This window comes from Triticum aestivum, chromosome 4A, assembly GCF_018294505.1.
Source record: "Triticum aestivum cultivar Chinese Spring chromosome 4A, IWGSC CS RefSeq v2.1, whole genome shotgun sequence".
Classification (NCBI taxonomy): Eukaryota; Viridiplantae; Streptophyta; class Magnoliopsida; order Poales; family Poaceae; genus Triticum; species Triticum aestivum.
Genome location: NC_057803.1, coordinates 23999754 through 24071549, shown reverse-complemented (window position 1 = coordinate 24071549; position 71796 = coordinate 23999754). Strand labels below are relative to the sequence as shown.

Sequence of the window (71796 nt, the reverse complement as noted above, 5' to 3'; positions counted from 1 at the left end):
GCATAAAAATGTCCAAACGAACCCCAAAAAATAACACAACACTTCTGTTGTTCTACATTGACACGAGACAAAATTTGAAAGCAATAAGAGGCAATGGATATCGTTTTGTCCCCAAAGTTGGGGCGTTCCCTACCGAAACCATCATGCTTGTTGTGAGAAGCTCTGGTTTGTGAGAAGCATATACCCAAACCTGCCCCAAATAGGACAAAAAATTACCATCGCATGTTGATGCCGCTCCATGATAGCATGCCATGTTTCATAAATTTCAGACGAGTTTTGGATTTACTAGAATTTAAAAACCAGGCATCTCAATGTTTTGTCGGCAATCAACAGTGCCCTAGTGTTTGAAATTCATTCCCATTTCTTGCATGGGACCTAAGCATGCACCCAAGGACAAAGATTTGATTTTCAACCAATTTATATGCACAGAGCATGTGCATGTAGTTCAAATTTGAATTATGCACATAAATGCATTGAAAACTCACTCAATGCATAAAAATTTCCAAACGTACCCCAAAAATCACAAAAAATAACACAACACTCATGTTGTTCTATGTTGACACGAGAAAATTTTGAAAGCAATAAGAGGCAATGGATATCGTTTCGTCCCCAAAGGTGGGGTGTTCCCTACCGAAACCATCATGCTTGTTGTGAGAAGCTCTGGTTTGTGAGAAGCATATACACAAACCTACCCCAAATGGGACAAAAAATTTACCACGGCATGTTGATGCTGCTCCATGGTAGCATGCCAAGTTTTATGAATTTCAGACGAGTTTTGGATTTACTAGAATTTAAAAACCAAGCATCTCAATGTTTTGTCGGTAATCAACGGTGCCCTGGTGTTTGAAATCCATTCTCATTTCTTGCATGGGACCTAAGCATGCACCCGAGGACAAATATTTGATTTTTCAACCAATTTATATGCACTGGAGCATGTGCATGTAGTTCAAATTTGAATTATGCACATAAATGCATTGAAAACTCACTTAATGCATAAAAATGTCCAAATGAACCTTGACTAGTTCCAATTCTTTTATGAGACTTATATAGTTGCATGATCACTACAGATAAAAGGTCTAGCCATTCAAACACCGTCCATGGCCGCTGTGACCCCATTATGTAATTCAAATCAAGACGAATAATCAAGTAGATCCCACACAGTTTACTATAATCAACATGTGAGATGCAGCACAAAATATCTTCGGACCGTGTCTAATGACACTTTGAGCGCCAGTTTTTTGGCTGAAGCGATTCCAAATTTTCAGCTTCCGCGGAAATATCTACCTCCCCGCCCCTCCCCCTTACCAAAAGCCAAATTTCCCCTATTTCCGCCTTCCTTTCCAAGTTGAAACCTTCACTCCTTGCTTGCAGCGCCGCCGCCTCCTTGCCGGCGACCCTCCTTCATGCTGCTCGGCCTCGCCTATCTAGGCAGGTAATCCACACCCGACCCCATCCTCCTCCTTCCACATCTCACATGCCCCGACCGCCGGTGCGAGCGCGACACCTTCCACCCAAATCCCCGACCCCTCCACCAAATAAGTGTCGTTCTACGCCCTGGTGCATGTAGTATAGCCAGGACCTCAAGGAGCATTTGGCAGCAGAGAAGCAAATCGCGGCCGCATGCGCCGATGAGGTCGCGATGGCTGCCATTCGTGTCGACCCCCAGATCTTGGAGGAGCACCTCGCCATAGAGGCCACCGTTAACGCCTTGCGCACCGATGCCGCGACGTGGTTGGCTGCTTTAAATGACAGTTCGTGTCGTTTTCTCCAGGCCACCATCGGTGCCATCGATGAAGACTACGAGGTGTTTTCTCAGCATGCACGTGCTTACCTCATATCTAGAGCCAACAGGTTGGTGCCTGGAGCGCCTAAGGCAACTCACCACTATAACGAGGGCACCCACGATGCGGAGGCCTTGCCCTCTTCCATGTCCAAGGAGCCAATCGTCATTGATATCTCCGACAATGAGGAGTAGCTTGTCTTATTAGCTCACTATAAGGACCCATGTTCAGTTTTCTAGCTACTGCATTTCCTTAACAAATTCTAGTGGACTGTTCTATCTACATTTACCATGCAATCTTCTGCTATAGTGTATATGTTCTACATGTCGTGCAATGTGGTGTTCAATTAACTTCTTGGTTCAATTCTGCAAATGTGATGTTCAATTCTTCAGGGTGCAATATTTCCAAGTTGTTAAGCATGCTTGGTTTGGTTAACTGTTTGATCTTCTATTAGGAGTATGTTATATTGTTCAATTGGTGTTTAGTTAACTGCTTGGTTCATTTGTTGTGGCTTGGTTCACTTGTTGTGGTGTTTAGTTAACTGCTTGGTTCAATTCGGCAATGCGATTTTCAATTGTTGTGGCTGCATTCTGTTATTGTATACCATGTGAGGAATAAATCGAATTTGGTTGTACTAAATACATGAGAAACAAATACAATTGCTATATTTCCAAGTTGTTAAGCATGCTTGGTTTGGTTAACTGTCTGATCTTCTATTAGGGGTATCGTTATATTATGCAATGTGGTGCTCAGTTAATGTTTGGTTCATTTGTTGTGGTGTTTAGTTAACTACTTGGTTCAATTCTGCAATGCGATGTTCAATTGTTGTGGCTGCATTCTGCTATTGTATACCACGTGAGGAATAAATCGAATTTGGCTGTACTAAATACATGAGAAACAAATACAATTGCTATATTTCCAAGTTGTTAAGCATGCTTGGTTTGGTTAACTGTCTGATCTTCTATTAGGAGTATGTTATATTGTGCAATGTGGTGCTCAATTAATGTTTGGTTCATTTGTTGTGGTGTTTAGTTAACTGCTTGGTTCAATTCTGCAATGCGATGTTGAATTGCTTTGGCTGCATTCTGTTATTGTATACCATGTGAGGAATAAATCGAATTTAGCTGCACTTAATACATGAGAAACATATACAAGTACTATATTTCCTAGTTCTCAATCATGCTTGGTTTGGATAAGTGGGTTTTCCATGTGGCTTGAATTAATCTGATGAATCTGCAATGTGCTTATTTTTCATCAACATATTTTACTGATAGCATGCGAACCCTTACTTAACCTGATGACTAACTACCTTATATGTGTTGCAGGGAAACAATGGGAAGCACTGAGGTTTACAAGATGGTACTAACTATTATACCTTGCCTTTTTTTATTCCTTTGCCCCGTTTCCAATATAGAGAAGATATTTATGCACATCCTTGTTTTCAGTGTTCACTGATGATTACCTCTCAAACCACCTTTGTGGTCAGGAGGTGGGGAAAGTTTTCATACAACACCCACGGTTCAATATTGAAGTGTTCCTGAAGAGGTCGAAGGATGGACGGTCAATCATCCACATGCACTAGCCTAAAGTTGCAAAGACCTTCAACATGAATGACGCTCAATATTCGCCTTCCGCTTCAGCAGTTTTCTAGATGAGATGCATCTCTCTATGTACCATCTATGATGCTAATTTCGGAAGGTTCTAGATGTTGCATGTGAAACTTGTTGCTGCTGCAGTTGTGTAATGGGGTACCTGAGTGCTGAAACTATATCATGTTGTACCCCGATGAATTTCAATTACGAAATCATGCTTCCTTAATATGGAAATGCAATATATTATGTGCTTAATATGAATTTTAATTAGATTAGTAAATGGATTATTAATAATAGGGCAATTATCCCGCTAATTGGCCAATTAGCTTGCTAATTGGGTTTTCCTATTGCAAACAGTTAATGAGAAAACACCGTGGGCGATGACCTCAGGCAACACACATAGTTTCTAGGAATAAACCGTGTTGGATCAATGAACAATCACACACGACATTCTTTTTAAAACTGTTTGCGTTATGTCACCTTGCGCAAACGTTTTCCTTGTAGTGACTGTGTGGGATGTATATACGAACGGAACGTTTAGCGGGGACTGACTGTGTGGGATGTATATACAACGAAAACGTTTAGCGGGGACTGACTGTGTCGGATGTACTTGCGACCGGAAACAATTTCGTCATATAATTGTATTTTTTAGCACTACTATACATATTTCCGTATTTGAGCGCTCGCCGGTTTTACACGACATCATTTTGCTGAGCGTGTGTGCCAGGAGGGCATATCCCCAACGGTTTCTGGGTCGTGTGGGAAGGACCCCCCCTATCGCCCACACTCACTTGGCGACGGTTCCGAATGTCGTCGTGGAAAGGGGTTAAAAATCGTTTGTTTAGGACCGACACGTACCAGTGATGCATGAATATATATAATGGTGATACGCATGGTGTGGTTAAGAACATGTTATACTACATATAATATATAGAACATTTATTTGAATTTGTGATAAAGTGTGGCTTTTGCAGCTCAAGGCTAAATACTTGTCATAATGTAGGGGGTGGGCCACTATACTTTGTGTGATAAACACAATGTACGTATGAAACATGGTTTAGATTATGAAGATCTAGTTAGTACATCAAATGTACTATTATTTGGAATCAACATCAAGTGTATTCAAAAGTTTGAATTCGAGTTCATATAGCACACATAGTTCGTATCTATCTCTATAGTAATCATGTGGTGTGTTGTTAAGATAATGTACAAATGATGGTTTAACTTGGCAACAATCATGATTGTAGATTCTTATTCAAATAGAGAAACGAATTCAAATTTAGTTCGAATTGTAACAGTAGCATATACATTTGGAATGCACTAAAATGTTCGTATGAGTAGGTTACATGCATTATACAGCCAGCGTAAAAATTTAATTGGACATAACATGGATTCATGGCTTTGAATATCATTTGTACAGTAAAACGGGACAAGACTCTCTCTTTGTGTGGTGCGAATAGTTTTATTTTTTTGTTGAAGGAAGTGCGAATTGATTCGGTACGTACATTTTTACACGTTAGGCTTGTCCCTAAATTTCAACCAGCGCCTTGTTATTCCGAAAATTCAGATATCATGCTCCCAAAACTCGTGCGTTTACAACCCGCGCCTTTGCTATCCAGAAACTACAACGCACGCGAAAACTCCCTCTAGCTGCGAAATCCCGACACGCGAAATCCCCCTTGTAACCCTGAGCCGATAGGGCCGCTAGTTCAAATCGGTGGGGGTACTTTTATAACACACCCTACATTTTGGACAACCGCGCCCCTAAGTCATGCCCCCCCCCCCTCACATCACCTCCTTTTGCCATTCGAAATCCCAGGCCGCCCTAACCTCTCTCCTCTAGCCACAAAACCCCACCCTCCTCCATCCGCCACCCCATCGCTACCTAGCTGGAGCCTCTTCTCCGACGATGTCGTCCACCGCAATAGCTCGACGTCCCTCATCCACCTCCCTGGATGAGGATCCGTCATCGATCTCGTCGTCTCGCCAGTTCAGCCGCCCCGTCCTCCACCTCCAAGGAGCTGCTCCAACAATTGCCTCGTCTATCACGGCTGATCCATCCCCATAGTGATGCCTTAACTTGCTCCACCGGAACCGCAGCATCCTCACCGACTCCTCAGACGAAGCTGAGGCCTACTCGGCGCCACCAAAGAGGTTGTACACTCATCGCATCACACCTTTTCCTTAACTCGACCTACCGGCGCAGACGGTGCTCGATCCCGCACCCCCATGGCGCGGCTACCTCGAAGCTAGCGCTGCCGGTGACATCTCCATGGTGGCTCTCCCTCAGTGCAAGGCTCCCTCGACGGCGGCAATGATACCAGCCAGATCTGTTGCTGCTGCTCCGGCTCTCGCTCACGCTGCTGTTGATGCTTTGTCTCTCGCTTGGTCGCGCTGCTGCTCTGCTCTTCCCCTCGCTCCTGCTGCTGCTCTGCTCTTGCTATCGCTCGCGCTGCTACTGCTGTTACACGGGCTGCTGCAGCTACATGAGTTTCTGCTCTGGCTCTAGTTCGCGTTGCTCCTCCAGGCATTGCTACTTTGGCTGCTGTCTGCTACTACGTTCCCTGTCGATCGCCTACTAATTTAGATCACTGTTTCTCTACTACTAGTGCTCGAGCGGCCTAAACTACATGTGAAGTGCCTCTCTGCTACCAGTGCATTCAATTTTGATAGTAACATTCAGATTCCACAATAAATTTCAGTTTTGACAGTTAAGTTCAGAGTCAACAATTTTTACCTCATTTGTTGTAGTCAGTTGTTTTTTGGTGATGTACATTTTACATCTATAACTTTTTGGTAATGTGTTTTACATCATCTATTGGAGATGTTATTACAATCCCACTTGAGATTAACGATGTATGTCTTGTACTACTTCAGCCTCGACGTCTTATGGCTCGCCGAAGCTGCTCCAATGACGAAACCATCCATCACAACAGAGCAGTACCCTAGATGCCGATAACAGATGCCTCAAGTCTTCCGCCACACCTTCAATAGCCACCTCTCCACAACTTCTTCAGCGACCAACCCAATGATGATGAGTTCGACACGGCTACGCCAAAGAGGTTGTACACTTGTTGCATCACTTATTACTCTACATTCATGTCGATCCATTATGGCTAATTTGGTTCAAAGGAAAAAGTGAAGGAAAAACATAGCAATAGGAAATTTTCCTATGGCACTCCACTATTCAATTATTCATGCATTTCGTTGAAAGGAATGGAGCAAAACATCCACCTGGACCTACTTTTCAAAATCATATGCATGAAAACAAGACTAAGTGCATTAGTAGCAGAATAACATTCTAACTGTACATACTTTCATATGGTTTCACTTTAATTTGGCCATGTTTCTTTGCATTCTTCTGCTCTTCCAATTCTTGTGAATCAAACACCCAAGTTGACAGAAATCTTGCGTTTACAAATGCTCTATTTCCCACGTGCATTCCTATCCTATTCATGTGTTTTTCCTATCCCTGTGTTTTTACAATCCTGCAAGCCAAAGGAGCCCTTACAGAATTACTCCAGTTACAGGTAGGTGTCAAAGAAAACTTTGTGTGGTTTTTCTGCTCCTGTCGCGACGTCGTCCACCTCACCTGAGCTGCTCCATCGATAGAAGCATCCACCATACCAGACATCACGACTCCTGACTGTCTTTCGCCGCCTCAGATCTCCTTCCCTACCGCCGGCACCCACTGCAATTGCATCACCATCATCGACTCAGCAGATGAACCTGAGGAGTACACGGGTCCACAAGAGAGGTCGCACTCTTTTGTTTCTGCTTATGTTATGTAGTGATTAATATTACCTGCTACTTTATCATCATGTTCACCTCTTAGACTCCAAGTCAGGTCCAAATTAATATTCAAACTTGAGTTTTAAAATGCTTGTGGGGCACATATCGAGGCAGCAATGAATAGTATCTTTGTATATTATCTGGTTCACCTAGGGTATGCCTATGTTGTTCATCTTGGGTGGAAACAAATAGTAAAGCAATCATCATATGTCTTTTTATTAAATTAAAGCTATCATCAGCCTGCTATCATTATTTTTGGATATATCCACTTGTTGTTACCATCACTCTAGATTTCTACATGCTCTCCTTACATAATCTCACTATATTTTTTTCGTATGCATGTCAGATATTTTACACAATCATGTTGAACATGTAGAGAAAAAGAGAAGAGTTTTGTGCATCAATACAATGTCATGCAGACATCGCTCCATGGTGGGGTAATGGCAAACCCTCCCCCCCCCTCCAGATTGTAATCCAGAGAAAGATATATGTTCTAAGGCGGATTCAGACGGAGCTGACAAGTCCTATTTACCCCCCAAGGTGTTTGCTCTAACTTGGCATGATGATGTTGGTCATATCATGCATATGTTGCCTTGCAGTGCCTACTTTCGACATCATATATGTCATATGCTTAGCTTAAACATGCTCTGTAATGCCACCTGTTTAGTTTCTATGGCCCTGTTTGGATACTCTAACTTAGCTAGAGGTTAGAGTTAGTTTATAGCTCATGACTAACCCTGAACTAACTCTAGCCAAAGAGGTGACAGGGTTAGATTGACAATAAATGCACTGGGAGAACTAGCTCCAATTGGCACCTCTTGGGTGGGATAGTTTTTTTGGATGGTTAGATGCAACTAGCTCAAACTAGCCCTCGTGTTTGGATACTTTTGAGCTATTTGAGCCCAAACTAGCTCAAACTAACTCTAACTCATATATGTGAATTATGCAATCTCATCTCTTTTAGACAGCCATAATATATGTGAAATATGCAATGCCATCCTGTTTAACCAGGCATCATATATTTGAATGATATATTGCCAATCCTTTTCTTCATTACATTCCCATTTATCGACAATGTTTGTACATTCAACTACTCTTCCTGTGAATCAGCCATTTGAGTGGGTGATGGAAAAATCTGGAGTGAAAACAAGGTCTTCAGAGCAGACAGTGCTACCTGTCGAAGCAGATCTCTTGCTGGGTCCTGATAGCTCCTCAAAGATGGATTCAGAGACAAATGACCAGTCCTATTCCCCACCGAGGTGTATGCTCTAACTTGGAACGGTTATACTGGCCATATCTGTTGGGAATCATTGCATGGAAAACAAAAAAATTCTACGCACACGCAATGATCTATCCATGGAGATGCATAGCAATGAGTGGGGAGAGTGTGTCTACGTACCCTCGTAGACCCTAAGCGAAAGCATTTCACAACGCGGTTGATGTAGTCGAACTTTCTTCGCGATCCAACCGACCTAGTACCGAATGTATGACACCTCCGTGTTCTGCACATGTTCAGCTCAGTGACGTCCCTCGCCTTCTTGATCCAGCAAGACGTCGAGGTAGTAGATGAGTTCCATCAGGACGATGGCGTGGTGACGGTGATGGTGAAGTGATCTCCGCAGGGCTTTGCCTAAGCACTGCGAAAAAATGATCGGGGTGTAAACGGTGGAGGGGGCGCTGCACACGGCTAACAATTGATCTGGTGTGTACTAGGCGCCCCCCTATATATATAGGTGGGAGGGGAGGGGAGGCAGCCTAGCGCACCACATAGGTGGCCGGCCGGCCCTAGGGCTCCTGCCCTACCCCCCTACCATGTATTCCCAATGGGGAAGGAAAGAGGGGGGAGAGGGAAGGAAGTGGGAATCCTAATCCACACTTTCCTTTCCCTCCCCCTTTCCTTCTCCTCCTTGGCCGGCCTGCTATGGGGGCGCACTAGCCCCTTGGGGCTGGTGCGTTTCCTCTCTTGGCCCATAAGGCCCATAACTTTTGCTGGGGGTGTCCAGAACCCCTTTCGGTGACCTGATAAGTTCCCGGTACCCCCCCCCCCCCAAAAAAAACACTTCCGGTGTCCGAATACTATTGTCCTATATATGAATCTTTACCTCTCAACCATTTCGAGGCTCCTCGTCATGTCTGTGATCTCATCCGGGACTCCAAACAACATTCGGTCACCAAATCACATAACTCATATAATACTATATCGTCATCGAACATTAAGCGTGCGGACCCTACGGGTTTGAGAACAATGTAGACATGACCGAGACACCTCTCCGGTCAATAACCAATATCGGAACCTGGATGCCCATATTGGTCCTACATATTTCACGAAGATCTTTATCGGTTGAACTGTTATGACAACATATGTAATTCCCTTTGACCATCGGTATGTCACTTCCCGAGATTCGGTCATCGGTATCTTCATATCTAGTTCAATATCGTTACCAGAAATTCTCTTTACTTGTTTCGTAATACATCACCTAGTGACTAACTCCTTAGTTGTTTGCTTGCAAGCTTATGATGTGTATTACCGAGAGGGCCCAGAGATACCTCTCCGATACTCGGAGTGCCAAATCCTAATCTCGATCTATGCCAACTCAACAAACACCTTCGGAGATACCTGTAGAACATCTTTATGATTACCCAGTTACATTGTGATGTTTGATAGAATACAAGGTATTCCTTCGGTATTCGGGAGTTGCATAATCTCATAGTCGAAGGAAGATGTATTTGACATGAAGAAAGCAATAGCAATAAAACTGAACGATCATTATGCTAATCTAACAGATGGGTCTTGTCCATCACATCATTCTCCTAATGATGTGATCTCTTTATCAAATGACAACACATGTCCATGGTCAGGAAACTTTAACCATCTTTGATCAACGAGCTAGTCTAGTAGAGGCATACTAGGGACATGGTATTTGTTTATGTATTCACACATGTATTTAAGTTTCTGATCAATACAATTCTAGCATGAATAATAAACCTTTATCATGAATAAGGAAATATAAAATAACAACTTTATTATTGCCTCTAGGGCATATTTCCTTCAATATCATGCATATGGTATCTTGCATTGCATAGTTTAGACATCATATACACAATATTCAACATCATGTTCTTAATTCAGACATCATATATGTGAATGCCCTCTGCTTAGTATATAAATCACATATGTGAATTTTATCACGCGATCCTGATTACTTAGATAACATTCATGTGAATTATGTCATGCGAACATGTTTACTAAATACATCATATAATTATCTCATGTCATCCTATTTACTTAGTCATCATATCTTTGAATTGTGTCATGCTATGCTATCCAGTTTAGATATACATCATATATGTGAAATTATCGCATGTTATCCTTTTTAGTTAAACAATATACATGTGAACTATTTCATGCCCTCTTTTTTCCACACTATCTATTGCATCTGTCTCTCATACAAGGTCTGTACATTCAACTATATTTCTTGTTTATAAGCCATTTGAATTGGAGTGGGTGATGGCAGTATCTAGTGGAGTAAAAATACGGTCTTCAAATAAGCTCCCTCTCACCATTATACAAAGACATGAATTTGAGAAGTTGACATATATACCAAGTAGAGTAGGGACTATTACTGCGGTGATTATCACACAGGCACAACATATGAAATTTAAACCCAATCACTGATTAGAACCGATATGAAATCCTCACCTGACAAAAAACATGCCATGATAAAAAAATTAAAAATCAGTCCAGAAGTGAATCAAAAAACAACATGCTGACCTTGTTGAGGATGCACCCAAAACCACGGCCCATTGCACATTGAGGATAGGAACACTAGTGTGTTGGCAGCAATAATGCTAGAGTGGATGCCACCAGCTCGCCTTGGAGTGATAATCTACGATGCCATGGAGGCTGGCCAACTCGTCGGGCACCAAGACAAAGAAAGGCACGAGGAGCCATGGACATCGAACTCTACCATCGAGGCTGACCATCGAACCACTCACTATGTTAGGGTTCGGGCGCGCCCGCATCTGGCGCTTCCACTCAATCCCCTCGCGCTGGATTACCTCACGAGTGGGGCGTGCTGGATCCAATCGCTCGTACGCTGGATCCCACCGCAGGTCGCTAGCTTCGCCTGAATCAAGCAGCCACCGCATCCACTCTCTTTCGACCACGTGGCACATCATCTCAACGGCTACATCCGCTCTCTTTCGACAGTGCGACGCATCATCTCGACCGCCGCCGATTCTTTCCTGTGTCAACGAATTTATTTCTTTAGGGAACACTTGCATGAGATTCCTTCGTTGCTTTGGGCCAACCAGGAAAATCTGGCCCAATTAACCACAAAGGTCCAAAATAGCTACGGGAGTAGCTGCCCTTGCGACATTAGGCCTAGTTCGCCACAAACATTGTGCTTACTTTAGATTGGACGGTCAGAAATGTTTGACAGACAAAATCATATGGCCAGAAACACCTAATTCATGAGAGAGCGGGGATTAGGTGTGGTTTTACTGTTCCTAATGTACATGCCTTGCATGTTATCTAGAAATGTGTTGGTGCCTCTTTGCTTTCAAAGATGGGTGCATCCTTGTGATCCCTTCGGGTGTGTTTGGTAGTTGTTCCCACCCTAGCATAGTTGTTCCCCTTTGAGACATGCTAAGTCTAGATACATTGGGTACATACATGTGTAGTTGTTTGTAGTGATGTATGTGTTGAGACATGATGTGCCGAGATTGTGTTCGATGGAGAACTTTTGGGCTCGTGCACCCTCCCTGCAGGCTACCAAACACACCCTTAGTGTATGGATACACCATCACGCATGTGTGTCGCAAGCATAGAGTTTCACAAACAAGTCAAATACTTGCCCATCAATATAAAAATATTATTCAAGGAACATTTCATAACTCATGGATACAACATTATATAATCTCTTCTCTAGAATTATCTCTGGGATATATTTCTAATTGATAGGATATTTGCACCCTCCAATGTGAGGCATGACTCGGCATGACGCTTTGCTAGTATATATAATGTAGAATCTTAGAAAAAATGCAACGTACTAAAAAATGATAATGACTAAATATTGTAAGCATATCATGCTAAATCTTGTGAAGTTCCTTGTTCTTTGAAATGTAGTCAAAACTCGTGTTGATTGACTTGCTTCGGTTTCCTTCTCTTCGTAGCTAGAATCGACACCGCCTTTAGTTGACTTGCTTGTTTTCGGCTTCCTTCATTTGCCAACACCAGTACCAACACCAATACCTTTATGTGCACCAACACCAAGACCGGCATTGGCACCTACATTTGCTCCAAGGCCAACTCCAACGTTAGCGCCTCCATTCGCACCAACACCAGCACCTCCATTTGCACCGGCACCAAGACCCGCATTGGCTCCAAGACCTACATTTGCTCCAAGGCCAGCACCAACACCAGCGCCTCCATTCGCACCAACACCAGCGCCTCCATTCGCACCAACACCAGCACTAATACCTTTATGTGCACCGACACCAAGACCGGCATTGGCACCTACATTTGCTCCAATGCCAGCTCCAATGTTAGCACCTCCATTCACACCAGCACCAGCACCAGCACCACCGTTTGCATTTGCACCGGCACCAAGACCAGCATTGGCACCTACATTTGCTCCAAGACCTACATTTGCTCCAAGGCCAGCACCAACACCAGCGCCTCCATTCGCACCAATGCCAGCGCCTCCATTTGCACCAACACCAGCACCAATAAATCTATTTGCACTGACACCAAGACCAGCATTGCCACCTACATTTGCTCCAAGACCAGCTCCAACGTTAGCGCCTCCATTCACACCAGCACCGGCACCACCGTTTGCATTTGCACCGGCACCAAGACCAGCATTGGCACCTACATTTGCTCCAACACCTACATTTGCTCCAAGGCCGGCGCCAACACCAGCGCCTCCATTCGCACCAGCGCCTCCATTCGCACCAACACCAACATTAGCACCGATAGACTTTTGAAGCCCAATATTAGCACCGATACCCTTTTCAAGCCCAACATTAGCACCACCGTTTGCCCTAATATGAAAATAGCAACAAACATCAGGAACAACATATACAAGAACTATTAACTACGCATGCATGAGTGTGAAAGGGTGACGGTTAAACATTATATAAAGACCCGTCATGTTATATATGTGGGAATAAGTTAATCGCGGACTTATGTTGTGGTGACATGGCTAGAATGCTTGTAGATGGAGTATCATCTTACCCGCCTCCTCCATCCTGTAGCTGTCCACGGGACAGCACCGGCAATGCCCCCCACGATGACACGAGAAACACCAGGAGAACAACGGTGCTACTAGAAATCTTCGCCATTGCTGATGGTTCTCTGTGTGATTTACCTCTCCTTTTTTATGAACTGGAGGGTTCACTCTAGGACTTTAGGACACATTTATATAGAACGATGTTCCCTCCTATATTTGGCTGTCTTTCATCAAGATGTGCGGTTCCTCCAATGGTTGTATATGGACTAGAGTGATACCCGGTTAACTACATTGGTCCCGAGGGCACTGGGGGTGTGGTCGCCGTGCATGTACTTGTGAGTGGAGTAGAAAGTGCCGACATATAGCTGGAACGGATTTCATGGTGAGCCAGGAAGATGTGGTGCATCTTAGAGGTGGAGGTATAACCAAAAGCCATTTATAGATTTCACTTCACATGAGCTATTTATAGCTTTCAAGTATTGTACTCCCGTGTTTCCACCCAGTGGTCTGAAGAGATGACTGCAAATGCAACTGGTTCTGTTCCACTGCCCAGCATCGCCCAGCTGGTCAGGAGAAGGCGTCTCAAATGTTCCCAGAGTTGAAGGTGAAATGAATCATCAAACGTTGAGCCTGCATGTGCTGCTTGGTATCACTTTGAAATTTGTCGCACCCACAATGTATGCTCCTTTAACATGACCGAATGACACCTACTGTGTTGTCCCAACGAGTGAAATCGAAAACATTGCACAAACCCACACTAAGAGAAGCCCTGATCTGAAGCCCGGAAGCCGTGCACCGCCAGGTTGTAGATAACCGTAACTAGGTAGCTTCTGGGGGTCAGTACTCAGTAGTATCACGGTGCTGATTCGTGGGCTGAGCGCCGACGCCGGCGTCCGGCAGGTTGGTGACCCTGACGACCAGCGGCGTGCGGACGCGGTGGTAGCCGTCGGACCACACGATCTCGCCGAAGTCGTACCGACCGCGCGAGAGCTTCGCCGGCGTGACGGTGACGTAGTACTCGGCCCTGGCGCAGCGCGAGGAGAACGCCAGCGCCGGCGGCCACACCTCGACGTGCGCGCCCTGCGGGCTGATGACGGTAGCGTGGTACACGGTTTCCCTCTGGAGGCCCACGTTCGTCACCGTCCGCTTCACGGTCGCCGCAGCCCGCAGCTCGGGGAGCACGATGGCCGGGTAGTTGAGGTCGGCGTCGCCAATGGCGCCGCCGGCGCAGCTGGTGTCGAGCGCCGGGGAGGAGAGCACCATCTGCCGCACCTGGGCCTCCGTGTAGCCGAGGCCGCAGAGGAAGCGCACGTGGTCGCGCGCGTCCGCGTCGTACACCAGCCCCGGGTCCAGCGCCCGCAGCGGGTCCACGTGCCCCGCGCCGGTGTCGAAGGCGTCCGCGGCCTTCTGCGTGCCACCGGCCAGCATGGCGTCCGACGTGTCGTCGTGCACGTACGCCGTGGTCATGAGGGCGGACTTGACTGCGGCCGGTGACCAGGTCGGGTGCACGGACCTGAGGATGGCGACGATGCCGGTGACGTGGGGGCACGACATGGACGTGCCCGTGTCGAAGTTCCACTCCGTGGAGCGCTTGTCCAGAGGGAGCATCGTCGGCGACGACTTGGGCGGCCACGCCGCCAGGATGTTCACCCCGGGTGCGGTGACGTCAGGCTGCGAGCTCAGCAACAGATCGGTTCAGTCCATACATATGTGCTCTTCACCATGCCAAGCTCAGGTGATCGTGTCGTCTACCTTGAGAATGTTTGGAGAAATGGAGCTGGGCCCTCTGGAGGAGAAGTAGGCGATGGCCGGCGCCGGCGTCTTGCCGACGACGGTCCTGCTCGGCGAGATGTGCACGGTCGGCCGTGGCCTGCACGTGGCAGACGATGGATGCGCGGTCAGAGAAGAGCGCGTGATCTCAGCCGTGCGTGCGCCATTGGACGGCTCAGATCCGATGGCGGTAGGTGGTTGATTGGTTACCTTGAACGGCTCTGGATGTAGTTGAGGATCTGGGTGCCCTGGCGCAGGTTGACGTGGACGGTGGGCAGGAAGTTGTCCTGGTTGGACCGCCGGGAGCTGGAGTCCGCGAAGATCACGCCGGAGCCACCGCCGGCATACACCGCCAGCGCCGCGCCCTCGCCAGACACCATCCCCATCGTGGAGAAGCACAAGACGATCTTCCCAGACGCCGCCGTGCGGTTCACCAGCTGGTCCAGGGAGCACGTCCTTCGGGATCAACGCAAATCGGTCAGTCAAAACAAATAGATACTCGGTAGGCATTGTGTGTGAGAGAGATTACCCATCGGCAAAGACGCTAGTGCTCTCTACTAAATGCATTTTCATGTCCTTCACAATGAAGCCCTCTCCCTGTGTAAATTACCAAAGAAAAATGAGAAGTGCACTGTATCCAAAGTTTCTTGCATGCACCACAGTCCACAAATGCATGCATAGTCGGCCACTAGTAGGACCAAGAACTCACCACGAAGGAGGCATTGCTCCCGAGCGCGATCACCGTCGGGAACCTCCGGTCGATGGTGCTGGCGGCGACGGTGACACCCCACGGCGACACGTTCTGCACCATGGCCGCGTCGGGCCCGTCGTTGCCCGCCGAGAACACCGTGGACACCCCGAGCTGCATGGCGTGGAACGACCCGACCTCGGTGCTCGTCGCGAACAGCGGCGACAGCGGCGGCGGAGACCCGAGGGACGCCGAGATGACGTGCACGCCGTCGTGCAGTGCGTCGTCGAACGCCGCCAGGATGTCGGCGTCGTTGCACCGGCCCGTCAGGTCCTTGAACCAGCACACCTTGTACACCGCCAGCCGCGCCCTGGGGGCGCCCCCGCGTGCCGCGCCGCGGCCCAGCCCACCGAAGTAGCTCGCGTTGGGGGACACGGCGCCCACGGCCGTGGACGCCGTGTGCGTGCCGTGGCCCACGCGGTCCCGGGCCGACCGGTACTCCGCGCCGCCGCTGGTGTTCAGCGGGCCGGTCTCCGCCTCGAAGCCGGCGAGGTAGTAGCGCGCACCAATGAGCTTGCGGTTGCACGCGGTGGCCGGGTCGAACTGCTGGCCTCCGACGCACGTGCCGCGCCATGACGACGGCACGGGGCCTAGGTGGGGGTCATCTCTGAAGCTCTCGGATTCAGGCCACACACCTGTTGAGGGCAGGGGCAGACACACACTGAAATGCTGAGGACCACAGCACTGTAACCACTAACAGGAATGAGTATGAGTGCAGTGCCGCTACAAAATTGTTAAGTTCAGATCTTGGCATCGCATGCCTGCATTCAAGGAATGATTGTAGTATCTTTCACTTTCATGGTTGTTCATGTCATTTCTCTTGCAGTGCCATGCCTGTGTGTTTTAGATAATTTTGTAGCTATATGTCCCTTTCAGGCTACAAGATCATGTCATGTGTGAAGCCAGAGAAGCTACAAGCAAGTATAGGACAGTGCAGCAGGGTTTGCAGGGATGTGAAATAGTTAGAGGACAAGTACCGGTGTCGAGGATACCGACAATTACGTCGTCTCCGTACTTCAAATGCATTTGGGAGGATGGTTGCTCCATATGCGAATGCAGGCTGAGGCCCATGAAATCCCAGCTCCTTGTTGTATGGAGCTGCAGCATCCTGCTCCTGAATACTGATATGACCGCTTCTGTTTCTGAATATAACGATCATGGGGTTCCTTGTCAGTTTATGGCAATAATCAAGTGCACAAAACTAGGTATATACAGATATAGGTATATTTTGGACAACAGGGACCATAGTGTTGAGTATAACTGTTACCCGACAATGTGGTGGCTTGCGTTGAATTGAGCACTGCCGCAAAACCAGAGAAACCATAGCTGTAGCTGTAGAGAATAGCTTGTCTTGCTTCCTCCGGCCTGCAATATTGTGACCATTCATGTATCCTTTTAGCCACATTTTTCTTGCCAAATGAGAACAAACATCTCCAAATTCTCTGAGATGCGAGGTTTTATCTTTAAGAGACAAAATGGTTGGATTGCTTCAAGTAAAGCATGCAATACAGATTGGATAAACTGAGAAACGGAATTAATAGAAGTTTCTACTATGGCATAAGTAGTACAAACGAAAAAATTACCTAAATTTTAACTCCAGTATTTTAACTTTATGTTGTTTACCCGATAGTCGTAGTACTACTTGAAATAACTCAGCTGAATTCATGTTATAGATGCATTGGATGGTGCTGTGCTTCTGCACTTCATTGTTTTTTTTATCAACTTCTAGAAATTCAATGGTCTTTTATTGTCCCCTTTAATTTTAGCTCAAAAGTAAGATAGTATATTACTCTGCAAAGACAGTTGACAGAAGTTGGAGATGAAACCGTGTGGTCAGAGAAGGACTAAGATCGTTGTTGTGGCCCAAGTACACAATGTGAACCTGCGATGCAACAGAAGAGAGAGCAGACATGAGGTGAACATCTGATCTGACAAACAGATAAAAAGATGAAAGAAAACCTGCACAAAAACCACTACATGTGAATGAGAAGCTGTGGTGCACTGAACAGGATCAATGGCAGCAAATGAGAGGGAGGAAACAACGAGCAGAAGCAGAAAAGCAGCCATTGCCCTTTACACAATGGCACTGGTGGAGTGGCAGGGAGATATATATAGACGCCATAGACAGACAAAAGGACACAAGATATGATTCTGCGGGGGAAAGCGTCCGTGCCATGCCTTAGGGTGCTTGGAAGACAAGCTTTGTGAATCTACAATGGCCAGGACATCCCTCCATGGCTGCATCATTCCAACTTGCCTTGTTCATCTAGTGATCTAGTCCATAGATGGCGGGTGAGATGATTAGGCCTATCGAGTTAAGTACAGGGTCTACCTGCTGAAGAGAGTACAGGATAACAGACCTAAAGTTTGTTAACTCCAACCTAACCCTCTCGCCCTCGTGTTCTAATCATCTGTGCTAGTGTTTTGTTATTTCCTAGACAGAAGAGGCAACGAGACAGCTATGAGCTACAGGCATATTTAACATGCTGTAGCTTTTGGGATTCTCCAAAGGCTAACATCAAGGGATCAGCTTAAATAAGTGCCAAAAGGTTAAGATCTAAGTTCTAGGGTTCAACCAAATAGGCAAGTGCCTGGAGTTATGAAGGTAACATGTGTGCTCAAATCATTAGGCTTTCAAGATCTAGTTTAATGACAAGACAAAGCAAAGTACTTTGAGTCTGTGAGAACTTGTAAAGTGTTTGAAGAAAGTCTATAATAACTAGCAGTTGCTTTGCCGAGGAAAAACCAGAAACCTTTTCTAGCTCCTGCAACCTTCTATAGCAAAATCTAAAAAGATCATAAAAATTTTGCCGAAAAATGATAAACATAGTGTAGCTATGTATTGGAGTTTACTGCACATGTTTCCACTTAAGGACTGCGTGCAAGCATAATGCATTCGCTGAACAATGATAATACTGAGCACTCACTCTTCCAGAAAAAACTAATTAACTCTTAATCTGTATGGACCATGCCTAATTAAATAAGTTTTCACCCCTCACGCTCCACTTTATGTACATTCAACCACTTGTTCTTAAGCAACTAGTATATCTCATATGATTTAAACTGGTAAAAAGAAGGCTGTGTTAGATCTAGAATGCACACAAGTGGTAATTTTATTTTCTGGAGTATGTATTGCAATTTGCATACAGTCAGCGAGCACGCTTGTAGGGCCAACCTTGTTCGATGATATGCAGCTTTTTAACTGTTGATGGACAGGCTGTTTACGGGGAAGATGGAGATATCCTTGTATAAGCTGTTATTGGTCCTGCAAGAACAAGGAAGCTGATATTACAAAAGGAGAGAACAAGAACCTGTCCAGTAGCGTAGTACAGTTTTAGCAGAACAGGAAGTATGGCAGATATCTCGAACCGCAACCATGTAGATGTAGACATAAGTGCACTCTTCAGTGATTCAAAGATAAGAGCATGCCCAGAAGGAAAATAGTGAACATCATTGCCGGCAAGTAAACCTGTCATATCTATCATTATGAAGCTTACCAAACACACCCCTTGACGTGAGAATTCATCGTATTTCTCCACTTCGGGAAAAAAAATCCAGCATGCTTCACCGACCGTCAATCTTCCATCTTTAAAGTGCAGTGACATATGTAAATTTACATCATTAGTTACAGCAACCTAAGGAATGGTCTACACATGGACTGGATTTGCAGCCATGCCAGTGGTTGCCTGACATTTGGCAAGTCAAATGATTGTCGACACAATAGTGTTTAATGCTCATTTTATGACTCCCCTCAATAATTCGCTGCCTTGTGACCATGAGGTTATGGGTTCAAGTCTTGGAAACAGCCTCTTGCAAAAAATGTAGGGAAAGGCTGCGTACCCAAAGTTGTCGGACCCATGCCCTGCGCAAGCGGGAGCTACGTGCACCGGGCTGCCTCAATAATTGGCTGCACAGCGTACTACCAGTTTAAGCTTTGCACATTTGTTGCAGTTATGGCCGGCTAAATAGTAATCTTCCTCTGGTTTCTGGTGAGGGAACAAATCAGAACAAGAGAGCTACTACTACTCAGAGAATGAATTGATAATGACTAAAGTACATCTCCTTGTTATGTAGTCGGCCGCATGGCCTGTTGCATACTAGGGTTTACCTTCATGAACTCCTGAACCTTCATCAGGCAAGCAAAGTAAGGGAACTTTCTCAAACAGATTTCCCCAACTTCTGTCAGGTGCCACACAGCAGCTACAGCGATCACCTGGAATATCTGGAAGCGCCCGAACAACCAGGTTTTCCTAGGAAATGCTGAGAAGTCCGTACATCCTAAGCTGTTCAATTGAACTGCTTTGGATCTGTCGATGTGCCAGCACAGATAGATAGCTACCAAAGCCGTCTAGTTTCCAAAGTCAGGCTTATCAACTGGCCTAAAGGACGATGTTGCAAGATGCATTTTGTATAGTACAAAGAATGGATATGCACGGAGGATTTTTTTTTTTGTGTGGTAAAGTTGAGGATATCCTTGGCAACATTTGGTTTCCTATAAATGCTAGATTTTAACTCTGAAAGCCTTATGCCAGATATATTAAAATCTATGCACACAATCAGAGAGGAAAATTGACTGAGAATATTACGAGTTCTTCTATATGTTGAAAGCAAACCATTTTGAGTAAAAAGGGAAAGAAGTTGAGCTGCTTTTCTTTCAAAAAGTACTTAAAAGTAACTAGACACTAAATGGTTATGGAACTTTTGAACAAATTAGAGAAAATATGTTTTATTACTACATGCAGCACTAAAACCAAGTTATGTATATCATATAGGGATGGCAAAATCCTATAGAATTTTACAGAGGTGCAGAGCAACATGAGAATTAGATACAAATCTTTTTTATTTGCAAGAGTTTCTAGAGTTCATTTAGATTTCACCAAAGTGATTATTCTTGAAATGGAGTTCAGAAGATAGCTGAGCTTAGCTTGTCAGAAGATGTTAAGCACAGACTTCAACTACTTTGCAATCAATCACTTGACTATTGTCTTGACAATGTAACATGAGCTAAAATTTAACCGAATTTGGAGGGTTTTTCATTATATGGGTGCCCTTCACAAGGTAAACTCATTCACACAATGAAACACTGCAACTGCACGGTTAGCTTTTGCCATCATGCAATGAGAACGATCACGCGCAAACACAAGAAATCAAGACGCAGAAAAGGAAGACAATGATCAAAGCATGCATGAGGCGACTGTAGCATGTAGGTTGCAATCAGTAGCATAGAAAAATACAGTGCCCTTAGAACTAACACTAGACAACTAGGAAGCTGAATAGGTTGTTGAATTCCCAGATAACAAGTTAACAAGCACGCACTACCTCGCAAGCAGCATCGTAGGAAAATCTAGACGATGATCGTTTCTGCTGTCACCAACAAATTGGGCTACCTTTAGGGCTTTCCAGGATCAGATAATTAAGGAAGACCAAGTGGAGCCGGTTACCTTTACGCGTTACGATGAAGATGCTAGTGTAAAGGGATCCAGCTTATAAAGCCTTAGAGCACTTAAGCTCAGGTAAATAAATCCCTGTTAATCTAAAAGTTAAGTTGGTGAGGCATCCGTTAACCAAGCCCTTATTAGGATTTAGTATATTTTTTCCCTCTTGAGGATCTGAATTAAGTTCTTGAAAACATTCTACTGGTGACATAAAGGCTACACCCCCACCCGAAGAATGGGCTAGTTGGCAGACAAAATGGGCAGGGGAACACAGAAGTGTAGGCTAGCACACCCATAGTGTGCATAGCCACCGCCAAAAGTCTCGTAGGCATTCGGTCGAACACCTGGTGGGCGCATGGCGGTCCTTGTCGAGCGGAGAGCCCGCACCGATCCAGCGAGTTCCGATGATCCAATCACGCCGGCACAACTGTCCCCCTCAGCCAGTGAGAAGCAGTTTCCATCCAATGGAAACAAGAAATGCACGTCGTGCCGCTGAACCCCAGGGGGACAGACACCTTGACTGATCTCAAATTAAGAATAGGAGATCAGCCTGACCTGAGCATGGCGATTGGCCGGGTAATCAGAGAGAGGATGGGGATGGCGACGCGCCCTAAAATCCATTTGGACAAAGGGGAATTTTTTGTTTGACCTTATAAAGATGAGGTTTAGGAGGAAGAAGATAATGTCAGTTGGATGCTGGACTTGGAAGCCCGCCACTGATCCAGGTATCTGATATCTCCCTCTCTCCCACCACCAAGAAGGGGGAAAAAGCGACGCTTCCGAAGCTCCCACCGCCGCAAGGGGAGGAGAGAAGTCGCCGGGATGGCAAGACCGCGGGCGCCGCGACGGGGACGCGCGCGCACTTGCCCTGGCCCGGAGGCCAATGATCACATCACGGTGGTGGAAAGGTGGCCAACGCGACAAGGACAAGAAAAAAAAATGGGGGTCTCCACCAAGAAACCCGCCATCATTCCGCTCCACCGCCGTCGATCCCCGGCGCCAGATGAGATGAGTGCACTCCTCGCGAGTCCTCCACGGAGAAAGCAGTCCGGGGGGAGAGAGGAGTGAGCGCAACGCAACTGACCGCGGTCGAGGTCAAAGACAGAGACAGAAGACGTTGGAATCCAGCCACCACTACACTCCAACTCGAGTGCGCCCCGCCCCGCTCTGCCTTTTCTTCTCTCCCCCCACGCACACACACATCATCAACAACAACAACAACAACAACAACAACAACAACAACAACAACAACAACAACAACAACAAAGCCTTTAGTCCCAAGCAAGTTGGGGTAGGCTAGAGGTGAAACCCATAAGATCTCGCAACCAACTCATGGCTCTGGCACATGGATAGCAAGCTTCCACGCACCCCTGTCCATAGCTAGCTCTTTGTCGATATTCCAATCCTTCAGGTCTCTCTTAACGGACTCCTCCCATGTCAAAATCGGTCGACCCCGCCCTCTCTTGACATTCTCCGCACGCTTTAGCCGTCCGCTATGCACTGGAACTTCTGGAGGTCTGCGCTGAATATGCCCAAACCATCTCAAACGATGTTGGACAAGCTTCTCCTCAATTGGTGCTACTCCAACTCTATCTCGTATATCATCATTCCGGACCACGCACACACATCAAAAATGAAAAATCCCCCGGAAATATTACGTAAATGATAAATTCAGGGGAGGGGAGGAGAATTCGCCCATGGCCTTCTTAAAGGAGACGACGTTGGTGTGAAGGATGCTGATAGGGAAACCGCCTGCCGGAATTGAACTGCTCAGTGGTATCTTTCTTCTTCTTTTCCCCTTTTGATTGAAACGCGCGATAAATAGAGACAGGGATGTGCTCCACTTGAGGCCTTCCTCTGAGGTTCCCCATTCTGCGTAGCTTTCAGGGGGTAGAAATCTGCACCTTCTCTCCCCTTGCTTGTTCCTTGTCTGGCCTGGTTTCAGAAGAAGAAAATTAGGTTTCATGTTCTTGGTGAGACAGAGAAAGAGGCTGAGTTTGTTCCTTGGGAAATTTTGTGTTGTCATGGGTAACTGCTGGTTTAAAGGGAGTCCGTACTTCAACAGGGTTTCTTCCAATGCGACAAAGTCAGGTACTGCTCATGTTCTTCCTGGTATGGCTCATGTGACTACGAAGTACTACAATACTTTCTGCTATTTCTTTGATCCCCCAATACTGTTAGCTTTCTAGGTATATACTGATTCTTTATTACCTTTTAATAACAATTCGATGGCATCTCCGAGCAATTATTTCTCAATCTAAAAAGTGCATACCTTCATGCTTCCTAGGTTTCAGTCTGATCCACTCCATTCACCATGTATTTTTTTCAACTTGTTTTTATCCAATCAAACCAGTGATATGAACTTCAGTGATCTGTCAAAGTATTCTGAACCATTTGCAAGTTAATTTTGGAACTTCTGGATTTTTTTTTTCCATTTGCAATCTTGTAGGCATACATTACATGACTTCCCCTTTTATCTGTTGCAGAATCTCCAAAATTGCAGAGCCCGTCGGAGAGGATCGAGAAGGACGATAGCCTGCTGCCGTCCAACCCACATGAGGTGGAGGCTCTGCGCAACGATTCGGCTCGGAAGAACCCTCTGATAGCATTCACGTTCGAGGAGCTCAAGAGGATGACCAAGAACTTCAGGCAGGACTCGGTGCTAGGGGGAGGTGGCTTTGGCCGGGTCTACAAAGGGTGCGTCACCAGTGATCTTCGCGAAGGGCTAACGATCCAGGAGCCGCTGCGAGTTGCGGTCAAGGTCCATGATGGAGACAACAGCTTCCAAGGCCACAGGGAGTGGCTGGTGATTACCATTTCTCAGTGATATATGTATTTTCGGTATGCTCTGGTTTACTGTTTGTTGCATATGAAGTTGATTTTTTGTTGTGTGTATGTTTTCAGGCTGAGGTCATTTTCCTTGGGCAGCTCTCACACCCAAATCTCGTGAAGTTGGTCGGTTATTGTTGCGAAGACAATCACCGGGTTCTCGTTTACGAGTTGATGCCCCTAGGGAGTGTCGAATCGCATCTGTTTTCGAGTAAGGCACCTATTGTTTCTTGTTTTGCTAGAAATTATCTCTTGATTATGACGCCAACCGGTTTCATTCACATGAACCATTTTATCATTCAATTATGTGGATTTGGAACCAAATTTGTTAACTGCCTAAAATCAAACTTTTTGTTCATATGGTATCACACGCTACATTATGTAGATTTGTTCAAATACTTGTGATTTACTAATGCAGGGGTAATGCTGCCACTGCCATGGTCCACCAGAATGAAGATCGCACTCGGTGCGGCAAGGGGGCTTGCATTCCTGCACGAAGCTGAGAAGCCAGTCATTTACAGGGATTTCAAAACATCCAACATATTGCTCGATGAGGTATACAAACCGTGTTCAATCGCTTCGATATTTGCTTCCATTCACATAAATTCAGAACTCCTTACACATGGAAAACAGTAGAATCGTTCACATAAATGGTTCAGCAAACAGAATGAACACCTGTCATTTTTCTCTTCTCTGAATCCCTCCGGCAACGTTCATCATCAGGAGTACAACGCGAAGCTCTCTGACTTCGGGCTGGCGAAGGACGGGCCGGTCGGGGACAAATCACACGTCTCGACCCGCATCATGGGCACCTACGGCTACGCCGCCCCAGAGTACATCATGACAGGTAGGTAGCCATCACCATGTCACTGAACGTGAGCAGAGCGATGAGAATTTGGTATCTGAATTTTGAACTGTTGTGCTGTTGTGTCTTGCAGGGCACCTGACGGCGATGAGCGACGTGTACAGCTACGGGGTGGTGCTGCTGGAGCTGCTGACGGGGCGCAAGTCGCTGGACAGGTCAAGACCGGTGAGGGAGCAGACGCTGACGGACTGGGCCTTCCCGCTGCTGGCGCACAGGAAGAAGGTGCTGGGCATCGTCGACCCCAGGCTCACCGCCGACGACTACCCCGTGAAGGCCGTGCACAAGACGGCCATGCTCGCCTACCACTGCCTCAGCCGCAACCCCAAGGCCAGGCCGCTCATGCGCGACATCGTCGCCACCCTCGAGCCCCTGCAGCAGCAGCAGCAGCCGCAGCCGGAGCTGGTGGTGGAGGTGAGCCCGGCCAACGGCTCCGGTGGCAATGACGGCGTGGGTGTTCGTTGATCAGACATATGTATGCTGACGTGTACGTTCTTTTCTGCATATAGTGATGCTTGTGCGAATTGTATTTTAGCAGCTGCTACATAGCTACTGACAGTGTTCTCTTGGTCGGCACACAATGCTAAGGGTCTTTCTCTCTCTCTCTCTCTCTGCTTCCCATGAATTCTTCCGGAATTTCACAACTTGCAGGATCGAGAGACTCTTGCGGATCAAAATGGGCCTCAAGACTTCAGAGACAGAGAGATATGATGCATTACAGGATTTTATATCTTTATATGTATGCAGTTCTCCTGCATGTTTCGAAAAAAGAAAAGAGTTCTCTTAAGTACTCCTTCGGTTCACAAATATAGTTTTTGGATACTTTAATATGGACTACATACGCACTGAAATGGATGAACAAACATAGCAAAGCATATCTATGTACATCAGATTCAAAAAAAATTAGAACAACTTATATTTGTGAACGGAGCGAGTAACTAGGATGCGGGTTTTTTGGATTAAAAGTCTCACACCATGTTGCATTTTCACTGAAAAAGAAACACGGAGTAACAAGCATCGTCAGGCTCCTGGATACATTACTTGCTAATATGCTCTCTTCGTTCCAAAATAATTAAAGTGATGAGTTTGTTCTAAATCAAATTCATTTTAGTTTAACTAAGTTATATAAAATATATGAACATCTACAGCATCAATTTTTATTTGATTCATTATGAAATATATTTCATATTTGTAAGTACGATATTACAGGTATTAGCACATTTTTCTATGGACTGTCAGACTTTAGAAAGTTTAACTTAATGCAACCTGTAACTTCAATTATTTTAAAAATGAGGGAGTAGTTACTAAAATGTAAAGGCTACTTAAAAACTAAAGCACCATAAGCTACTATGCAATTTTTTTATTGTTTTAAAAAACATATTCATACCATTATTGTCAAAGAAGGTTAGAAAGAAACTGACAAAAGGTACTCCCTCCGTCTTATAATATAAAATGTTATTACAACTGATGTATTCATATTGGTCATAATAACATCTTATATTATGAGACGGAGGAAGTACAAAACAAGCAACCTAGGGCATGTATCGGAATCGGGACTCCGCAGACCCAAACAAGGTTTGAACTCTGGTGCATGTGCGAAGATCTACCTAGCATGTGTCGGAATCGGGGCTCCGCGGACCCAAACAAGGCAATCTCCCATATTCATCACGGCTCACCGGGTCTGGACATTACGTATCTACATGACCTAGCCGTCCACATGAAAAGCAAAAATACGGCAAATTCTCATGTTGGATGTCATAGAAATTGTGTTTCTTTTTTTTTCGCCGATTCAAATTGAACCCACCACATCAATGGCTCCTTCACATTAATCCAGATCCTTGCCCTTAGCGATCCGCCATACTCAAAACCCTTGGCATCAATATCCAGCTTGGTAACATCACCTAACATAACAACAATCTTTTTTGGCCATGGTGGGTATCTTCTGAGATTAAATGGGAGATTTATTGCCATGGTCGAGCTCGATCACCACTGCATGCTTGCCCACCATCCAAGGACTTCCTTCCAAGATGCGATCCCGACCTCTATGTCCTTCTAGGATGTCGACGAAACTGTTGTCTCTCACTGAGTTAAACCTCAACCCTCTTGGGTTGCCCCAAGCAGGGTATTGACATGAAGCATCCTGCGGTGCAGGACCTTGCCAACCAGCGCCAAAGATGGCACTGATCCTTCCTCTTCTTGATCATCATCAATCACAAGTTTTGCAGACTCTTTCTCCGACAGTCTTATCCTCTCCAACTGCTCCTCTACTGATTCTTCCCTGATTCGTGATCCATAACTTGCCATGTCCGCTAGTTACCCACGAGCCCTAACCTAGCCGGCCTTTGCGCCACCTCGAGAACAACAGAAGGACCGGCCGAAGGTTAGAGATCAACGCAGGGCGCCGTGGAAGACGATGAATTGCTCCTTTGCGCCACAGAGATCGGAGTTCGCTTGTGCGTCGTGGAAAACGTTTCTAGGCATATACTCCTGATTTGTACTCCTCATCTAAACGTTGTACAAGGACTAAAAAGGTAAATAAAAGCAGAACACTCTCTTCTCCGACGCCCCGAATCGAATCCCATCCCCCAAATTCCAAATTGCGCCGCGATCCCTAGCGAGCGATGAAGAAACCTAACCCTCCCCCCTCCAAGCCCTCCGCCTCCGCCAAGCCCGCCGCCGGCATGGCGCCGCGCAAGTCTCGCTGGGGCCCGCCGCCCGCAGGCGCCGCCGGAGACAAGGCCGCGTCCACCTCCCGCCGCACCCCGACCCCCACCCGTTCCTCCAACGCCAGGCGGCACCCCGCTCCTACCGCCCCCGCCCCGCAAGCCGCGTCCCCGGCGGCCGCCACCCGCCCGCCGCCCCACCAGCAGCCGCGGGTGGAGACGCCTCCCCCGCCGCCCTACGGCTTCCACAACCTCGACCGCCGCACCATCCACCTGGCCGACGGCACCGTGCGCACCTACTTCGCCCTGCCCCCCGACTACCCGTTCGAGCCCGCCCCCCTGCCCCAGCTCCCGCACTTCCAGCGTGCCGGCCCCGAGGCCTGGCCGCCGCACCAGCCACCGCCGCAGCAGCAGTTCCCGCCGCACGACAAGCGCAGGCACCCCGCCGATCCCGACGAGGGCTTCTCCAGGCACCCGAAGCAGTCCCGTTTCGAGCCGCCGCCGCATCAACCGTCGCAGATGCAGCAGCCCCCGGTGGACCGGCAAGCGCTCAGGAAGGCGTTCCTCAAGTACTCCAAGATGCTCAACGAGAATTCCGCCCAGAAGCGGATCTACCTTGAAGGTGGACGCGTCCAATGTCTCCCCTGCGGCAGGTTTGTTGATCCCGCCTTGCTTGTCACTTCCTTACTAGGAAGCATTCTTGTACAGATTGTACTCAGTTTTTTGTGCTGGCTTCTTTCCATTGTGGAGCTCGCTCTTACGTTTTGACTTCATATGACTTTACTATGTCTTCCTTATCGTCGTAAATCAATACTGATAATATTATGTGCATGTCTAGCTGGAGAGACACACATTGCGCCCTAGGTTTTTATGCCGCTCAATCAACATAGATTATATATGTGGCCTACTTGGCGATGTGTGACAAGTCTGTTCATTCCTCTAGATGTCGTGTCACTTGGCATAAGTAATTAAGTAGGAATAGTTTCAGGTGAATCGTAGCTTTGCTATTGCTTCATTTTATCTGATACAGGCATGAAATTGAACTGCACTTGATGCAGCGCCATTGTGGTCCCTGAAATTAGTTTCTGTTATTGAATTTTTTATTTCCTCGCCTGAGAACAACGGTATCATCATATTCTACCAGGCCCTTTGTTTGTTTCTGTGAGCTTGCCTCTGTGGCTAGCACATATCATATGTGATCCATGCTGTCTCTTTTCCGCCCACTGAAGCTTGGAGCCAAGTGGTATATTACTTTCGTGATAACTGAGAGAACTGCGAGGCTTTCTTTTCTACTTTGGCATATAATATTAGAATTAATACTGTTTTTATTTGAAATTTGTTATTAGGCTATTAGTGTGAAACTTCCAAGTTATAACTATCCCTGCATTTTTCTTCCAAGTTATAACTATCCCTGCATTTTTTTCAGAGCTACTTTTTGTGTAATATTTCTGATCCAGCTTTCTAGTACAATATTCTGGAACAATATATGTACTGCATATTCTGTTTCACTTCTTTTAGCTGAGTAATTAACATATTGGCTGATATTGCTCAGACAGATATGCTACTATCATATTTTTTCGTTGGCTATAAATAGTACTAGTATTTGTTTGAGTAAATTTACATTGTACTCCCTCCGTTTCTAAATATAAGCTCTTTTAAAGATTTCAATACGAACCACATACGGATGTATATAGACATATTTTAGAGTGTAGATTCACTCATTTTGCTCCGTATGCAGTCCATATTGGAATCTCTAAAAAGTCCTATATTTAGAACCGGGGGGGGGGGGGGGGGGGGGAGTATGTAAATCAATCGTACAGATTTGGATCCTGTACCAGTTGGAATGTACAATTCCACTGCCCAAAGAGGCTCCGTGGAGGCTGTGTTATTTACTAGCCTCAGCTTCGTCTGACTCTAGCCATGCTTGTCAACTATGGTTCGAGCGATTCGCAAGTAGGAGCGAACCTTGTCGCACCAGTCCACATCACGCCCCTGATGTGGCACTTGCCTCACAACTGTGCATGAATTGTGCCAAACTTGTACTGGTTCACTGCAGCATGCACAGCTTCATGTTACCATGTCATGCCTCTCGTAGATCAGCTTGCGCTGTCCTGGAGCTGGATTGTGCCATGTCAGGAGCATAGTTTTTAAAATGAACTAGACCAGCGGTACGACTAAAAAACCATGGAACCGGTGACCTGTCCTGCCTAGTATGGTCAGACTACCATTTAAGCACATGAACCAGAGAACTCCCACTCTGATTGTCTGTTTCAGTGCCGAATTTGGAGGAAACCAGGAGCAGTCAAACCACCCAAGTGCGCCAGGGGACTCCTCTTCTGATATTCTCCCCAAAACCACCCAAGTGTGTCAACGGACTCCTCTTTTGATATTCCGCCAAAAGTAATGCGTGGGAGGGGTTTGAAACCACGACCTCACCTAGTGAGGTCTGAATTTCATCGCCACTAACCAACTAGACCTGATTACTTTGGTGTATAACACCCAAATCTCGAATATTTGGAATTCTGAGGGTTGTGAGGAAGATGTGAGTGAGGGAGAAATGGGTACATTAGTGGGTGACAAAGACAAAGTATAACTTCGTTTTGAGGAGTTTGCCGCTGTCCAGCCTGCGGCTACTCTGGGATGGATTGAGGTTTAGGCCAACAGAGGGGCTTGCTCCCTTTCTTCTGGAGTTAAGAAAGGAACCTACTCTTTGATCTTTGGTGGGCCAGTATGTCTCATTTGAATGGGCTTCCAGTGACAATGTTTTTGAATGCTTGCCTATTGATTCACATGTTACAGCTACAATGCATGTCGGAGAGGTCTGTCCGTCTGTGAGGGTGAGCTCACGTGCGTGTAATAGAGCTATGGGCTAATGAATTGTATTATTGCTATTGTATATCCTGAAATGGCAAATCCTAATGGGCTGGTACTATATGGTCCAATCCTAGAGGCAACTCGGATGCAATTAGCAATAATTTTGGTATTGGAATATTTACCTTGTATTTTTTAGGTTTATTTATGGATAGTTTGGTAACCTGTGACATGGTGGTTTTGCAGCAGATGAGGCAGTAGAGAAATAGCTGGCATTATTCTATCGAAATATCATTTGTGTTTTGAACAACCCAAGATTGTTCTAAAAATTTCTCATCCGAAAGGGGACTTGGAGATATCACCCTCATAGAGGCACCATTATTACTTATCATACCTAGACCGGACCAACGCGACTGCAAAAAACGTAGACCTGATAGCTTGTTGGATCTAGGTCTATCAGTCTATGTGCCACGATATCATCCCTCTGAAATTTGAACCTACAAGCCCCTGCGGTTTATAATCAACTTGCAAGTAAGAACATAGTATAATATTCGTCAAAATTAACACATACTAGTTTTCTTGTTGCTTGTACTTTTAGCTATATATTCCATCTACATATTATTAGTGTTTTAGGGAAAGCATGGGACACCAGTGACCAGGTGATGTGAGGCCTTTGTAGGGGTGGTTATAATAATATTGCCAAGAGAGTGATAAGATCCTAGAAGATGGCTACAAGGGTCGGTCACCATTTCATATGGCAACTTGAATTATGCCTTCGTTCAAAGGGCATTAGGGCAGTAAATAGTTCTACATAGATGCCATCTTATCTCCACTTTGATAACTACATCTAGTATGTCTCTACCGTGGGAAAAAATATCGAGAGAAAGTACAGAAGGTAGATGCTGCCAAAATGGTAGATTAAATTAGATTGGACATTTCACATTTGTCCATCCATCCTATCCCCTTGAGGCTTGTTGCTTGTCATTGTTATTGCAAATTTCCTTTTGCATAACCTCATTCTTTGACGTGTGTGATACTCAGGCTGGGCAATCAGTTACACCGAACCGAATGGTTCGGTTTATCGGTCTATTACAAAATTTGGCTTTCACAAAACGATGACCGGTCAGTTTATTGCTAAGTCACTAACCAAGGCATTTGGTCATGGAGATTCCGGTTCGGTGCTCGGATTTAATCGAGTAAACCGAACAGAGTTAAATGAAGTCAAAAGAAGACGAACACAGAGCAACTGCACCAATGAGAACGCAAACATATCAAATTATCAATTGAAGGGAAGGGAGTAAGAAATGTAGTTGGATGCGCTAATCGGGACAAAGGGGACGCGGCGGCAGTGCTTCTTACAGATCACCAGACGCACCGCTGTTGACTGGAATGACACCGGCGAGATGTCGAGTTGGGGGCGCAGCACGGCCGCATGCCACAAGTCGTAGAAAAAGACGGCGGCGGTCCATGTCCAGCGCGTGGCTGGATCCAGCTTCACCCGGGATGCGATCTGTAGGACACCGATGTTCGCCTGCACTGGCCGCTAAGGCGGATAGTTGTGGTCTTGGAGTCCTGCTAGGGAGGAGAGTTTGAGTTCTTGGAGATGTCGAGTTGGGGGCGCAGCACGGCCGCATGCCACAAGTCGGAGAAAAAGACGGTGGCGGTCCATGTCCAGCCACGTCCAGCTTCACCCGGGATGCGATCTGTAGGACACCGATGTTCGCCTGCACTGGCCGCTAAGGCGGATAGTTGTGGTCTTGGAGTCCTGCTAGGGAGGAGAGTTTGAGTTCTTGGAGAGGTCACGAACTCATGATGGATGGTAGGGCTAGTTGGCGGCTAGGGAGTGATGTGACTTGTGACTTGTGAGGCTGCGACGGGATAAGGATAGGAAGCAACTTGGGAATTTGCGCAAGTGTACGAGCCTTTCGTTAGTTTTCTTGCTTTCTCGGTTCTTTTGGTCAACTCGTGTGTGAAACTGAATTTACCGAAGCAAAATCGGTTCGCTGTAGTTGTTGACCGAATGTACTACCGATTTTTTTGGTTTCGGTGACTTCGGGTTCGGTCCGGGTTTTTCAGCTCGGTTTTTCGGTCAACGGTTTTTATGCCCACCCCTATGTGATGTCCCAATTATAGTTTATTCAGACTCATCATATCTATATTTTCCTCATATGGTATATCTTATTTCCTTTCCGTAGTTGATCCAAATGCATCTCGTGTCGAGAACACATCTTGTTTCACAAGCCTATTGTCAGTATGGTTACCTCCTAACATATGCTTACAAAGATTGGCATACACACAGGTGCCATTAAAAAGCCCTTTAATAGAACTTCTTTCCTTTGATGCCCCTTGTTTCCGATCAGCAGTCAAAATTTAACGCGCTTGCCTGTGTATGGCAAACTTTTATTGGTTGGTAAGTGTAGGGGGTAAATGGACGAGTTAATGACATGCTGGGACTAAAACTAAACATTAGCCATCAGCCTTAGACTTAGTGGTTGTGATTATCTGTGCATGGTAAGGAGAGCTCTGGTGTGGCCTAGACAACTTCATGCAGTCAGTACCAGCTGAAGCATGTTATTTTACTGGTGAACAAATATTACACTGTTTTCTTGTTGTGGGCTCTTCTTCGACATTGAAATTATGTTTTCATGCTTTCTTATCTCACATGTGTGATAGATATGCTTGGGGGCTAGTGCAATATATTTGACATTCTTTTTCATTTGTAGACCATGTCATGTGACAGATTTGCTGGTTACATTTATTTTAGTAGATATCAGCTCTTGTTGAACATGCCTTAATTTGTTTGCATTATGTCTGGTCAATGTGCACAATTCCAGGTCTTCTAAGGACTTTGCTGATGTGCACGGGCTTGTCATGCATGCTTACAACCCACCAAATGCAGATTCATTTGTTGATCATCTTGGTTTACACAAGGCATTGTGTGTCCTTAAGGGATGGGATTATACAAAAGTCCCTGATAACTCTAAGGCATACCAGTCATTACCTCCTGACCTTGTTCGAGCAAATAGGGAGGACCTTATTATATGGCCTCCAACTGTTATCATTCGTAACACTACCACTGGGAGGAAGAAAGATGGACGCTCTGAGGGTCTGGGAAACAAAGAAATGGATAAGAAAATTGCAGGTATGTCTATAATGTAGTCTCCAACTTATAAAGTGAACAGTTGTTGCATACTTGGTTGGATAAGTGCACAGCAGTTTCTTATTTGCACCGTGTCCTTGATATCAATGTCACATTTATGCAAGAGACCTAAAAAACTTGTATGGTAACGCTTTAATGACCTTTCACCCTGGTCTTTCACTTTTTCTACTGAAGCATTATTAAAGCTATGCATTTATGTTAGGTCCATTATTCATTATACTGAACTAGGAACATTGTGGTCCCATAGGAATTGAACATACAAGACCATTGTATAGCTTGTCAAACTGATGGATTGAGAACACTGAATATTTCCCCTTTTTTTATGAGCTCAGTCCGTGTACTACTCTCAGGCACATTACTACCATGTGATATGGCTGACTCCGGTTGATTGTGTTGAGAGATTAGCTTTGCATGTTTTTAACTTCTGTTAGAGTCGGTGAGGATTGCGTGGTTATCCTATTTTGTTGGGTCATAGAGCAAACTGTGAAGAACAGGCCTGGCACAGTGGTGAAGTACTCCCCGCTTGTGCCAAGAGGTCCTGGGTTCGACACAGCCTCTCTGCATTGCACTGTGCAGGGGTAGGGCTTGCTTCGTATAATCCTTCCCCAGACCCCACCTGGGGTGGGAGTTTCTAGCACTTGGTCTGTCCTTTGTAGAGCAGAACTCTCTTGATTGATTGGAGCGGTGAGAATTGTGAGGTTATCCTATTTTGTTGGGCCATAGAGCAGAACTGTCTTGGCTGAGGCAGTAGCATGAGTGCTGTGAGTTCTTGCAAGGTTGATCTCTGCAGTAGTAGTGGGGGTATCTCCGGTGCATTATTTGGCTTAAGCGATCAGTGGCATCTAACACTATTAGATGAGTCATGTTGAGTATGCATTCCTCAAAAAGGAATTAATGCACAGAGTACACTGCCCCAGCAATATTAGTTTGCCCTGGCTTTGTTTTAATACCTGAAGTGCATATCCTGGTTTCAAATTCAAGGAGCTCCGTTAAGTTCTGATATTTGAGTCTGGAAAGCACACATTTACTTCCAGTGCGCTATGTATCTTAGTCAGACCTGGGTGTATTTTCTCATCTCTGCCTAATGTTTTGGCTGGCTATATATTTTTGTTAGAGGAAGACTTTAGCATTATCTTTGGGGTTCAGATTCTTTGCTCAAACGGAATATCAAATCTACTGTTGGTGTCGAGTGTGCAATTTAGATTTGAATGTAGCCACATTAGACTCCAAGAAAATAAAACCATATGAGAAATGCCGTTCCCACTTATGCAACTACTGCTCTGTTGAGCACATGTTTATGAAATAATACCATATATAGCACAGTAATATTTGCTGTGTTGTCATCTATCTTTGTTTTCAGAACTAGGGTTTGCTGGTGGCAAGTCGAAGTCCTTGTATGGAAAGGAAGGGCATCTGGGTCTGACACTTATCAAGTTCGCGAACAACCCATCTGGCTTGAAGGAGGCTGAGCGCCTTGCTGAGTTTTTTGAGAGGCAAGATCATGGACGTGTAGGTTGGTCACGTGCACAGGCTACTCACAACTTAGACCCTGATACAAACCCTATGCTGGTTGAGACTGATAGCAGGGGTGAGAAAAAGAGAATACTTTATGGGTGCCTAGCAATTTCCTCTGATCTGGATGAATTAGACTCAGATTCAAGAAAAAGGGCTACTGTCAAGAGCATAAAAGAATTTGACCCATCTGACTAGTCTCCTCAGAAAGGCCCACCATCCCGCCAGTTTGTTTAATTTAGACTGAAACATCTGTATCTCCTGTCAGTTCCGATTTCCTAGATACATGCTACTGCTGTGCTCCGGATATCTTAGTATGGATATAATACCTGCCCTTAGGATGCTTATGGTCATTATAATTATTCCTGGGATTTATTTTGTATCAAGTCTTTTCTGCCAGTCATCGCTCACTGATTGAATGATTATCTGGAAGACCTAATTATTCTTCCAAATCGGTAGTTATTTATTGCATTATCAACTGCCCGCAGTATGAACTGTGATATTTATCTTGCCTGTAGTGCATTTGGTAGATAAATTCGTGGCACAGTTCATGGTAATCTGGAAGGCTCATTATTCTTCCAAATCGATGGTTATCTATAGCGCTTGAATGTTGAAAGTGATGACGGGATACATTCTTTTGTAAGGATTAATGGTCAGATCAGTCTATATATCGTTGCATTAGGTCAGTACTACTATATTGCCTAGGGAACTGCCATAATCTTTGGATGGCCCCTCATGTTTGTATTGGTCTTTACATTCAGGGTACTTCTTCCAGCAATCTGTTGCATGGAACAAGATGGTGGTAAAACCACTTAAATGTCAGGTGGCGCTTCTTAGTACATTTTTGTTCAGTTTGTGTTTGCATCAGGGGCAGCTGTGATTTAGGTGCCAACACTTTGAAAATTAGGTTCAGAAGAAGATGAGGTTCGTAGATAGTAGTGGAGGAATAATATATTGTGCATATAGCACTTTCTCCTACTCTCTCTGTCACATAACATAAGATGTTATTACAGGCAATATGTGGGTATATTGGTTGTAATAGCATCTTATATTATGGAACGGAGGGAGTAGTAAAGAAGCATTCAACTTTGAATATGCATTGGAATGATAGAGATTTAGTTGGAAGTACCAGATGCTATAGTTAGTTCTCAAAACAGTACCATTTCAATTAATAGGTACGTCATTATTGGAAGGAACAGGTAAACTGAAATTTGGTTCGTGTGATGTATTCTGCCATTGAAATACTCTTGTCATAGATATGGATGTTTCTCAACAACATGGTGCTGGCACATTATCAGTTGCTAACGTTGCAGTGTTTGTTTCTTCCATAAAAAGCTGCACCTATCCTGTGGAGTCTAGTGCATCCCTTCTCTCCATCAGGGTGCCGAAAATGCTTTTAGCGTGTTTTTTGTTGGTGGGAGTGCAACAGTGCTCCTTTTGCTGCCTTTTTCCCGGCGGCTGTGCTCGTGGCCACAAGACCTGGATAGGACCTTTGAGCTGCACAGTGCTGGGCTGTGCCGGGCTCGGAATGCCGCTGTCTGTTGCATCATTATTAGTGCAGGTTGCTGCTCCATCCGATTATGTTCTGATCTTGCTGTGATCGCGGCAATGTCTCTGTCGCCCCTGTGTAGTGGTCGCCTTTCTTCGGTTTCCAGTTAGCCACGCAGGCCTGAAATAATCAGGGAACAAACGTTGAATATTTCAAAAAAAAGGGGAATAAACGCTGAACCCTACTGCAGGGCCCACCTGACGATTGAGGTCAGTGAAGCCACAAATGATCGATGAGATTTTTCAGCTCATGTGTCAAACTGTTGAGAGAAAAGTGAATCCTATATCCCTTTCATTAGATGATTGTAGGCATTTATATAAGGAGAAGGGATGCGATGAAGAGGCATCCGTTCGGGAGAGATGGCAGTTACAAGGGGAGATTTACCCCATAATTAACACACGTTAATTAAACTCTAACACCCCCCCCCCCCTAATCTACACTTGTCTGTCGAGAATCATCATCTTGATTAGAGGCTCCTTTGAAAACCCTGTGGGAAAAATATGAGGAGTATAGTGTTTGATATATTGTCAAAACTCCTTCAAACCTAGTGAAAATAAGGAGAAAATGATGCAACATATAATGGTTATTGTCTCTTTTAACTCAATACGAGAAAACTCATAGAGTTTAGAGGATAATAAATATGCCGCATATACTTCCCTAAAAAACCCTGTGGGGAAAACAGAAAGTATGGCATATGATCTTGTGTTGATATTACCTTATTAAAAACCTTTATGAGAACCTATAAAGTAAACTCATGAAAGGAAAAAGAGTATAATATGATGCATTGAAGAGGAACAATTCGGGAAGATACTCCCCTTGATTCTTGCATATTCTGAAGCCGTCACATATCAACTCCATGAACATATTTCTGGAATGTAGATGTTGATAGAGACTTTGTGAACAAATCAGTCGCATGATTTGACTTGCACGATATGCAATATATCGACATTGCTTATTACGTAACCTGTTTGCATCCGGGCAACACAAGAGACATTATCGTTGAGATAATGGTTGGTGGATGTAGCCATGAGGTCTGTTTCGAAAACTATTCATGAGGGGGCTATCACACCTAGTAGGAACACTAAGCTTGTCCACGATCTGACATAGTGGGGATCTGATCGATGTATCCAATGATATCGGTGTTCACATTCCTGTGAAACTGAAAAGCAGGACAAGATGTTTGATGCCTTGGAGATATCGAAAGACATTCTTGAGTACCAATCAATTGTGTTTGGTGGATCCAATGGCATTATGGAACGTTGAGTTTCAATATCTCATTTCCATCATCTCTTGGTTTAAATAGATCTTTCTCTACGTCTAGAGAATGAACTACCATGAGAATTATGGATGGATAAGATTTGTCCACAATAAATTTCTCCAATATATTTTGGATATAGACAACATGGTGTATCATAATGTATGAATGAAGGTGCTCAAGTTGTAGTAACGAGCGGTATTTTGGTTTACCCAAATCCTTCATTTTTAACCCCGTCATTTAGATGATTACATGTGTCTTCATTACAGACACACAAACATGGATAATCATCATTTTAGGAGTAATCCTTGTGTATAAGGAACTCACTACGTTGGTTGTATCATATGTACTGACAACAATAAGTCGTATGGTGACTTACTGATTTTTACACAATGTATGTTGCATTTTGCATTTCGATTCAGAAGTGAGATTCCATCGGGAATCAATCATATATGTCTGAATCTAGTGATCCACATGAATATGTAATCACTACATCTATCAACTGCAGAGATAGATGATTTTGTACTGCCAATGATATAAGTTATCGGAAAGAGATTCCACCTCTGGAGAATAGTTGGGTATCTGCGTGAACCCTTGTGCTACAATACTTGCTCTTTGTTTCACCACCTCGTTATTCTCAATTCTGTTTCCAGAAGAAAACTGGTGTAGGTATTGCTTATGCATACCTTTCCATTTTTGAGCAAGATCATTTCTACCTAGATTATACCCTTTGCTTGAGTTCAGTCCGAGTGTTGTTCACACTTTGCCATGGCCATGGTCTTTGGATCTGAATCACTTGAAAGGTTTTTCAATCTAGTTGAGAAATATATGTCGACAATTGTAGACTTCCGGTTATATGTTTCTCCAGAATCTATATATCAATATATAGTTAATGAAAATATCGTTACCCATGGTGACTGCTCGCGATTTCCCAATGCGATTGAGTCGGGTATTCCGATATCCCGGTCATTGTGTGCACTGTGACCTGGGTTGGTGGAGGTTTCCCGTCCACTGGGTGTATAATGCCCATCAGGTGTCTGTCAACGTGAAGTTGACTTGCATTTACTGATTCATACGCCTTGATATCCTTGCTTGCGAGAAGCTAAATCCCGATGTACTTCTGCCATACATCTCCCCATGTTGCTTTGAACGGGGAGTGGAGTGGATTTTGTTGGTATCTCCACTCTTTCAGGCGTACTTTTGCAGGATTGTAGGATTGTGTGACACCTTTATAGTCAGTAAATGAATCTGGCAGGTTATTTGCAATGTATTGCAAATCTTCTGAACGCAGCTCTTTGAGTACGTGGATTTGAGGCAGAAATGTGTTGAACATTCCACTAATTTCCTGGCATTCTTTATGGTACTTGAAGTCTCCCCCTAATGCCAATGTGTTGAACATTCCACTAATTTCCTGGCATTCTTTATGGTACTTGAAGTCTCCCCCTAATGTCTGGAAATATTCCTCGTTGAATCAACATACTGGCCTTGAATAACTCCCCATGTGAGGGGCTTGAGGTATTGACGGTAATACAGTTATTCCTCACATAGATCCCAACTATATGTTGAGGAGCCAATGATGTATGCCGGGTGGTGATATCGGTATGCAACCGAATTACCGCAGATAGGAAATACTTGGTAGATATCCACATATCAAAGATAGAGGGGAATACTATTATGCAGTTCTGTCATGAGCGTGTCAAACTGCATGACTCCAACGTAAAGTTAGTAAGTTGCAATTTCAAAGTAAAGATAATGCAATGAGCTTAACTCTTTCAATAGGATTCTACCAAACCATTTTGAGTCTAGACATTAGGACAAATTGCTAAACTTCGATCCAAAAGCCATAAAGAAGGCCCTCAAGGAGAATTCTGCAATGTTATCCATTCGATTTGCTTGAAATCGATGTCAGGATAATGAGCCAATGGTTTCGTGTGAATAAAGTACACACTTAAGACCATCATGTAGATATGTCTTTTAGAACCATGGAATACCTGAATAGTCTAGTCAATGGATGGGAAGAGCCACTTACCTCAACTTGATGCATTCAAGGAGTCTGAGTGGTTCAACGTAGACTTTAAGGTGTGCGAGCCTTAAAATTAGCTTCCCTATGTCACTTGTAGTGCACATAAAATCCAAATGGTGTTAGAATTTAGCATCATAATAATCATAAACTATCGGAATTGCTGATAGTTTCGGTTTCAACCCAATGTCTCGATGACAAAGGCGAGTATGCCAAGTTTTTCATGTACAAGACATTTTGGAAAACTATCTTGGGTGCAACATGTGCTACGGGTTTTGTAGTATGTGTAGTACAATCCAGATGATACATAGAGAATGTGCTTGCCATATCCGTTGCATATGGTAAAGAGAATGTATTTCTCTTTCTTGTCAGCATAAGTTTTGCTATGGAAACCATTTTGACGAATATCTCTATAGCCTAGTAGGGTACGAGTTAAACCTGGGAAGCAATGAAGCATCCCGACGTTACTCGAGTACCCACGGGGATAGTAAATATGACTCGAGTTGAGCCAACAAATACCTCATCGCGTCTAGCGATTGTAAAATATCTCCTTTCTCTCAATGAGAGTGGAAAACATTGCACTTCCCTGAATATAGAGTTTGTGGTGCATATGTCCACAAGGCACATATCATTTTTCATCGAATTGACTCCCATAGAAATCTATATATAGACATGAAGATTCTCAAGAAAATCACTGTCGGATATATAGAATACATACAAATGAATTTGTATGAAAATGCTGATACAATATATTGTGATATACAATATATGATGACAATAATAATCATGTTCTTATTAGAACATCATAAATGGACAGATATAAATAGATCACTAAGGAGACTAAGGGACTAAATGTATAGTCTCCAAACATGTCGGTTGATGCATATTCAACCACCATGCTCTCCATGCTCATAGGGTCTCGTGACAGCTTGATGGTGTCAGGTTGAGGGTTTGAAGTGAGTTTCAAACCATTACCCTTGAGGTCCTTTGCGTCCTGGTGGTGTGGCTTGGATTGCACGCACTATTGTCGTGGTTCTAAGTCTGACAGTAATGTAGGGGGGTAAGTACGGAGAGGCGAGATCTTAGCTATGGAGAAGTTGTAAGGACGCAAGGTTTACGAGTTCAGGCCCTTCTCGGAAGAAGTAAAAACCCTATGTCTCGGAGCCCGGAGGCGGTCGACTGGATTATGTGAGTATGAGTTACAGAGGTGCGAACCCTTGTCTCGGAGGAGGGGGTGGCTTATATAGAGTGCGCCAGGACCCCGGCCAGCCCACGTTACGAAGGGTTCAATGTACATTAAGGCAGGGCGTTACTGGTACCGCTAGTAATAAAGTGCTATGATGACCATAAAAGCTATTTAATAACCGACCGTTAGCGTGCGGGGTGACTTTAGGTCTCCTGGCCGTCGAGTGGTTGGATCTTGGTCGAGTGATCGCTTCTTGTTCGAGTGACTTCGAGTCTGTCGAGTGGAACACCTTCAAGTCGATTGAAAGGTGATTTCTTCTAGAGATGTCCCTGGGTAGGGCAGTTAGGACAGGTCCATGACCCTACCCTAGGTACATAGCTTCATCATTAGACCCCGAATGGATCGAGGTTTGAGTGGGGAAGGAGTTGAGGACCTCTCCGACTCGTTTTTCATGCCGTGAGCATATCTTGCTCCGGATCAATGGACCTGAGTGATGACAGCAGCTTCCTTTTCATTCGCCTTGATCCATTCTTAATTCTTCGTCGAGTGAGTTTCTTTACTTGTAAGGCTCCGAGTGACGGTGCGGAGGAGATCTTTTAGTTTGACAAGTTTGTTTGCTGCCGCAGATTTCGTGGGATCCGAATTTTGGGAAGCGCGCGGGACGGGGGAGGCCGCAGTAATCGGATGGGATAGAGCGGAGACGCCTCGATCCTCGCGCTGCCTTTTTCACCACGTACCGCGCGCGCGATCATTACGGGATTTGACAGAGTCACCTGGGCCTACCCGTCAGCCACTCGGAAGCGGCCTCATATAAGGCGTTGGACCGGAGTCTCCCGAACAGTGCATCTCATTTCCCCTTCTCTTCCTCACGCCTCTCCGCTGCGCTCGCTCTCGTCCCAGCGCCACCGCACCATACGTGTCTCGCCGGTAACAATGGGGAAGGAGAAGACAACGGCTCTGGAGCGGGCAAAGAAGGCGACAACGAGGTCGAAGGGGAAGGTGACCAGCCGGGGCGGATCTTCCTCGCGGTCCGGCCTGCCGAGGGGCTAGATCCAGGGCGACTGGATCCACTCGAGGATCTCCCAAGAAGACCTCAACAACTTGGCCGAAGGGGGGCTGATCCCCTACGACTCGGCACGGCTTCCGGGGAAGGAATCTGAGCCGCAGCCTCGGGAGGGTGAGCGTGTCCTTCTTGCCACCCACGTCGACCGCGGATTTTCCTTGCCCCCTCACCCCTTCTTCCGAGGGTTTCTGAACTTCTTTGGGGCACAACTCCATCATTTTACCCCCAACTCAATCGTTTATCTTGCCGCTTTCATTTCTTTGTGTGAGAACTTCCTGGGTTGTCGGCCTCACTGGGGTCTCTTCAAGCATATTTTCACTTGTCGCTCCCAGACAGTGAAAAAGGCTAATCCGAGTGACGAGAGGACCCAAGTGATCCAGATGTGTGGGGGTCTTGGCATCCAGACGAGAGGGAAAAGCTCCTTCCCGGCCATGATTCTTCCCCACTCAGTTCGCGGATGGCAGTCGACCTGGTTTTACTGTAAAGACCAGTCGACGCCAGGGTAATCGACTGGCCTCCCTCCCTTTACCATGGACCGAGTGGAAAAACCCTCCCCTTTGAAGGTGCTCCCGGAGGAGAAGGCGCACGTGAAGGTGTTGGTCGACCGAGTGGTCCAGCTTATTCGTGATGGGGTCACTGGTATGGATCTCTTGGAGGTCTTCCTTCAGCGGCACATCCAGCCTCTCCAAGCCCGAGACCATCCGATGTGGATGTATTCGGGTCTTGAAGACTCCACTCGGATCCACCCGGAGGAGGTCAACGACGACACATTGGAGAAGTGGCTGTCTGGCATTACCGGGAATAAGGACAATCCCAGGGGAGCCAGGAGAGTCCCTCCATTCGACCAGTCCCACGCACCAGAGCAGGTCTGATTCTGAGTTTTTGCTTGTAATCTGAATTCACTCGCGTAGCTGCCTATATTGCGTCGACTGACTTTGCTCTCCCTGCTTCCTTTCAGGCCATTATTGAAATGTATTCAATGCCCAACGGGGAGCAAGACCAAGTATTGGAAGGCGAGGCGAGTGGTGGCGACAGTGGCGAGTGGACTTCCGATGGTGAAGGGATGGAGGAAGCGACGACTCAAGTGATGGAGAAGAAGTCGAGTCGCCCCCTCGCAGGGAGAGGCGATCCAAGCTCGACCAAGAACGGCCGAGTGCCCGCGACAAGGCAACTACTCAGGTTGGTCAGTCTTCGAAGCGTCCTCGGATCTCTTCACCAACCCCGACTGAGAAGGCGCCAAAGCACCCCAAAGTTGTAGAGCCGAGGACTCGGAAGGCGTTGCCGAAGATCAAGATTGATATCCTCGTTGCCTCCGCGTGAGTGTCTCTCTTTGTATTCACTCGACGCTCCGTGCTGTTTGTTTTTCTTGTTTTAATTAGGCGAACTTTGGAATTGTCAGCGCTGCCACTTCCGGGACCTCAGCTTACAGGGATATGAAGAGGTGATGGAGGATGCGGTCACTTCTAATTCGGGTATGATTTCTGCCATACTATCTCTATTCGGTCGATTCAACTGCAATGTGCCTCATTGGGTGACGTGATTTTGGCAATTGAACTTTGCACAGCTCCCAACATTATCGACCTCCCTGATGATGATGAAGAGTCCGAGAGGCCTTTGACGAGGAAGAATAGGCGAGCTCCTGTAAGTGAGTCGACGCCGAGGGCGGAGCCAGTCGTTCAGGACACTGGCGACATCAATCGGGGTTCTATTACCTTCGCCGAGCCACTGTCGAGTGCCTTGCCTTCTTCGTCGACTGCTCGAGCCCCTGTCGACCCGCCTTCACTTTTTGCAACCCATCATGTCCCGGAGGACGAGGTGAATGTTGCTAGGGAAGCCATACTCTAGGCGGGCATTATGATGGAGGAGATGAAGACGGTGCGGGACGCCAGCCAAGCCGCCTATGATGCCAGCTCGGCTCTCTAGAGCAATGTTCAGGTTAGTTGGTCACCGCTTGTTCTGTTAGGATATGCTATCTGAAGATTCTTTCCGAAAATCTTTTCATCTGTACACCCACTGGGTGTGTCGATTAAATTTTTTGGACTAGTGGGGGCACGCTGAGTGCACCCACTGGGTGTAGTCCCCGAGACTACCGTGGACTGCTGGCAGTCGACTGTAGTCTTTGTATTTTGTCGAGTAAAACCAAACTGGCAGTTTGTTTCTTCCGCTCGACTCCGGTGGGCCAGTCAAGTGGGATCAGAACCGGTGGGGGCACGCAAACTGGGTGTAGTCCCCGAGACTACGGTGGACTGCTGGCAGTCGACTGTAGTCTTTGTATTTTGTCGAGTAAAACCGAACTGGTAGTTTGTTTCTTCCGCTCGACTCCGGTGGGCCGGTCAAGTGGGATCAGAACCGGTGGGGGCACGCAAAGTGCACCCACTGGGTGTAGTCCCCGAGACTATGGTGGACTGCGGGCAGTCGACCGTAGTCTTAGTACTTAATGTCTTCGTCGTTTTTTGCCGTGGAATAATTTCTCCCCTTTGACTTCAGAAATCTTGTGATCTTGGAGCTCGCTTCGCTGATTTGGAAAGTCAGCAGATTCAACTGAAACTTGACTTGGAGCTAGCCAGGATAGAACTGCAGACGGTCAGAGACGGCGCCGCTGGTAAGACAAGTCTGTCGACTGGTCAGTTTTAGGCTCGAGCACCCTTCTGCTATTTCTGAATCAATCATCATTTCTTTGCAGAAAAACTGAGAGAAGCTTTGGTGAAAAAGGATCAGGATTTGTTTGCTGCCTAGAAGGAGGCTGATGACAGGACCGCTCTGGCCGAACAGAAGCTGGCTTCAGTCGGCCAGTTGGAAGAAGAGAATACCAGGCTGAAGACTGCTCTGAATGAAGCCAACAGGGAGTGCACACGTTGGAAGAAGGAGAACCTCAATCTGAACGAAAAGATGGAAGGCGTCGCTCATAGGAGGGACGATCTGGAGAGCTACCTGAGGAGCCTTGCCAAGAAGTTGTATATCAAGCTTGAAGGTGCACATTTAGTTCCGACTGATTTTTTTGTGTCGACTCAGTGTATGAAAATTGACTTATCCTTGGATCGTGAATGCAGAGTTTTGCCAGAACTTTGAAGAGGAGACTGGGCGGATCGAACCAGGTCTGGATCCAATCAACTCTCCCGTGAAAGATGAAACTGCCATGAATCTGCTTCGACTGGAATCTCGCATCGATGGTGCCGTGGACTACTTGGCGCGACTGAAGGTCGCCATGTCACGGATCGACCCGTCACTTTGGCCAAAGGCTACGCTCCAAAACGATCTTGAGTCTCTGATGACTCGACTTAACGGAATCCTGGACCGAGTGCAGGAGTGGAAGAAGTCTTCTGCTTGTTGTGGCGCTGACGTGGCTCTGTCCTTGGTTCGTGTCCACTGCAAGGAGGTGCGACAAGACAAGCTGGCCGCAATCAAGGTCGCAAACACCCAGAAGCACGACTTCCGAACTTTTATGGAAACCTTCATAGCTACCGCCACTCGGATTGCCGATGGCGTCGACCTGGATGAGTTCGTCGAGCCTGCCAGCCCTCCTCCCGTGGAGTGAAAAAACTCTTATGTCCTACCTTAAATTTGCCTCGGAATGCCGAGTGGTTTTTGTAACCGTTAAACTTTTTCGGGCTGCGTGCCTAAGTACTTCGATCTGTGATCCGAAACCTTTAGAATTTATTTGAACTTGGTTTATCGTTGAATATCTTTATGAATCTCCTGATGAGTGAACCCAATCTTTATTCGAGAGAACTTTCTGTATTCGCAGCGCATCTCCGAAGGAGGGGGAAGCAGTCGACCCATGTCTTGTATTTGTGGCGAAGCTCCCCAGGGGCGGGCGGCGGTCGACCCACACCCTGATACTGCAGAGTGGGACGGAGTGCACATTGTATTTGTGGCAAAGCTCTCCAGGAGAAGGTGGCGGTCGACCCACACCCTATTACTGCAGAGTGGGACGGAGCGCACATTGTATTTGTGGCGAAGCTCTCCAGGAGAAGGTGGCAGTCGACCCGTACTTCGTTACTGTAGAGCGGGATGAATTGCGCACTGTATTTGTGAAGAAGCTCTCCAGGAGAAGGTGGCAGTCGACCTGCCCCTCGTCGTCCTTGAGGATTGAGATGTGTTTGAGAGAACTTAGGCAAGTACTGGACTGTAGCTAAGCCCCCGAGTGAGAGGATCGCTCTCCACTTGGTAGGATTTTTTCAAACTTAGGCGAGTGCCGGACTGCAGCTAAGTCTCCTAGTGAGAGAACCTAGGCGAGTACCGGACTGCAGCTAAGCCTCCGAGTGGGAGGATTGCTCTCCACTCGGTAGGATTTTTCCAAACTTAGGCGAGTGCCTGACTGCAGCTAAGTCTCTAAGTGGGAGAACTTAGGCGAGTACTGGACTGCAGCTAAGCCCCCGAGTGGGAGGATTGCTCTCCACTCGGTAGGATTTTTCAAACTTAGGCGAGTGTCTGACTGCAGCTAAGTCTCTAAGAGGGAGAACTTAGGTGAGTACTGGACTGCAGCTAAGCCCCCGAGTGGGAGGATTGCTCTCCACTCGGTAGGAATTTTCAAACTTAGGCGAGTGCCGGACTGCAGCTAAGTCTTTAGTGAGAGAACTTAGGCGAGTACTGGACTGCAGCTAAGCCCCCGAGTGGGAGGATTGCTCTCCTCTCGGTAGGATTTTTTCAAACTTAGGCGAGTGCCTGACTGCAGCTAAGTCTCTAAGTGGGAGAACTTAGGCGAGTACTGGACTGCAGCTAAGCCCCCGAGTGGGAGGATTGCTCTCCACTCGGTAGGATTTTTCCAAACTTAGGCGAGTGCCGGACTGTAGCTAAGTCTCTAAGTGGGAGAACTTAGGCGAGTACTGGACTGCAGCTAAGCCCCCGAGTGGGAGGATTGCTCTCCACTCGGTAGGATCTTTCAAACTTAGGCGAGTGCCTAACTGCAGCTAAGTCTCTAAGTGGGAGAACTTAGGCGAGTACTGGACTGCAGCTAAGCCCCCGAGTGGGAGGATTGCTCTCCACTCGGTAGGATTTTTCAAACATAGGCGAGTGCCGGACTGCAGCTAAGTCTTCAGTGAGAGAACTTAGGCGAGTACTGGACTGCAGCTAAGCCCCCGAGTGGGAGGATTGCTCTCCACTCGGTAGGATTTTTCCAAACTTAGGCGAGTGCCGGACTGCAGCTAAGTCTCTAAGTGGGAGAACTTAGGCGAGTACTGGACTGCAGCTAAGCGCCCGAGTGGGAGGATTGCTCTCCACTCGGTAGGATTTTTTCAAACTTAGGCGAAGCGGATTCGTGGCTAAGCCACCCACTGGGGGATTTCTTACGCAAACAAAAACAATAATAATCACTGGGAAAATTATAACGCTATTATCTTTTGATAAATAAACTACAGGAGTTTTTCTTATTACATCTCATCCGAGTGAGAATTCAAGTATAAAAGGGGCGGAGTAGCTCCACATTCCAGGCTCGTGGCTCATCAATCTGGCGATTGACATTGTAGAGGTGGTATGCTCCATTGTGGAGGACTCTGGTGACTATGAAGGGGCCTTCCCAAGTAGGAGCGAGCTTGTGTGGTTTCTGCTGATCCACTCGAAGGACTAAGTCTCCTTCTTGGAAGGCTCGGCTCTTCACGTTTCTGGCATGGAATCGACGCAAGTCTTACTGATAGATGGTCGATCGAATTAAGGCCATTTCTCTTTTGGAACCTATTTTTGCCAAATCGTCAGCTGCTTGATTTTTCAGTCGGGGTATTAAAGGAAATATGCCCTAGAGGCAATAATAAAGTTATTATTTATTTCCTTATATCATGATAAATGTTTATTATTCATGCTAGAATTGTATTAACCGGAAACATAATACATGTGTGAATACATAGACAAACAAAGTGTCACTAGTATGCCTCTACTTGACTAGCTCGTTAATCAAAGATGGTTATGTTTCCTAACCATTGACAAAGAGTTGTTATTTGATTAACGAGATCACATCATTAGTTGAATGATCTGATTGACATGACCCATTCCATTAGCTTAGCACCCGATCGTTTAGTATGTTGCTATTGCTTTCTTCATGACTTATACATGTTCCTATGACTATGAGATTATGCAACTCCCGTTTGCCGGAGGAACACTTTGTGTGCTACCAAACGTCACAACGTAAATGGGTGATTATAAAGGAGCTCTACAGGTGTCTCCAAAGATAGATGTTGGGTTGGCGTATTTCGAGATTAGGATTTGTCACTCCGATTGTCGGAGAGGTATCTCTGGGCCCTCTCGGTAATGCACATCACATAAGCCTTGCAAGCATTGCAACTAATGAGTTAGTTGAGAGATGATGTATTACGGAACGAGTAAAGAGACTTGCCGGTAACGAGATTGAACTAGGTATTGGATACCGACGATCGAATCTCGGGCAAGTAACATACCGATGACAAAGGGAACGACGTATGTTGTTATGCGGTCTGACCGATAAAGATCTTCGTAGAATATGTAGGAGCCAATATGGGCATCCAGGTCCCGCTATTGGTTATTGACCGGAGACGTGTCTCGGTCATGTCTACATTGTTCTCGAACTCGTAGGGTCCGCACGCTTAAGGTTTCGATGACAGTTATATTATGAGTTTATGAGTCTTGATGTACCAAAGGAGTTCGGAGTCCCGGATGAGATCGGGAACATGACGAGGAGTCTCGAAATGGTCGATACGTAAAGATTGATATATTGGAAGCCTATGTTTAGATATCGGAAGTGTTCCGAGTGAAATCGGGATTTTACCGGAGTACCGGGAGGTTACCGGAACCCCCCGGGAGCTATATGGGCATTAGTGGGCTTTAGTGGAAAGGAGAAAGGGGCAGCATAAGGTGGCTGTGCACCTCCCCCCTTCCCCTAGTCCTATTAGGACTAGGAGAGGTGGCCGGCCCCCTCTCTCTCTTTCCCCCCTCAAGGAGTCCTATTCCAACTAGGATTGGGGGGGGGGGAACCCTACTCCTAGAGGGAGTAGGACTCTCCTGGCGCGCCCTATGTGGCCGGTCAGCCTCCCCCCTTTGATCCTTTATATACTGAGGCAGAGGCACCCCATAGACACACAAGTTGATCCACATGATCGTCCCTTAGCCGTGTGCGGTGCCCCCTGCCACCATATTCCACCTCGGTCATACCGTTGTAGTGCTTAGGCGAAGCCCTGCGTCGGTAGAACATCATCATGTCACCATGCCGTCGTGCTGACGGAACTCATCCCCGAAGCTTTGCTGGATCAGAGCCCGGGGAGCGTCATCGAGCTGTACGTGTGCTAAGAACTCGGAGGTGCCAGAGTAACGGTGCTTGGATCGGTCGGATCGGGAAGACGTACGACTACTTCCTCTACGTTGTGTCAACGCTTCCGCAGTCGGTCTGCGTGGGTATGTAGACAACACTCTCCCCTCTAGTTGCTGTGCATCACCATGATCTTGCGTGTGCGTAGGAATTTTTTTGAAATTACTACGAAACCCAACAGTGGCATCAGAGCCTAGGTTTTTATGGTTTGATGTTATTTGCACGAGTAGAACACAAGTGAGTTGTGGGCGATATAAGTCATACTGCCTACCAGCATGTCATACTTTGGTTCGGCGGTATTGTTGGATGAAGCGGCCCGGACCGACATTACGCGTACGCTTACGCGAGACCGGTTCTCCCGACGTGCTTTGCACAAAGGTGGCTAGCGGGTGACACTTTCTCCAACTTTAGTTGAACCAAGTGTGGCTACGCCCGGTCCTTGCGAAGGTTAAAACGGAGTCTATTTGACAAACTATCGTTGTGGTTTTGATGCGTAGGTGAGATGAGTTCTTGCTTAAGCCCGTAACAGCCATGTAAAACTTGCAACAACAAAGTAGAGGACGTCTAACTTGTTTTTGCAGGGCATGTTGTGATGTGATATGGTCAAGACATGATGCTAAATTTTATTGTATGAGATGATCATGTTTTGTAACCGAGTTATCGGCAACTGGCAGGAGCCATATGGTTGTCGCTTTATTGTATGCAATGCAATCGCGATGTAATGCTTTACTTTATCACTAAGCGTTAGCGATAGTCATGGAAGCATAAGATTGGCGAGATGACAATGATGCTACGATGGAGATCAAGGTGTCGCGCCGATGACGATGGTGATCATGACGGTGCTTCGGAGATGGAGATCACAAGCACAAGATGATGATGGCCATATCATATCACTTATATTGATTACATTTGATGTTTATCTTTTTATGCATCTTATCTTGCTTTGATTGACGATAGCATTATAAGATGATCTCTCACTAAATTATCTAGAAGTGTTCTCCCTGAGTATGCACCGTTGCCAAAGTTCGTCGTGCCCAGACACCATGTGATGATCGGGTGTGATAAGCTCTACGTCCATCTACAACGGGTACAAGCCAGTTTTGCACATGCAGAATACTCAGGTTAAACTTGACGAGCCTAGCATATGCAGATATGGCCTCGGAACACGGAGACCGAAAGGTCGAGTGTGAATCATATAGTAGATATGATCAACATAATGATGTTCACCACTGAAAACTACTCCATCTCACGTGATGATCGGTTATGGTTTAGTTGATTTGGATCACGTGATCACTTAGAGGATTAGAGGGATGTCTATCTAAGTGGGAGTTCTTTAAGTAATTTGATTAATTGAACTTAAATTTATCATGAACTTAGTCCTGATAGTATTAGCATATCTATGTTATAGATCAATAGCTCGCGTTGTTGCTTTCATATGTTTATTTTGATATGTTCCTAGAGAAAATTGTGTTGAAAGATGTTAGTAGCAATGATGCGGATTGGATCCGTGATCTGAGGTTTATCCTCATTGCTACACAGAAGAATTATGTCCTTGATGCACCACTAGATGACAGACCTATTGCAGGAACAGATGCAGACGTTATGAACGTTTGGCTAGCTCAATATGATGACTACTTGATAGTTTAAGTGCACCATGCTTAACGGCTTAGAATCGGGACTTCAAAGACGTTTTGAACGTCATGGACCATATGAGATGTTCCAGGAGTTGAAGTTAATATTTCAAGCAAATACCCGAGTTGAGAGATATGAAGTCTCCAACAAGTTCTATAGCTAAAAGATGGAGGAGAATCGCTCAACTAGTGAGCATGTGCTCAGATTGTCAGAGTACTACAATCGCTTGAATCAAGTGGGAGTTAATCTTCCAGATAAGATAGTGATTGACAGAACTCTCTAGTCACCATCACCAAGTTAGTAGAACTTCGTGATGAACTATAATATGCAAGGGATAACGGAAACAACTCCCAAGCTCTTCGTGATGCTGAAATCAACGAAGGTAGAAATCAAGAAAAACATCAAGTGTTGATGGTTGACAAGACCACTAGTTTCAAGAAAAGGGCAGAGGGAAGAAGGGGAACTTCAAGAAGAACAGCAAGCAAGTTGCTGCTCAAGTGAAGAAGCCCAAATCTGGTCCTAAGCCTGAGACTAAGTGCTTTTACTGCAAAGGGACTGGTCACTGGAAGCAGAACTACCCCAAGTGATTGGCGGATAAGAAGGATGGCAAAGTGAACATAAGTATATTTGATATACATGTTATTGATGTGTACTTTACTAGTGTTTATAGCAAACCCTCAGTATTTGATACTAGTTCAGTTGCTAAGATTAGTAACTCGAAACGGGAGTTGCAGAATAAACAGAGACTAGTTAAGGGTGAAGTGACGATGTGTGTTGGAAGTGGTTCCAAGATTGATATGATCATCATCGCACACTCCCTATAATTTCGGGATTAGTGTTGAACCTAAATAAGTGTTATTTGGTGTTTGCGTTGAGCATGAATATGATTTGATCATGTTTATTGTAATACGGTTATTCATTTAAGTAAGAGAATAAATTGTTGTTCTGTTTACATGAATAAAACCTTATATGGTTACACACCCAATGAAAATAGTTCGTTGGATCTCGATCGTAGTGATACACATAATCATAATATTGAAACCAAAAGATGCAAAGTTAATAATGATAGTGCAACTTATTTGTAGCACTGCCGTTTAGGTCATATTGGTGTAAAGCGCATGAAGAAACTCCATGATGATGGGCTTTTGGAATCACTTGATTATGAATCAGTTGATGCTTGCGAACCATGCCTCATGGGCAAGATGACTAAGACTCTGTTCTTCGGAACAATGGAGCGAGCAACAGATTTGTTGGAAAATCATACATACTGATGTATGTGGTCCGATGAATATTGAGGCTCGCGACAGGTATCATTATTTTCTGATCTTCACAGATGATTTGAGCAGACATGAGTATATCTACTTGATGAAACATAAGTCTGAAACATTTGAAAAGTTCAAAGAATTTCAGAGTGAAGTGAAAAATCATCGTAACAAGAAAATAAAGTTTCTACGATCTGATCGTAGAGAAGAGTATTTGAGTTACGAGTTTGGTCTTCAGTTAAAACAATGTGGAATAGTTTCACAAACTCATGCCACATGGAACACCACAGCATAATGGTGTGTCCGAACGTCATAACCGTACTTTATTGGATATAGTGCAATCTATGATGTCTCTTACCGATCTACCACTATCATTTTGGGGTTATGCATTAGAGACAGCTGCATTCACGTTAAAAGGGCACCATCTAAATCCGTTGAGACGACGCCTTATGAACTGTGGTTTGGCAAGAAACCAAAGTTGTCGTTTCTTAAAGTTTTGGGTTGTGGTGCTTATGTGAAAAAGTTTCATCCTGATAAGCTCAAACCCAAATCGGAGAAATATGTCTTCATAGGATACCCAAAGGAGAATGTTGGGTACACCTTCTATCACAGATCCGAAGGCAAGACATTCGTTGCTAAGAATGGATCCTTTCTAGAGAAGGAGTTTCTCTCGAAAGAAGTGAGTGGGAGGAAAGTAGAAAACTTGATAAGGTAATTGTACCTTCTCCCTTATTGGAAAGTAGTTCATCACAAAAATCTGTTCTTGTGACTACTACACCAATTAGTGAGGAAGCTAATGATGATGATCATGTAACTTCAGATCAAGTTACTACCGAATCTCGTAGGTAAACTAGAGTGAGATCCGCACCAGAGTGGTACGGTAATCCTGTTCTGGAGGTCATGTTACTTGACCATGACGAACCTACGAACTATGAGGAAGCGATGATGAGCCCAGATTCCGCGAAATGGTTTGAGTCCATGAAATCTGAGATGGGATCCATGTATGAGAACAAAGTATGGACTTTGGTTGACTTGCCCGATGATCGACAAGCAATTGAGAATAAATGGATCTTCAAGAAGAAGACTGACGCTGATGGTAATGGTACTATCTACAAAGCTAGAATTGTCGCAAAAGGTTTTCGACAAGTTCAAGGTGTTGACTACGATGAGAGCTTCTCACTCGTATCTATGCTTGAGTCTGTCTGAATCTGTTAGTAATTGCCGCATTTTATGAAATCTGGCAAATGGATAAACAAAACTGCCTTCCTTAATGGATTTATTAAAGAAGAGTTGTATATGATGCAACCAGAAGGTTTTGTCAAACCGAAAGGTGCTAACAAAATGTGCAAGCTCCAGCGATCCATCTGTGGACTGGTGCAAGCATCTCGGAGTTGGAATATACACTTTGATGAGATGATCAAAGCATATAGTTTTATACAGACTTGCGGTGAAGCCTGTATTTACAAGAAAGTGAGTGGGAGCACTACAACATTTCTGATAAGTATATGTGAATGACATATTGTTGATCGGAGATAATGTAGAATTATTCTGTAAAGCATAATGGAGTGTTTGAAAGGAGTTTTTCAAAGAAAGACTTCGGTGAAGCTGCTTACATATTTAGCTCCAAGATCTATAGAGATAGATAAGGACGCTTGATAAGTTTTTTCAATGAGTACATACCTTGACAAGATTTTGAAGTAGTTCAAAATGGAGCAGTCAAAGAAAGAGTTCTTACCTGTATTACAAGGTGTGAAGTTGAGTAAGACTCAAAGCCCGACCACGGCAGAAGATAGAAAGAGAATGAAAGTCATTCCCTATGCCTTGGCCATAGGTTCTATAAAGTATGTCATGCTGTATACCAGATCTATTGTATACCCTGCACTGATTTGGCAAGGGAGTACAATAGTGATCTAGGAGTAGATCACTGGACAGCGGTCAGAATTATCCTTAGTGAAATAAGGATATGTTTCTCGATTATGGACGTCACAAAAAGGTTCGTCGTAAAGGGTTACGTCGATGCAAGTTTTTGATACTGATCCAGATGATTCTAAGTCTCAATCTGGATACATATTGAAAGTGGGAGAAATTAGCTAGATTAGAGCATTGTAGACATAGAATTTTGCAAAATACATACAGATCTGAATATGGCAGGCCCGTTGACTAAATTTCTCTCACAAGCAAAACATGATCACTCTTTGGGTGTTAATCACATAGCGATGTGCACTAGATTATTGAATCTAGTAAACCCTTTAGGTGTTAGTCACATGGAGATGTGAACCAATCACATAAAGATGTGAACTATTGGTGTTAATCACATAGCGATGTGATCTAGATTATTGACTCTAGTGCAAGTGGGAGACTGAAGGAAATATGCCCTAGAGGCAATAATAAAGTTATTATTTATTTCCTTATATCATGATAAATGTTTATTATTCATGCTAGAATTGTATTAACCGGAAACATAATACTGTTGGGGAACGTAGCAGAAATTCAAAATTTTCCTACGCGTCACCAAGATCTATCTATGGAGAGACCAGCAACGAGTAGAAAGGAGAGAGAGTTTGCATCTACATACCCTTGTAGATCGCTAAGCGGAAGCGTTCAAGTGAACGGGGTTGATGGAGTCGTACTCGTCGTGATTCAGATCACCGATGATCAAGTGCCGAACGGACGGCACCTCCGCGTTCAACACACGTACAGCCCGGTGACGTCTCCCACGCCTTGATCCAGAAAGGGGAGAGGGAGAGGTTGAGGAAGACTCCATCCAACAGCAGCACAACGGCGTGGTGGTGGTGGAGGAGCGTGGCAATCCCGCAGGGCTTCGCCGAGCACCTACGGGAGAGGAGATGTGTCACGGGAGGGAGAGGGAGGCAACCAAAGGCCTTAGGTATGATTGCTCCTCCTTTTCCCCACTATATATAGGGCCAAGGGAGAGGGGAAGGGCGCAGCCTTGCCCCCTCCTCCAAGGAAGGGGTGCGGCTAAGGATGGGGAGGAGTCCATCCTCCCCAAGGCACCTCGGAGGTGCCTTCCCCTTTGAGGACTCTTCCCTCCCCAAGTTTCCTTGCGCATGGGCCTCTTGGGGCTGGTGCCCTTGGCCCATGTAGGCCAAGGCGCACCCCCTACAGCCCATGTGGCCCCCCGGGGCAGGTGGCCCCACCCGGTGGGCCCCCGGGACCCTTCCGGTGGTCCCGGTACAATACCGATGACCCCGAAACTTGTCCCGATGGCCGAAACAGGACTTCCTATATATAAATCTTTACCTCCGGACCATTCCGGAACTCCTCGTGACGTCCGGGATCTCATCCGGGACTCCGAACAACATTCGGTAACCACATACAAGCTTCCTTTATAACCCTAGCGTCATCGAACCTTAAGTGTGTAGACCCTACGGGTTCGGGAGACATGCAGACATGACCGAGATGTTCTCCGGTCAATAACCAACAGCGGGATCTGGATACCCATGATGGCTCCCACATGTTCCACGATGATCTCATCGGATGAACCACGATGTCAAGGACTCAATCGATCCCGTATTCAATTCCCTTTGTCTAGCGGTATTTTACTTGCCCGAGATTCGATCGTCGGTATACCGATACCTTGTTCAATCTCGTTACCGGCAAGTCACTTTACTCGTTCCGTAACACATCATCCCGTGATCAACTCCTTGGTCACATTGCGCATATGATGATGTCCTACCGAGTGGGCCCAGAGATACCTCTCCGTTTACACGGAGTGACAAATCCCAGTCTCGATCCGCATAAAACAATAGATACTTTCGGAGATACCTGTAGTGCACCTTTATAGTCACCCAGTTACGTTGTGACGTTTGATGCACCCAAAGCACTCCTACGGTATCCAGGAGTTACACGATCTCATGGTCAAAGGAAGAGATACTTGACATTAGCAAAGCTCTAGCAAACGAACTACACGATCCTTGTGTTATGCTTAGGATTGGGTCTTGTCCATCACATCATTCTCCTAATGATGTGATCCCGTTATCAACGACATCCAATGTCCATAGCCAGGAAACCATGACTATCTGTTGATCACAACGAGCTAGTCAACTAGAGGCTCACTAGGGACATATTGTGGTCTGTGTATTCACACATGTATTACGATTTCCGGATAATACAGTTATAGCATGAATAAAAGACAATTATCATGAACAAGGAAATATAATAATAATACTTTTATTATTGCCTCTAGGGCATATTTCCAACAGTCTCCCACTTGCACTAGAGTCAATAATCTAGTTCACATCGCCATGTGATTAACACTCACAGGTCACATCGCCATGTGATTAACACTCACAGGTCACATCGCCATGTGACTAATACCCAAGAGTTTACTAGAGTCAGTAGTCACATCACTATGTGATTAACACTCAATGAGTTTTATGTTTGATCATGTTGCTTGTGAGAGAGGTTTTAGTCAACGGGTCTGAACCTTTCAGATCCGTGTGTGCTTTACAAATCTCTATGTCATCTCCTAGATGCAGCTACCACGCTCTATTTGGAGCTATTCCAAATAACTGTTCTACTTGGAGCTATTCTAAATTGTTGCTCCATCATACGTATCCGGTATCTCTTCTTAGAGCTATCCGGATAGGTGTTAAGCTTGCATCGACGTAACCCTTTACGACGAACTCTTTTACCACCTCCATAATCGAGAAAATTCCTTAGTCCACTAGTTACTAAGGATAACTTTGACCGCTGTCCTGTGAGCCATTCTTGGATCACTCTTGTACCCCTTGACTGACTCATGGCAAGGCACACTTCAGGTGCGGTACACAGCATAGCATACTGAGGAGCCTACGTCTTAAGCATAGGGGACGACCTTCGTCCTTTCTCTCTATTCTGCCGTGGTCGAGCTTTAAGTCTTAACTTCGTACCTTACAATTCAGGCAAGAACTCCTTCTTTGACTGGTCCATCTTGAACACCTTCAAGATCATGTCAAGGTATGTGCTCATTTGAAAGTACCATTAAGCGTTTTGATCTATCCTTATAGATCTTGATGCTCAATGTTCAAGTAACTTAATCCAGGCTTTCCATTGAAAAACACTTTCAAAACAACCCTATATGCTTTCCAGAAATTCTACGTCATTTCTGATCAACATATACTCATCAGAAATTCTATAGTGCTCCCACTCACTTCTTTGGAAATACAAGTTTCTCATAAACTTTGTACAAACCCAAAATCTTTGATTATCATCAAAGCATACATTCCAACTCCGAGATGCTTACTCCAGTCCTTAGAAGGATCGCTGGAGCTAGCATACCTTTTAGCATCCTTAGGATCGACAAAACTTTTCTGATTGTATTGCATACAACCTTTCCTTACGAAAACTAGTAAGGAAACTTGTCTTGACATCCATCTGCCAGATTTCATAAATGCAGCTAATGCTAACATGATTCCGACGGACTTTAAGCATCGCTACGAGTGAGAAAATCTCATCGTAGTCAACTCCTTGAACTTGTCGGAAAACATCTTAACGATAAGTCGAGCTTTCTTAATGGTGACATTTACCATCATTGTCCGTCTTCCTTTTGAAATCCATCTGTACTCATTAGCCTTACGACCATCGAGCCGTTCTGCCAAAGTCTACACTTTGTTTTCATACATGGATCCTCTCTCGGATTTTATGGCCTCAAGCCATTTATCGGAATCCGGGCCCACCATCGCTTCTCCATAGCTCGTAGGTTCATTGTTGTCTAGCAACATGACTTCCAAGACAGGATTACGTACCACTCTGAAGTAGTACGCATCCTTGTCATCCCACGAGGTTTGGTAGTGACTTGATCCGAAGTTTCATGATCAATATCATAAGCTTCCACTTCAATTGGTGTAGGTGCCACAGGAACAACTTCCTGTGCCCTGCTACACACTTGTTGAAGAGACGGTTCAATAACCTCATCAAGTCTCCACCATCCTCCCACTCAATTCTTTCGAGAGAAACTTTTCCTCGAGAAAGGACCCGATTCTAGAAACAATCCATATTGCTTTCGGATCTGAATTAGGAGGTATACCCAACTGTTTTGGGTTTCCTATGAAGATGCATTTTATCCGCTTTGGGTTCGAGCTTATCAACCTGAAACTTTTTCATATAAGCGTCGCAGCCCCAAACTTTTAAGAAACGACCACTTAGGTTTCTCTAAACCATAATTCATACGGTGTCATCTCAACGGAATTACGCGGTGCCCTATTTAAAGTGAATGTGGTTGTCTCTAATGCCTAACCCATGAACGATAGTGGTAATTCGATAAGAGACATCATGGTACGCACCATATCCAATAGGGTGCAACTATGATGTTCGGACACACCATCACACTATGGTGTTCCAGGCGGTATTAATTGCGAAACAATTTCCACAATGTCTTAATTGTGTGCCAAAACTCGTAACTCAGATATTCATCTCTATGATCATATCATAGACATTTTATCCTCTTGTCACAATGATCTTCTACTTCACTCTGAAATTACTTGAACCATTCAATAATTCAGACTTGTGTTTCATCAAGTAAATATTCTCAACATCTACTCGAATCATCTGTGAAGTAAGAACATAACGATATTCACTGCATGCCTCAGCACTCATTGGACTGCACACATCAAAATGTGTTACTTCCAACAAGTTGCTATCTTGTTCCATCTTATTGAAACCGAGGCTTTTCAGTCATCTTGCCTATGTGGTATGATTTGCATATCTCAAGTGATTCAAAATCAAGTGAGTCCGAATGGTCCATTTGCATGGAGTTTCTTCATGCATATATACCAATAGACATGGTTCGCATGTCTCAAACTTTTCAAAAATGAGTGAGTCCAAAGATCCATCAACATGGAGCTTCTTCATGCGTTTTATACCATTATGACTTACATGGCAGTGCCACAAGTAAGTGATACTATCATTACTATCTTATATCTTTTGGCATGAAAATGTGTATCACTACGATCGAGATTCAATAAACCATTTATTTAGGTGCAAGACCATCGAAGGTATTATTCAAATAAATAGAGTAACCATTATTCTCCTTAAATGAATAACTGTATTGCGATAGACATAATCCAATCATGTCTATGCTCAACGCAAACACCAATCTCGGTGGTAGAGGGAGCATGCGATGCTTGATCATATCAAACTTGGAAACACTTCCAACACATATCGTCAGCTCACCTTTAGCTAGTCTCCGTTTATTCCGTAGCCTTTTATTTCGAGTTACTAACACTTAGCAACCGAACCGGTATCTTATACCCTGGTGCTACTAGGAGTACTAGTAAAGTACACATTAACATAATGTATATCCAATATACTTCTATCGACCTTGCCAGCCTTCTCATCTACCAAGTATCTAGGGTAATGCTGCTCTAGTGGTTGTTCCCCTTATTACAGAAGCACTTAGTCTCGGGTTTGGGTTCAACCTCGGGTTTCTTCACTGGTGCAGCAGCTGAGTTGCCGTTTCATGAAGTATCCCTTCTTGCCCTTGCCCTTCTTGAAACTAGTGGTTTCACCAACCATCAACAATTGATGCTTCTTCTTGATTTCTACTTTCGCGGTGTCAAACATCGCGAATACCTCAAGGATCATCATCTCTATCCTTGATATGTTATAGTTCATCACGAAGCTCTAGCAGCTTGGTGGTAATGACTTCGAAGAAACTATCACTATTTCATCTGGAAGATCAACTCCCACTTGATTCAAGTGATTGTTGCACTCAGACAATCTGAGCACAAGCTCAACAATTGAGCTTCTCTCCTTAGTTTGCAGGCTAAGAAAATCGTCGGAGGTCTTATACCTCTTGACGTGGGCACGAGCCTGAAATCCCAATTTCAGCCCTCGAAACATCTCATATGTTCCGTGATGTTTTCGAAAACGTCTTTGGTGCCTCTACTTAAACCATTTAACTGAACTATCATGTAGTTATCAAAACGTGTATGTCCGATGTTCGCAACATCCACAAACGACGTTTGGGGTTCAGCACACTAAGCAGTGCATTAAGGACATAAGCTTTCTACTGATCGCATAATCGCTACTATCAACTTTCAACTATATTTTCTCTAGGAACATATCTAAACAGTAGAACTAAAGCGCGAGCTACGACATAATTTGCAAAAGGTCTTTTTGACTATGTTCAAGATAATTAAGTTCATCTTATGAACTCCCACTCAGATAGACATCCCTCTGGTCATCTAAGTGATCACATGATCCGAGTCAACTAGCCCGTGTCCGATCATCACGTGAGACGGACTAGTTAACGTCGGTGAACATCTTCATGTTGATCGTATCTACTATACGACTCATGCTCGACCTTTCGGTCTCCGTGTTCCGAGGCCATGTCTGCACATGCTAGGCTCGTCAAGTTAACCCTAAGTGTTTTCGCTGTGTAAAACTGTCTTACACCCGTTGTATGTGAACGTAAGAATCCATCACACCCGATCATCACGTGGTGCTTAGAAGCGACGAACTGTAGCAACGGTGCACAGTTAGGGGAGAACACTTCTTGAAATTTTGTAAGGGATCATCTTATTTACTACCGTCGTCCTAAGTAAACAAGATGCATAAACATGATAAACATCACATGCAATCAAATAGTGACATGATATGGCCAATATCATTTTGCTCCTTTTGATCTTCATCTTCGGGGCTCCATGATCATCATCGTCACCGGCATGACACCATGATCTCCATCATCATGATCTCCATCATCGTGTCTTCATGAAGTTGTCACGCCAACGACTACTTCTACTTCTATGACTAACGCGTTTAGCAATAAAGTAAAGTAGTTTACATGGCGTTCTTCAATGACACGCAGGTCATACAATAAATAAAGACAACTCCTATGGCTCCTGCCGGTTGTCATACTCATCGACATGCAAGTCGTGAATCCTATTACAAGAACATGATCAATCTCATACATCACATATATCATTCATCACATCCTTTTGGCCATATCACATCACATAGCATACCCTGCAAAAACAAGTTAGACGTCCTCTAATTGTTGTTTGCATGTTTTACGTGGCTGCTATGGGTTTCTAGCAAGAACGTTTCTTACCTACGCAAAACCACAACGTGATATGCCAATTGCTATTTACCCTTCATAAGGACCCTTTTCATCGAATCCGATCCGACTAAGGTAGGAGAGACAGACACCCGCTAGCCACCTTATGCATCTAGTGCATGTCAGTCGGTGGAACCAGTCTCACGTAAGAGTACGTGTAAGGTCGGTCCGGGCCGCTTCATCCCATGATGCCGCCCAATCAAGATAAGACTAGTAACGGCAAGCATATTGAACAAAATCGACGCCCACAACTACTTTGTGTTCTACTCGTGCAAAGAATCTACGCAATAGACCTAGCTCATGATGCCACTGTTGGGGAACGTAGCAGAAATTCAAAATTTTCCTACGCGTCACCAAGATCTATCTATGGAGAGACCAGCAACGAGTAGAAAGGAGAGAGAGTTTGCATCTACATACCCTTGTAGATCGCTAAGCGGAAGCGTTCAAGTGAACGGGGTTGATGGAGTCGTACTCGTCGTGATTCAGATCACCGATGATCAAGTGCCGAACGGACGGCACCTCCGCGTTCAACACATGTACAGCCCGGTAACGTCTCCCACGCCTTGATCCAGCAAGGGGAGAGGGAGAGGTTGAGGAAGACTCCATCCACCAGCAGCACAACGGCGTGGTGGTGGTGGAGGAGCGTGGCAATCCCGCAGGGCTTCGCCGAGCACCTACGGGAGAGGAGATGTGTCACGGGAGGGAGAGGGAGGCAACCAAAGGCCTTAGGTATGATTGCTCCTCCTTTTCCCCACTATATATAGGGCCAAGGGAGAGGGGAAGGGCGCAGCCTTGCCCCCTCCTCCAAGGAAGGGGTGCGGCTAAGGATGGGGAGGAGTCCATCCTCCCCAAGGCACCTCGGAGGTGCCTTCCCCTTTGAGGACTCTTCCCTCCCCAAGTTTCCTTGCGCATGGGCCTCTTGGGGCTGGTGCCCTTGGCCCATGTAGGCCAAGGCGCACCCCCTACAGCCCATGTGGCCCCCCGGGGCAGGTGGCCCCACCCGGTGGGCCCCCGGGACCCTTCCGGTGGTCCCGGTACAATACCGATGACCCCGAAACTTGTCCCGATGGCCGAAACAGGACTTCCTATATATAAATCTTTACCTCCGGACCATTCCGGAACTCCTCGTGACGTCCGGGATCTCATCCGGGACTCCGAACAACATTCGGTAACCACATACAAGCTTCCTTTATAACCCTAGCGTCATCGAACCTTAAGTGTGTAGACCCTACGGGTTCGGGAGACATGCAGACATGACCGAGATGTTCTCCGGTCAATAACCAACAGCGGGATCTGTATACCCATGATGGCTCCCACATGTTCCACGATGATCTCATCGGATGAACCACGATGTCAAGGACTCAATCGATCCCGTATTCAATTCCCTTTGTCTAGCGGTATTTTACTTGCCCGAGATTCGATCGTCGGTATACCGATACCTTGTTCAATCTCGTTACCGGCAAGTCACTTTACTCGTTCTGTAACACATCATCCCGTGATCAACTCCTTGGTCACATTGCGCATATGATGATGTCCTACCGAGTGGGCCCAGAGATACCTCTCCGTTTACACGGAGTGACAAATCCCAGTCTCGATCCGCATAAAACAATAGATACTTTCGGAGATACCTGTAGTGCACCTTTATAGTCACCCAGTTACGTTGTGACGTTTGATGCACCCAAAGCACTCCTACGGTATCCAGGAGTTACACGATCTCATGGTCAAAGGAAGAGATACTTGACATTAGCAAAGCTCTAGCAAACGAACTACACGATCCTTGTGTTATGCTTAGGATTGGGTCTTGTCCATCACATCATTCTCCTAATGATGTGATCCCGTTATCAACGACATCCAATGTCCATAGCCAGGAAACCATGACTATCTGTTGATCACAACGAGCTAGTCAACTAGAGGCTCACTAGGGACATATTGTGGTCTGTGTATTCACACATGTATTACGATTTCCGGATAATACAGTTATAGCATGAATAAAAGACAATTATCATGAACAAGGAAATATAATAATAATACTTTTATTATTGCCTCTAGGGCATATTTCCAACAAATACATGTGTGAATACATAGACAAACAGAGTGTCACTAGTATGCCTCTACTTGACTAGCTCGTTAATCAAAGATGGTTATGTTTCCTAACCATTGACAAAGAGTTGTTATTTGATTAATGGGATCACATCATTAGTTGAATGATCTGATTGACATGACCCATTCCATTAGCTTAGCACCCGATTGTTTAGTATGTTGCTATTGCTTTCTTCATGACTTATACATGTTCCTATGACTATGAGATTATGCAACTCCCGTTTGCCGGAGGAACACTTTGTGTGCTACCAAACGTCACAACGTAAATGGGTGATTATAAAGGAGCTCTACAGGTGTCTCCAAAGATAGATGTTGGGTTGGCGTATTTCGAGATTAGGATTTGTCACTCCGATTGTCGGAGAGGTATCTCTGGGCCCTCTCGGTAATGCACATCACATAAGCCTTGCAAGCATTGCAACTAATGCGTTAGTTGCGAGATGATGTATTACGGAACGAGTAAAGAGACTTGCCGGTAACGAGATTGAACTAGGTATTGGATACCGACGATCGAATCTCGGGCAAGTAACATACCGATGACAAAGGGAATGACGTATGTTGTTATGCGGTCTGACCGATAAAGATCTTCGTAGAATATGTAGGAGCCAATATGGGCATCCAGGTCCCGCTATTGGTTATTGACCGGAGACGTGTCTCGGTCATGTCTACATTGTTTTCGAACCCGTAGGGTCCGCACGCTTAAGGTTTCGATGATAGTTATATTATGAGTTTATGAGTTTTGATGTACCGAAGGAGTTCGGAGTCCCGGATGAGATCGGGGACATGACGAGGAGTCTCGAAATGGTCGAGACATAAAGATTGATATATTGGAAGCCTATGTTTGGATATCGGAAGTGTTCCGAGTGAAATCGGGATTTTACCGGAGTACCGGGAGGTTACCGGAACCCCCCGAGAGCTATATGGGCCTTAGTGGGCTTTAGTGGAAAGGAGAAAGGGGCAGCACAAGGTGGCTGTGCGCCTCCCCCCTTCCCCTAGTCCTATTAGGACTAGGAGAGGTGGCCGGCCCCCTCTCTCTCTTTCCCCCCTCAAGGAGTCCTATTCCAACTAGGATTGGGGGGGGGGATCCTACTCCCAGAGGGAGTAGGACTCTCCTGGCGCGCCCTATGTGGCCGGCCAGCCTCCCCCCTTTGGTCCTTTATATACTGAGGTAGAGGCACCCCATAGACACACAAGTTGATCCACGTGATCGTCCCTTAGCCGTGTGCGGTGCCCCCTGCCACCATATTCCACCTCGGTCATACCGTTGTAGTGCTTAGGCGAAGTCCTGCGTCGGTAGAACATCATCATTGTCACCACGCCGTCGTGCTGACGGAACTCATCCCCGAAGCTTTGCTGGATCGGAGCCCGGGGAGCGTCATCGAGCTGTACGTGTGCTAAGAACTCGGAGGTGCCGGAGTAACGGTGCTTGGATCGGTCGGATCGGGAAGACGTACGACTACTTCCTCTACGTTGTGTCAACGCTTCCGCAGTCGGTCTGCGTGGGTACGTAGACAACACTCTCCCCTCTCGTTGCTGTGCATCACCATGATCTTGTGTGTGCGTAGGAAATTTTTTGAAATTACTACGATACCCAATAGGTATGTGGTGAAGCTCTAACCCCTCGAATTTCTTCTCCAGCTTTCTCACTGCATTGCAATAGCCAGTCATGGCTGGACTTCTGACATCCCATTCCTTCATCACCTGATTAACCACCAAATCTGAGTCGCCGTAGACCATGAGGCAACGGACGCCGAGCGAGATGGCCATGCGTAACCCATATAAAAGTGCTTCGTATTCTGCCTCGTTATTGGAGGAATCGAAGTGGATTTGAAGAACATATCTGAGTTTATCTCCTCTGGGGGAGACCAACACCACTCCGGCACCGGAACCACTCAGCATCTTGGAGCCGTCGAAGAACATAGTCCAATGCTCCGAATGAATCTGAGTCGGAAGCTGCTGTTCAATCCACTCGGCAACGAAATCTGCGATTGCCTGGGACTTGATAGCTTTCTTTGCCTCAAACTTGATATCTAGGGGTAGGAGTTCAATCGCCCATTTTGCCACTCGACCGCTTGCATCCCTGTTATGCAGGATCTCTGACAATGGAGCATCGCTGACGACTGTAATGGAATGATCAGAGAAGTAGTGAGCAACTTTCTTGGTGGTCATATAAATCCCATATACAAGCTTCTGATAGTGAGGATATCTTTGCTTTGATGGGGTCAAGACTTCAGAAATATAATATACTGGGCGCTGAACTTTGAAGGTTTTCCCTTCCTCTTCCCGCTCGACCGTAAGTACCGTACTGACGACTTGTCCTGTGGCTGCAATGTAAAGGAGCAAAGGCTCCTTGCTGATTGGGGCAGCAAGCACCAGCTGGGTGGAGAGCAGAGCTTTGAGCTCTGCAAATGCTGCATCAGCTTCAGGAGTCCACTCGAACTTGTCGGACTTCTTCATCAATCGGTAAAGAGGCAATGCCTTTTCACCGAGACGAGATATGAATCGACTTAGGGAGGCCAAGCAACCAGTAAGCTTCTGGACGTCGTGCACTCGCACAGGGCTTTTCATTCGGAGTATAGTACCAACTTTTTCTGGATTGGCGTTGATTCCCCGTTCGAAAACGAGAAAACCGAGTAACTTTCCGCCAGGGACCCCGAATGTGCACTTTGATGGGTTAAGCTTGATATCATACCTCCTGAGGTTGGCAAAGGTTTCAGCAAGGTCAGTCAGCAGGTCAGAACCCTTCCGTGACTTGACCATGATATCATCCATGTATGCTTCTACATTTTGGCTGATTTGAGTGAGTAAACACTTCTGAATCATCCTCATGAATGTAGCTCCGGCATTCTTGAGGCCGAACAGCATGGTAACATAACAGAAGCACCTGAATGGAGTGATGAAAGCTGTCTTGATCTTATCAGGTCCGTACAAATGGATCTGATGGTACCCGGAATAGGCGTCCAAGAAAGACAGTCGCTCACATCTCGCGGTCGAGTCGACTATCTGGTCGATGCGGGGGAGAGGAAAATGATCTTTCGGGCAGGCCCGATTGATATGTTTAAAATCAATGCACATGCGAAGTGGCTTGTCCTTCTTGGGGACCATGACAACGTTGGCGAGCCACTCGGAGTGGTAGATTTCTCGGATAAACTCCGCTGCTAAGAGCCGAGCCACCTCCTCGCCAATAGCCTTTCTCTTTTGGATGGCGGACCGTCGGAGATGTTCCTTGACAGGTTTTACTTTTGAGTCGACTCTCAGGCGATGCTCAGCCAGCTCCCTGGGAACACCTGGCATGTCAGAAGGCTTCCATGCGAAAATGTCCCAGTTCTCACGGAGGAACTGGATGAGCGCTTCTTCCTATTTGGAGTCGAGTGTTGTCGAGATATGAGTCGGAACGGCGCTAGGGTCGGTCGGGTGGATGTGAGCTATCTTCGTATCACCAGTCGATTGGAAAGCTAACTCTGTAGCGGGCTTCTTGGCTCGCAACAGATCACTCGGGTCTGCAGTCTTCTGGTATTCCTGCAACTCCACCACTGCCATCTGCGCGTCGGCGATCTTCGAACCTTTCTGAAAACATTCTTTCGCTTTCTTCCGATTTCCCGTAATGGTGATCACACCTTTGGGGCCAGGCATCTTCAATTTGAGACATACATAACATGGTCGGGCCATGAAGCGTGCATAAGCCGGCCTGCCCAAAATAGCGTGATAGGCACTCTGGAAGTCTACAACTTCAAATGTCAACTTTTCTTTGCGGTAATTCTTGGAATCACCGAAAACCACATCAAGAGCAATCTGGCCGAGTGATTCAGCCTTCTTCCCAGGAATGACTCCATGGAAACTCATGTTGCTGGCACTAAGTCTGGACATCGGAATGCCCATCCCTTTCAACGTCTCAGCGTATAATATGTTCAAACCACTGCCACCATCCATCAGGACTTTGGTCAGTCGAGTGCCTTCAACAACTGGGCCGACCACCAAAGCTTGCCTCCCAGGGGTGGCGATGTGTGTTGGGTGGTCGGACTGGTCGAATGCTATGGCAGTCTGAGACCATTTCAGGTAACTAGGTGTCGCCGGAGCGACCATATTCACCTCTCGGTTAATAACTTTCAGTCGACTTTTGCTCTCAACATCAGCAAAAATCATCAGGATGTAATTGACTTGAGGGTATCCGTCATCACTGTCCTCTTTGTCCTTGACCTTGTCTGACTCCTTTTCCTTACCCTTGGGCTGCTTGCCCTGGAACTGCTGGATCAAGAGTCGACACTGCCGAGTGGTATGTTTCGGGTAAATAAAATTACCCTCTTCATCTTTCTTTGTGTGGACGAGACATGGTAAGTCCAACACATCATTTCCCTCCTGGTCTTTAACCTTTTTGGGGTTCCAAGGCCCTTTAGGTTTCCCTTTAGACTTTCCTTGGGCCAAAGCTAAAGCTTCCCCGGGAGCCGTTGGCTCGGCCTTCCGCTTCTGCTTCCGGTTGGAATTGCCTCCGGTTTCTTGGACAACTGACTTGAGCTTGCCACTCCTGAGTCGATCCTCATCTTCACCATTAGCGTACTTGGTGGCAATCTCCATCATCCGATTCAGGGACATATCTCCGGTTCGACCGAATTTCAAATTCAGTTCTCTGTACTTGACGCCTTCCTTGAAGGCACAAACTGCTTGGTGGTCAGGCACGTTCTCCACCGAGTGATGTAACATAATCCATCTCTGGATGTAATCCCTCAAAGTTTCATTCGGCCTTTGCACACAAGACCGCAGTTCCGTCAGTCCTGCTGGTCGCTTGCATGTGCCTTCAAATGTGGTGATGAACACTCGGGAGAGATCTTCCCAAGTGTAAATGCTGCTAGGCGCTAACTGGTTTAGCCACGCTCTGGCCGAGCCCTCCAACATGAGAGGCAGGTGCCTCATGGCTGGCGTCCCGTCGACCATGAGAACATCCGCCGCCGGATCGCTGCTGTCGCACTCGGATGCAGTCTCTTCAGAGCCAGTCGACAGGTCGAACAAGCCGTAGAGGGATTCGTCGGGCTCGATCGCCGCGACTTGAGGGATGGCCGACTGATGGGCCACCGCGTGTCTCACCCACCGCTGAAGTCTCGATCGACCGGAGCGCTTGCACCGGCGGGAAACGGGGAGGGAGGACAACACAAGAGCCGACCGGTTGGGGGTCGACGGTTGCCGCAGGAGAACGCCGCGGATGCACGTGCTAAAGTGTGTTGCCCCGCGGACAGGGAGCACGTCCACGTCGAGCGGAGCCTCCTGAAGCCAGGCGGAGTCGTCGGCGATGAACGTGAGCGCGCCGAGACGGATCTTGCGGCCCTCCACCAAAACTCAGTCGAAAACCATGATGATTCGGGTCGGAAAAGACCGCAACTCCCCCGACAAAACGCTAAAATACCTGCCCCACGGTGGGCACCAACTGTCGTGGTTCTAAGTCTGACAGTAATGTAGCGGGGTAAGTATGGAGAGGCGAGATCTTAGCTATGGAGAAGTTGTAAGGACGCAAGGTTTATGAGTTCAGGCCCTTCTCGGAAGAAGTAAAAACCCTACGTCTCGGAGCCCGGAGGCGGTCGACTGGATTATGTGAGTATGAGTTACAGAGGTGCGAACCCTTGTCTCGGAGGAGGGGGTGGCTTATATAGAGTGCGCCAGGACCCCGGCCAGCCCATGTTATGAAGGGTTTAATGTACATTAAGGCAGGGCATTACTGGTAACGCTAGTAATAAAGTGCTATGATGACCATAAAAGCTATTTAATAACCGACCGTTAGCGTGCGGGGTGACTTTAGGTCTCCTGGCCGTCGAGTGGTTGGATCTTGGTCGAGTGATCGCTTCTTGGTCGAGTGACTTCGAGTCTGTCGAGTGGAACACCTTCAAGTCGATTGAAAGGTGATTTCTTCTAGAGATGTCCTTGGGTAGGGCAGTTAGGACAGGTCCATGACCCTACCCTAGGTACATAGCTTCATCAACTATCTCATGGGATGCAAGACTGATCTTGATGTCCATGACCCGCTTAAGTTAGTTGTGGTTGTATGCATCTCCTGAAGGAAATATGCCCTAGAGGCAATAATAAAGTTATTATTTATTTCCTTATATCATGATAAAAGTTTATTATTCATGCTAGAATTGTATTAACCGGAAACATAATACATGTGTGAATACATAGACAAACAGAGTGTCACTAGTATGCCCCTACTAGACTAGCTTCTTAATCAAAGATGGTTATGTTTCCTAACCATGGACAAAGAGTTGTCATTTGATTAACAGGATCACATCATTAGTTGAATGATCTGATTGACATGACCCATTCCATTAGCTTAGCACCTGATCGTTTAGTATGTTGCTATTGCTTTCTTCATGACTTATACATGTTCCTATGACTATGAGATTATGCAACTCCCATTTGCCAAAGGAACACTTTGTGTGCTACCAAATGTCACAACGTAACTGGGTGATTATAAAGGAGCTCTACAGGTATCTCCAAAGGTACATGTTGGGTTGGCATATTTCGAGATTAGGATTTGTCACTCCGATTGTCGGAGAGGTATCTCTGGGCCCTCTCGGTAATGCACATCACTTAAGCCTTGCAAGCATTGCAACTAATGAGTTAGTTGCGGGATGATGTATTACAGAACGAGTAAAGAGACTTGCCGGTAACGAGATTGAACTAGGTATAGGATACCGACGATCGAATCTCGGGCAAGTAACATACCGATGACAAAGGGAACAACGTATGTTGTTATGCGGTCTGACCGATAAAAGATCTTCGTAGAATATGTAGGAGCCAATATGAGCATCCAGGTTCCGCTATTGGTTATTGACCGGAGACGTGTCTTGGTCATGTCTACATTGTTCTCGAACCCGTAGGGTCCGCATGCTTAAGGTTACAATGACAGTTATATTATGAGTTTATGCATTTTGATGTACCGAAGGTTGTTCGGAGTCCCGGATGTGATCACGGACATGACGAGGAGTCTCGAAATGGTCGAGACATAAAGATTGATATATTGGAAGCCTATGTTTGGATATCGGAAGTGTTCCGGGTGAAATCGGAATTTTACCGGAGTACCGGGAGGTTACCGGAACCCCCCGGGAGGTATATGGGCCTTAGTGGGACTTAGTGGAAGAAGAGAAGAGGCAGCCAGGGCTGGGCCGCACGCCTCTCACCCCTAGTCCGAATAGGACAAGGAGAGAGGGGGTCGGCGCCCCCTCCTTCTCTCTCTCTCTCTTTTCCCACCCCACGAATCATATTCCAACTAGGAAACGGGGGAGTCCTACTCCCAGAGGGAGTAGGACTCCTCCTGGCGCACCACACCTTGGCCGGCCGGCCCCCTCCCTTGAACCTTTATATACGGAGGCAGGGGCACCCCTAGAGACACAAGTTGATCCACGTGATCATAATCTTAGCCGTGTGCGGTGCCCCCTTCCACCATAGTCCTCGATAATATTGTAGCGGTGCTTAGGCGAAGCCCTGCGACGGTAGTACATCAAGATCATCACCAAGCCATTGTGCTGACGGAACTCTTCTCCGACACTTTGCTGGATCAGAGTCCGGGGATCGTCATCGAGCTGAACGTGTGCTAGAACTCGGAGGCCGTAGTTTCGGTGCTTGATCAGTCGGGCCGTGGAGACGTACGACTTCATCAACCAAACACTTCCGTTGTCGATCTACAAGGGTACGTAGATCATACTCTCCCCTCTCGTTGCTATGCATCACCATGATCTTGCGTGAGCGTAGGAATTTTTTTGAAATTACTACGAAACCCAACAGTGGCATCCGAGCCTAGGTTTTATATGTTGATGTTATATGCACGAGTAGAACACAAGTGAGTTGTGGGCGATATAAGTCATACTGCTTACCAGCATGTCATTCTTTGGTTCGGCGGTATTGTTGGACGAAGCGGCCCAGACCGACATTACGCGTACGCTTACGCGAGACCGGTTCTCCTGACGTGCTCTGCACATAGGTGGCTTGCGGGTGACAGTTTCTCCAACTTTAGTTGAACCAAGTGTGGCTATGCCCGGTCCTTGCGAAGGTTAAAACAGCACCAACTTGACAAACTATCGTTGTGGTTTTGATGCGTAGGTAAGATTGGTTCTTGCTTAAGCCCGTAGCAGCCACGAAAACATGCAACAACAAAGTAGAGGACGTCTAACTTGTTTTTGCAGGGCATGTTGTGATGTGATATGGTCAAGACATGATGCTAAATTTTATTGTAT

The 71796-nt window shown here is 45.9% G+C and overlaps 3 protein-coding genes across 7 annotated transcripts; 2 read left to right on the top strand and 1 right to left on the bottom strand.

Annotated features, from left to right (window-relative positions):
• Window positions 1–12018: 12018 nt before the first annotated feature.
• LOC123084878 (subtilisin-like protease SBT3.18) lies at window positions 12019–22468 on the bottom strand. 5 transcript variants are annotated; one of them, XM_044506408.1, is made up of 13 exons: window positions 20025–22467; window positions 19757–19902; window positions 19414–19502; window positions 19092–19181; window positions 17707–17798; window positions 17184–17281; window positions 16894–17058; window positions 15878–16551; window positions 15698–15765; window positions 15379–15624; window positions 15151–15268; window positions 13404–15069; window positions 12019–13210 (listed from the first exon to the last, which is right to left on the bottom strand). In XM_044506408.1, the coding sequence occupies exons 7-12, from the start codon at window positions 17021–17023 to the stop codon at window positions 14236–14238; spliced, it is 2070 nt and encodes a 689-aa protein (XP_044362343.1). In that variant the 5' UTR covers window positions 17024–17058; window positions 17184–17281; window positions 17707–17798; window positions 19092–19181; window positions 19414–19502; window positions 19757–19902; window positions 20025–22467; the 3' UTR covers window positions 12019–13210; window positions 13404–14235. The 5 variants fall into 5 exon arrangements, with proteins under 5 accessions (XP_044362343.1, XP_044362345.1, XP_044362344.1 ...); XM_044506410.1 differs by lacking the exon at window positions 17707–17798 and having other exon boundaries at window positions 19757–22468; XM_044506409.1 differs by lacking the exon at window positions 17707–17798 and having other exon boundaries at window positions 19414–22468.
• Window positions 22469–22935: 467 nt separating this feature from the next.
• Window positions 22936–25644, top strand: LOC123084877 (probable serine/threonine-protein kinase PBL16). The gene is made up of 7 exons (XM_044506406.1): window positions 22936–23127; window positions 23232–23442; window positions 23838–24157; window positions 24256–24391; window positions 24599–24735; window positions 24904–25027; window positions 25119–25644. The coding sequence occupies exons 2-7, from the start codon at window positions 23316–23318 to the stop codon at window positions 25505–25507; spliced, it is 1233 nt and encodes a 410-aa protein (XP_044362341.1). The 5' UTR covers window positions 22936–23127; window positions 23232–23315; the 3' UTR covers window positions 25508–25644.
• A 1738-nt stretch (window positions 25645–27382) lies between these two features.
• LOC123084876 (formin-like protein 7) lies at window positions 27383–35574 on the top strand. Its single transcript, XM_044506405.1, has 3 exons — window positions 27383–28358; window positions 33351–33658; window positions 35037–35574. The coding sequence occupies exons 1-3, from the start codon at window positions 27664–27666 to the stop codon at window positions 35384–35386; spliced, it is 1353 nt and encodes a 450-aa protein (XP_044362340.1). The 5' UTR covers window positions 27383–27663; the 3' UTR covers window positions 35387–35574.
• The last annotated feature ends 36222 nt before the right edge of the window (window positions 35575–71796 follow it).

Excerpts from the sequence above, each read along its gene's own strand:
- LOC123084878 (XM_044506407.1), bottom strand. The coding sequence starts at position 17,983 with ATGGCTGCTTTTCTGCTTCTGCTCGTTGTTTCCTCCCTCTCATTTGCT. Across the intron at positions 15,625-15,697 it reads ACTAGCGTCTTTGCCGATGG|GACGTGCTCCCTGGACCAGC; the intron begins GTAATCTCTCTC and ends TTGATCCCGAAG. Across the intron at positions 15,269-15,378 it reads TACATCCAGAGCCGTTCAAG|GCCACGGCCGACCGTGCACA; the intron begins GTAACCAATCAA and ends TGCCACGTGCAG.
- LOC123084876 (XM_044506405.1), top strand. The coding sequence starts at position 27,664 with ATGAAGAAACCTAACCCTCCCCCCTCCAAGCCCTCCGCCTCCGCCAAG. Across the intron at positions 28,359-33,350 it reads CAATGTCTCCCCTGCGGCAG|GTCTTCTAAGGACTTTGCTG; the intron begins GTTTGTTGATCC and ends GCACAATTCCAG. Across the intron at positions 33,659-35,036 it reads AATGGATAAGAAAATTGCAG|AACTAGGGTTTGCTGGTGGC; the intron begins GTATGTCTATAA and ends CTTTGTTTTCAG.
- LOC123084877 (XM_044506406.1), top strand. The coding sequence starts at position 23,316 with ATGTTCTTGGTGAGACAGAGAAAGAGGCTGAGTTTGTTCCTTGGGAAA. Across the intron at positions 24,736-24,903 it reads CCAACATATTGCTCGATGAG|GAGTACAACGCGAAGCTCTC; the intron begins GTATACAAACCG and ends GTTCATCATCAG. Across the intron at positions 25,028-25,118 it reads CCCAGAGTACATCATGACAG|GGCACCTGACGGCGATGAGC; the intron begins GTAGGTAGCCAT and ends TGTGTCTTGCAG.